We start from the raw sequence: 72,089 nt of genomic DNA, 5'->3' as shown, positions 1-72,089 counted from the left end.
TGCCTTCTTCTAGGGTTTTTTCTTAATTTCCTGGTGTTTCCTATAGTATCAATAAAGCAGAACATTTGTAGCTCAGGGTTGAAGTGAGGGTCCTTGGTGCTCTCTAAGCTTGCTTGTGCTCTTGCAAACATTTCATTACCCAAACTAGGCAACATCATCTGTGCTAGTAAGGAGTGTGGTTTGCTGTCAGTTTATATTCTGGTGGCTTGCTGTATCAGTGTTGGTGGGGGTGGTCTTAGAGATTTTTTGGTTGACCTGTTCTTGGCTCTTTGGCAGTTTCTTGATTGTTGGCCTGATGTTAACTTAGAGTTAATCTATGCTGATCTGGGTGCTGAGTGGTGGTGGAGAGTTGCTTGGGTATTTTTATTCCCTTTTGGGCTGGTTGATTGTCTCTTGCATGGTCCATAGATGTTATTAATGTCTTATGTGTCTATTGATGGCTAATTTGTCAGACTTCTAGAAATTCTCTGGCATTTTTAGATCAGGCCAAGTCTATCAACAAACACATAGACATTAACAACATCTATGGACTATGCAAGAGACAATCAACCATCCCAAAAGGGAACAAAAAGACCCAAGCAACTCTCCTGAGAGGGGAAAACAAATATTGAATGAAAAATTGAACTACTCCCCCAAAAATGAAATTATTATACAAGTCATACTGGTAATACTCAAACTTCAAGAGAAATTTATTGCAGAATAGAATAATAAGACATATCACTTCAGGAAGAAATGAGTTATTGTGAAGTATAAATTCAGAGGCCAAACTTATATATAGGCATGAAAACTAACTTAGAATGATAAATCTCTCAGCACTCAGATCAGCATACAGTAGATTAACTCTAAGTTAACATCAGACCAACTATCAAGTAAACAATATCCCAATCAAGAAACTGCCATAGAGCCAATAGCAAACAGCCCAACCAAAGAATCTCTAAGTCCATCCCCAATACTAATACAGCAAGCCACCAGAATGTAAACTGACAGCAAACCACACTCCTTACTAGCCCTAGTTTAGGTAATGACATGTCTGCAAGAAAACAAGCAAGCTCAGAGACCACCAAGGACCCCTTGTATTCTAAGTCCTAGGATGTCCTGATAGTCTTCTTGTGAAATACAAATAGGATGTAACCCTGCTTAACTATATAAGACCAGACAGTGCTGGGTCAAAGATCCATGGGGCACCTATGTCACATTGACACCAACTCCCATTAATGGAAAGAAGGAGGGGCAGTATTGGCATCTCCTAAGCATTGGCATCCTAGGACAGTGCCTATTTGGCTTTCAGTTAAAGCTGGCCCTGGCCCTGGTTCAGTCAAAGTCAGTTTGGTGTTGCCATCACATTATATATGGATAAAACAGGATCAGATTTTGGAAATAGTGAAAAATCCATGTGTAGCAGGAAAATATAATGCTTTCTTTAAGATGAAAGAAAAAAGTATTTAAGTATTCAGAAAAAAACCCCGAAAGATTAGAAAATGGGAACTAGTAGCTAAAGGCAGCAAGCATATGGAAGGAGATAACCTAAATCAGTGATGGTGAACCTATGGCATGTGTGCCAGAGGCGGCACTCAGAGCCCTCTCCGTGGGCACACCTGCCACCTCCAGCAGCTTGCACAGGTTCATTATGCCACGGCCAGTGCCCAGAGTGGCAGCCCCACCCAGCACAAAGGAGGCGAAGCAGCCAGCTAGCAATCTTGAATAGAGGTGGTACAGCACGCCCGCATGCACTTGCTGCATGCACTCTCTGTGTGCGGGGGGCGATAGTGTCAGGCAGCAGCCGCCCCTGCCTTTCCTTGTCTTGCCCCGCAGCAATGGCACCCCACCCTATCCTCTGCCTCACCCTGCAGGACAAGCCTTCCTGCTCACCGCCCCACCCACCAGAGACTCCCTGGATCTCCCCCAATCCTGCCCAGCCCCCATAGGCATCCCCCCATGCAACATCAAAAGTGGCCACACCCACCCTGGCCACGCCCACCCAGTCTGCTGTACCACCACAGACACACTCACCCAGTGGTCCACGCCCCCCCCGCCCCCCCTGAGGGCACCACAATGCTGATGCGGCCCTGGCACTTTGCAATAAATACAGTAAGTGAGTTTTGGGTTGTGGTTTGGGCACAACCAAAGGTTCACCGTCACCGACCTAAATAAATACTTTGAAGCTACTTGCAATTAGATTTTAATGACTTACTTCCATGGGCCACTAGAAAAATTTGCCAACAATTGCAACAACAATATACGATTTATATATTACCATTGAAGTTTATCTTTAAGAAATTGTATGGAGGATTGCAATGTATTGCAATTAAAAATTCATTCCTAAAGCTAATAATGAAGTTAACTAACAAGCTGAAATAATCTAAGCAGCGGTGCTGCATACAAGTATCAGCTTAGCTGCGGCAAAAACTAACCCATCTAAAAAATGTTACTGAACCTCCCATTTCCTATCCAACAAGCTTATTCTTAGAAACAAAAGGTCTTGACAAGGCAGTGTAACAATAATGAAGATGTATGCATAACTTGTTAAAACAAGTGTTCCATGATTTGGGTGTGGCCACTGAAAAACCTCTTTCACTTTTGTCTATCAACACAGCCTTGACAGACATGCAGAAAAGAAATTTCTTCTGGGACAAAAACAGACTGATATTTGAAAAATGGTGTCTAGGAATTCTTGATTTAAAGCTTTTTAAAGCTTTAAATGTGATCAACAAACTCTGTTGTGATGATTGAGCCTGGCAGGAAATCAAAAAAGAAAAACAGGACAGAAGGCAAGAAAGAACAGACATGGAGCTAAGGAACAGCATTTTTGACATAGCTTGGTAGACAGAATCTGCGCTGATATTTTACACTGATCCAGAGTATTTTAAACAAAGTTATTAGGAGGATTGCTGTGCTGCATCCTTACTTCTTCTGAGCAACATCTCATAAACTATACGTAGTTTGGCTGAAACTTGTGTTAATATGTACTAAGAGTTTCTTTTGTGAAATTTGAACCACCTCATCCCATCAGAGAAAACAGTCAAGTTTTTATTCGGTTTGACGGAAGAGCTTTGTTTCATTGTGTACACTTGTCCTTGAGAGGGAAATGTATCTTCAGAAATGATCAATGCCCTTCAAATTCTTATCTAAAGGAATCCTACAGGAAACCTTGGATTTCTTACAAAAATTTGGGCTGTCTGTTATTTATCAAGGGCTGTCTGTTATTTTACAAGGACACTAGTCTTTGGCTATTGAGCCTTTGTGTAAATGTGTTCAGCTCACTCTCGCCTCCTACTCTTTTAAACTTAATAGGGGAGGAAAACTCTGCTCAATAGAATTACATATAAAGGGAAACATATTAACTAAAATGCTAGCTACAGTTTAGTTTATGATTAGCCATTGAACTTTAAACTTAAAATCAATAGTTGATTATGTCAGGATGACATACAGTCCAGCACATAGTTGACCAAATAAGTAGAATCTAATGAAGGTTTACATTTTCCCTCTCATGGACTAATATGATCAAGTTCTTGTTTTTTATACTTAAAAAAAGTTTTCATATTATAAATAATTATTGATTATATTTTATCATTAATCTTTCTGGAGCAACTACAAAGTTGGACTAAGAAAAAACTTCTTACCTTAAAACATTAGCTTTGTTTGTCTTTTTATTTTTTGTCACTGTATTCAATAAGTTATCCTTGTGAGGCAAATGGTTCTTAGTGTGAAAGATTCAGATGTTTATTTGTACCCTCTCTTTTCTGCCAAAGCATTCTAACATGACTTACAGCAAACAAAACACAGAACAAGTACACAGTAAAAGCACACAATTGACAAATATCAGCAATAATAAAAAGCATAACCAGGCAAATAAAAACATATTTCATTAGAGCAGGGGTCCTCAACCTTGGCAACTTTAAGACTTGTGGACTTCAACTCCCAGAATTCCTCAGCCAGCAAAGTTGAAGTCCACAAGTCTTAAAGTTGCCAAGGTTGAGGACCCTTGATGTAGATCAAACACCTTGTGAAATAAAACAATCTTATCTCTTTGAGGAGAAAAAGTAAGCACCAGTGTGCATCTGTTTCGTTTTTTCCCTAGAAAAGAACACAAGAAACTGACTTCTTATGTGAGATTATTTTTTTACATATATTTCACCAGTTTGTGAAGTGCAAAGACTTTATATGTCAATGAGAATTAGAGCGGATAGATATATACTACAAGCTACATTTACTATCTAGTGTGCAGAACTAGAAGATAGCTTGAAGATAGCTGCTGTGTTGAATAACTATAACTATCTTTAGTATATATCACATTTATTGCCAGTTATACAGTTATACAAATTCTGCAACAATGGAGCAAAGAGAATTTTTTCACTCTTAAGCCAAACAGTGGAGGTCATACAATAGTAATATGTTTTTTGAGGTAGAGACTTCTACAATATAGTGGGTTATCATTACAGGTAGTCCTTCGTTTAGTGACCATTCAAAGATACCATAGCAGTGAAAAAAGTGTCTCATGACCCTTTTTCACACTTACGAACATTGCAGCATTGTCATGATCACATGATCAAAATTAAAATGCTTGGCAACTGACTCATGTTTGTGATGGTGGTGGTTTCCCAGGCTAATGTGGTCACCTTTTGTGTGACCTTCTGACAACAAACTCAATGGGGAAACCAGATTTATTTTAGAACCATGCCACTAACTTAACACTTTGAACCACTTTGGCAAGAAAGGTCATAAAATGAGGCCAAACTCACTTAACAAATGTTTCGCTTAGCAACATAAATTTTGGGCTGAATTGTTGTTGCAAGTCAAGGACTACCTATATTTGATAATTAAACTTCCTACGATCTAAGTGTTATTTGTTCCTCTTCACCAGCTTGTACATGCTGTTCTGAAGATTCACAGGAATGAATTCTAGAAGTTTCAGTAAAAGAAGCAACTGAAAACTGTATCTGATCAGTAGAAGAAACACAACATTGGCAACATTTTACAAAAGAACCTTCTTGAGCCTTGCCTAATCTCCTGGGGGGTGGGGAGGGGAGACAGAAAAATAAACAATCAAACAAAGAATTAGGAGGAATATCACTGAATTGGTTGCAGAGAGTAAAGACAAAATGAGTTGCTGGGAAAAGCAACTATCATGGAAGATAAAGAATACAGATTCAAACAAATCTGCCCTTCCTGATTCAGCTTTGCATAATTACTAAAACATTTTGCACTGAGACTGATTTACTTGTACTATGTAAAAAGGCTCTTAACAGAGGCAGATTTAACATTTAAGAGAGCATTTGAAGTCGCTGTTTCCAAGAAATCTGCCGCTAAAGGTACTATACAACTTCAGTTAGGAATAAAAGCAAATATTGTGTGTATAATTATAGTGTCACATATAAATCTAGTATCAGATCATAATGAACTTGATATCACTGTGACGGAGATTTACATATAACTCAGTGCAGATTTAAGGAAGATTTAAAGGGAAAATCAAAAGAAAATACAATATAGGGGGACATGTTCACAGAACCTTTTCACACAGGAAAAAGCAAACCATTTGTTAAAGATAAAACGGCCAAGCCATTACTTTAAAATGAATGCAATGATGCATGCTATAACTGGGCAGGAAATTAAATGGGAAAAAACAGAGAAATTATTACAAAAAAAGTAAAATGAGACCAGCAATGTGGTTCATGCTAGATATGACTGTCAAAACCATATTAATGCAATGGTTCAGGTACATCAGGTATATCACAGCATGAATGTGAGCAGCGTACCAAAGATGGTAAACTAAAGCCACCAAAACTATGACGAAATTCATTTTCAAATTACTTCTACAAGTTTCAATAAAGCAAGCAGCAGAAAAATGCACAGTACTCATGACTCTAATGTCTTTGAATAATCAGTAGAAAAGGACAATCACTCTCTAAGTTACTGTGAGAAGTCAGCCCCCCAGAGAAGGAAATATTAAAAGGGCAGAAAAATATATTTCCTAAAAGGATCTTAAAGAGGCAGAAAAGCATGCCCAGTTTTCTTAATAGCCCCAAGTCTCCCTCCCCCAAGCAGAAACCAGCTCTGTACAAATGCAGATGTATATAATCCAGGAAGGTTGGATGCCCCAGCTAGAAGATTAAGAAGACAAAGACACCTAAAATCTACATACCCCACCCAAACTCTAAGACAGGACATAATAGGATTAACCCACAGATGCCAAAAGGCACACCCAGACTCAGGTCAGAATACATGACACAGGAAATAGCCTCAAAACAGGAACAGGCAACAACACCAAACAAAAGGCTCAAGAAGGTATAAAAACCCACTCCCTACATATGCTCACTCTCTTTTCTTCCAGAGCCATCTTTCTGTCTGGCTCTTCTCTTTAATAAATTGCAATCTTCTTCCTAAAGCCATTTTGTTTATTCCTGGCTTGGACTGAACCATGATGAAGACTTTTCATTCAACATTACCTTACAGGAAGTCCACTTATGGTCAGGAACACTTGGGTCCAGATAAGCATGACTATGATTTCAGCCTTAAGAACAATACCAAATCAAAATCAAACAAGTGGTTTTCTACACAAATCATTTGTTTTCTTGCAAGAGCTTTACAAAATATTTAAAAATTTGGATCTTAAAAATGTTTTGTTTACATACATACATATATACTAAATGTATATACTAACTTATAAACATATAAACGTGTCAGTTAATGCTAACAGTTTCTGAATTAAGACATATGTAAATGTAGCTTAATTGTCAACATCACCCTCTGTTCCAGGGTGGGATTCCTTAATCTCAGATACTCTGTACTCTAGAAAGGGTACAGAGAAGAGCAACAAAGATTATCAGGGGACTGGAGGCTAAAACATATAAATAACGGTTGCTGGAATTGGGAATGTCTAGTTTAATGAAGAGAAGGACAAGGGGGGACATGATAGCAATGTTCCAATATCTCAGGGGCTGCCACAAAGAAGAGGGAGTCAAGCTATTCTCCAAAGTGCCTGAAGGCAGGACAAGAAGCACTGGATGGAAACTAATCAAGGAGAGAAGCAACCTAGAACTAAGTAGAAACTTCCTGACAGTTAGAACAATTAACCAGTGGAACAACCTGCCTCCAGAAGCGGTGAATGCTCCAACACTGGAAGTTTTTAAGAAGAGACTGGACAGCCATTTGTCTGAAATGGTGTAGGGTTTCCTGCCTGAGCAGGAGGTTGGACTAGATGACCTCCAAGGTCTCTTCCAACTTTATTATTATTATTAAGTACAATATTGAGGATATGGGGATTACAGAAATTCTAAAGCTAGTGTAATAAGACTGGACAGAATATTTTATTTATTTATATCCTACCTTTTTATTATTTTTACAAATAACTCAAGGTGGTGAACATATCCGACACACTTTCCTTCTCCTGCTTTTGCCACCACAACCCTGTGAGGTGAGTTGGGCTGAGAGAGAATGACTGGCCCAAAGTCATCCAGCTAAGGCAGGACTAAAATTCACACTTTCCCAGTTTCTAGCCTGGTGCCTGGTGATACAGTTCCTGAAACTGAGCTTGAAATCATGCTTTTAGAAGAGAAGAAAACAAGGAATGCCTATGCATTAATCACTAGAAATGAAGATATTGGAATCTCTCCAGCTACAGTAGTTACACTGAAGCACTAAAAAAGCTTTCTACATAACCCATTTTAATTTGGTTTGCTGGTTGTTGGCTTTTTTGACAAAATATATACAATTATTACCATTCTTCCAATGCATGGAGGAGCCTTGATATGTCATTTATTCAATTTACTGCTCAACCAGGTGGAAGCAGATATTCATTAATGGAATGTGATAAGCATCTACATGCTCCTACTGGGTGTAGAAACTATTGTCTGTGTATTAAAAACCTTGCCAATGCATAGGTCCCTGGAATTACAAGCTGCCCTCAGTCTGTTTTTCCTCTGCATCACTCTCTCTTGCTATTTACAAACTGCAAGCTGGGAGGTAAAGGTGGGGTGAGTGGGAAGTCAACTTTCTCAATCAAGAAGCAGAGTCCCAGATAGATAGATAGATAGATAGATAGATAGATAGATAGATAGATAGATAGATAGATAGATAGATAGATAGATAGATACAGATACAGATACAGATACAGGTACAGGTACAGGTACAGGTACAGGTACAGATACAGATACAGATACAGATACAGATACAGATACAGATACAGATACAGATACAGATACAGATACAGATACAGATACAGATACAGATACAGATACAGATATTGTGGAGATTTTGAAGCAGCTGCATTTGTGTGGGGAGGGGAGCTGTGTTTATGGACCCATTGCCAGACAGAAAAGCTTTCATGGAAGATTGAAATGATGTTTTACACTAGACATGCAGGGTTTTTTTTAATGTCTATAGTAAACATCATTGTTCTGCAAATACACCCTTAATTTGAGGTTGACAGCAACAGAGTTGAGTTGTAAGCGGAATAGTGGCATGTTTATCACTTGGATATGACTTTATTGTGATTAGCAATGCAAATCCATCTACAGTTTGTGTGCATTTTGGAAATAGCTTCCTTGTGTAAAAAAAATGCAATTCCAACATGCACCCTGATAGCAAATGTATGTTCTAAAAGCAAGACTACTCTCATTTTTTTTCCTAATGAAAAGCAATACTGATGACAGATGATACATGCCCAAATGGAACAAGCAGCATCCTCGTACGGACAGGATACTATCCAGGAAATCCCAACCAATTAAGAACAAGGGCTGCAATACCCAGCCCTAAAAAAGGACCTGCATCCTACCTGCAGTACTGCATTTCATTTATAAGGGCTCATTTTATGGTCACTAAAAAAAAATACTATGAAGGTGACTTAACAACTCTGTACATTAAGATATATAGAATCATTTATTTTATTTTGATTCTCGAAACATTCTTAGTTGTGTCTTGCATGGGAAAAAGTAATAAGTAGAAACATTTCTAAAACTTCACTTTGGCCTGTTTAATCAATCATTAATATTTGGATAATTGTTGTTTTCTATTTAATTTTCTGTTCTGTATTGAGGCACTGTCTTTGACAAAATGAGGAATGTCCCTGTTTTAGCTTCCTCAAAATGGACAGTATTTAATATTTATTTGTTATGTAATGTAGGGGTGTGGGTCTACACATATGTTGTATATAGTATGATTAGGTGTGGGTCATGTATGTGTTTCACTTTGAGAGCGGGCAACTAAATTTCATTTCTGATGTGTGCCGTTATACCCATAGTAAAAAAATGACAATAAATGTTATCTTATCTTATTTTATCTTACATCTGAAAGCCTTGAACTGGGATAGCATCATGTTAATTATATTTTCTATTGTTTTGAATCCTCTTGGTAAAGTTTGGATGGAAAGCAATGAGTGCTTTCTCCAATGGGAAACATCATCAGTGCTGTCCCCAGTGAGAAATCTGTCAGATCATAGGATTAATCATTAACAAATGGATTCTATTGAGTTATAATAGTCTGAAGAGAAATGAAGTAGTACTATCAAATCATGCAGATAAATTTTAAAGGTTCAGAGATAAATTATAAGCTGTTTGGAGTGGACAGCTTTCTTTATTTTATGTCCTAAAGTCAACATTTTGTCAGAAATGAAATATTGCATGATGTGTTTCTCCTCAGAATCACCAAAATCTCCTCATTATCCTTCTTTTTCATCCTTGTATTAAATCCACATTCATTCTGTACCAATTCATTTTTGTTCCTATCTTTTTCTTGCTTTATCAAAGTGAGCAAGTGCAAAGTTTTATACCTAACTACCTCCACCTCTTTTGACATTCATTCTTAGTAATAGACCGTTACCTTTCTATTTCCTTTCTGCCATTTGTATATTGTAAAATTTAATAAATTAATTAAATCTTTCAATTTCTCCATTTTCCCCTTTGTAGCAAATTTTCTCCAAAATTTGCTTTACCCTTTTTGTCATTTATGTATACTTTGGAATAGTTCGTTGTATTCTCCCTAGGACACACCAATTACTTACAGATGGATAGACAGCATTCTAAGCTGTATATTGCTTTGTTAATAGGGAAAAATAGTATTCAAATCTGTATATTCCAGTAATTATGGAAATCATGTACTTTGCCTTTGTAGAATAGTACTGAAGTATACTGTCATTTGAACACCTTTCCTCCATTTTTATTTTCACTTAAAAAGCCGAACATTACAATAAAATATTGTATGGTGTTTGCTACACCAAAGTAGTAATCGAAGAAAGTTCATAAAATAAGCAAGTCATTGATGTGACTTTAAGTCCAGCTTCCCTATTTCAGAACAAGATTAGCATCTGCTTCTGCATTTTTAGCTTCCATACTTCCACCATGCCTGCTGCTTTCTAGCTATTTCACTGAATCTATTCATTTAATACTATCCAGTGCACCAAGGACTTCCCAACTGAATCCTGAGCCACATAGATACTAGAGCTTTATTCTCCCATTGTTTAACATGTCCCAGTGGCTAAATATTCTAGAATAGATCAGGCCCATATGGGAATATTATAAGTTATCTTCAGAAGTTGGGGATGCTCCATCACTGTAAATTTTTTAAGAAGAGTTTGGACATCCACTTGTCTGAAATGGTATAGGGTTTCCTGCTTGAGCAGGTGGTTGGACTAGAAGACTTTCAAAGTCCCTTCCAACTCAGTTATTCTTTTAATTCTGAAGCTCACAGAAGAAAACTGCTACTTTAAAACCACAGAATTATAACAATCCCACCTGGACAATTATAAAGCAGTATGTGGAATCCTTCTAAAAGTAAAGCAATCAGTTAAAAAGGGGGGGAGGATTAATCTTCCTCTTCATGCTAATTTTCTTCTGTTTTCCTCTTCTGATCTGTTATTAGTTATCTCTTATCCTGAGAGTAGAAATAAGTTCAGTTGGAGGAATAAAAATGTGCTGGAGAATGCCTTCTGGAAAACTAAGCACATGGGCAAAACATTATGCCTCTACCTGCCACCACTTACCAAGTTCTCATCAGATTTTTAAAGTTTCCTGCTACACAAAATTTTCATCCGCAATACCAATGCAGCCTAAATCTGTTCAAACTCTTTTACTTCAGTTCTGAAGCAAAATCATTTCTCTCATGATTACTTTTGTTGTTTGAATACTATATCAAGAAAATGAGAAAACATATATTTTTGTTAAATTTCCTGCTTATCATTCTGTGGGATAAAACTTTATCTCTCCCTAGAACCCTTTCTGGAAAAGCTGTAGCAACCCCTCTACCAGCATTTGTGGCCTTTGACAGATTAAGCACAATACGGTTATAAAGCATTTTGAAGATGAACATTTTAAACAGAGATTTCGATTTATCACCACTAGTAACATCTCAAGCAGTGGCTTATATAATGCAGACTTTCTTTACTGTCCTTTTTCTGTTTGCTTGATCTAGATTCTGGAACAATTTTTCAGACACTTATTTGTTCATAGCTTTGATTTAGGAAACATCTGTACTGCAAATGTGTCTTAGACATATAGTTTGGCTGAAAGATATTTCCCTTTTGGATGGACAGGCTGAAACAACTGATGACCTATGCAAATAGTACGAATGATTGATAATCACAGAATTGCTCACAACAGTATTATCTTTGTCTCTTCGCAGTGGTTTTTCTGTTTAATTTGGTTTATTTTTAGCCATTTAAATGAACCATTTTTGCCTTTTTCATTAACTCAACCAACAGGAAAAACAGTGGGGCCCACATGACAGGTGCTTAGAGTGAATAATAAAGACACTGTTTAAACAGAATGGGTGAGAAAGAGGCAGGGAGTGGAAAAGAAGGTAAAAAAAAGAATGGATAATTTATGAGGTCAAGAAAAGAAACTCAGCAGACATAATAAGAGTCGCTAGCATGGAAAACTACTTAAGAAAAAATCCACCCCTAGGAATGTTAAATAAAAGTATCTGTGCCTTGCCATGGGTAGTCATTTTGCAAGAATTGAAGGGGGGGGAATAGCTAGTTGTAATTCAAATGACAAGGGAGCGTGAAGTGAAAATTCAGAAGAGAAAGGGATACTTGACATAATCATAAGATTACTCTTACTCCTAACTGAGAAGTTTCTTTCCCACTAAATTATGTTTTAAATATTTCTTTTCAAATTGCTCTGGATTGGCTATTTAAAAAAAGAGGAAAAAAATACCAAAGGAAACAATCTGGCAAGGTGTGGTGCATCTAATAATATTTCCTCAAAGTAAAAGAATTTTAATGTGTGGGTTTTATTGCCCTATTTTACTAAATGTCAACTGACTCAGTTACTGGCCATCTTGAGAAAAAGGACAAGCAAGTACAGTAGCACATTTTTCTCTGAAGAATCAGGGTTTTTGTACATTTTATAACAGTATAAAACCAAACTTCCTTTATTTTGTAAAGCTTCAGGATGTAGATAAGCAATCACAGTCTTCCATCTCCAAATGTTCCATAAAGGCAATGAGAAATCCAATATAATGTATCAAAATTTGAAGCTTTGGTGCAACTTGCAAGTCAACTATTTCAGAATACTCATGATCACGTCAGTGGGTGTAGCCTTGTAACTTTTCCTGAGTATGTAATTTAAAGTTTAGATCTTATGATGAAGTGCATTTGTACTGATTGCTCAGAGAATCATACATTAGTAGAAGTTCAATTACAAGCCAGTAAATACTGTCCTGAAATATGTGTGCATTGTCTCTGTGTGTATCCTCATGCCCACATACACCTGTATACTGTGTATGTATAAGTACTGATACCCACATTCAGTTTTACCTACTACCATATTCCTGAACCTCAGGAAAATGGTGGATTAAGATATCCTATAGCAGCAATGAGTTAAGATAAGAGTTAAGAAAATGTATAACAAGTAAATCAACAATAATTTTAATTTAATATCATAAAGTGCATTTTGTTCTCCTTATTATATAGGCTGTATGAGAAAACAGAATCTAAATAATTAACTTAATTAAATACATTTTGGTTCTGTTTTAAATGTCAGGAAATCAATTAATATTCTCAATCCACTGTCCATGCATCAGGGGCGATATTATTCTGGTGTGCACAATATACAAAATCACAAATGCAATATGCAGCGCACAGAAACCAGTTCCTTTATTAAAAGCACACAAACTTCTTCCCATATGTTTCAGTTCCTTAGCACAAACCTTTACCCATTCCCTGTTTCATCTATGGCACTGTCAAAATCTTTTGGGTGAATAGGAGTCCACAGTTTACTTTGTTTTTTTTTCTTTTTTCAGGTTAAATATGTAAGAACCTGGCTTGGGTGGCAAAATGAGGGATAAATCTACTATAATACCTACTAACCTTTTTGTTGTTTCTCCCATATGTTTATATTCAGGGCACAGTTAAATTCTTTGTAGGGTGTTGTCTTAAACAAATGTTTTTCTTTTTGGGGGGATACCCCTACTCCCACTAACACTAAATGTGTGGGAAATATACTCCAATCTTTTCTAGCTTCTCTTCATTTGGACTGAGTTCTTGTGGTGACTCAAACTACTTCTGAGGACGTCTGTTGACTGAAGTTTTTAATTAACTTCCAGTAGGAATGAAAATTGGTTCCCGTAAGAAAATCAAAAGGAAGTCTTAGGACTTTTTCTACTAGAAGATCCCTTAGCAGTTCCTTCTATTTTAATTGGAGTGTGTTCTAAGGACACTGTAGCTGTCTATCCATATACACTTGTAAAGATTTTCTTTATTTTTCTGAAACATATTGGGATTCACAGTGTCTATTAGACTGACTACTTGTCTCTCATTTACTTTTGCAAACATAGTAATCTTTTGTCCTTCAGGATCTTTATTGCTGCTGTACTAGGTCCTTTTGAAAAATTACTGTGACCTCCTGCTTGGCTAAATGCCCTGCCATAGATATAGCCTTTTATACCTCCAGTAGGTATCTTATTGGGAATACCTCCTAATGGGAAAACGTTTCTTGTCCTTTCTGTTTCCTTAACTCTATTTTCCCTATCACCTGTCATTGTTGCTTTTGCTAATCTAGATTTTTGCTATTGTGGCCATTTTCCAATTTATAACTCTTTTTTCTGATCTCTTTACCCTTTGTGCAGCTAGGTACTCCTCTGCAAGGGTTACAGCTTTCAGCCGTTTCTAAGTGATGCTGGCAGAATCTAACACAAGTTGGTAGAACTTGGGAGAAACTGTCCTAACAGTTTGATCCAATATGATCCTCCTTATCGTGTATTTCTGATATTAATCACTTTCTTCCTATATCTTCTAACCTTGCCAATAACTCTCTCTCTCTCTCTCTCTCTCTCTCTCTCTCTCTCTCTCTCTCTCTCTCTCTCTCTCTCTCTCTCTCTCTCTCTCTCTCTCTCTCTCTCTCTCTCTCTCTCTCTCTCTCTCTCTCTCCTTCCTGTGGTCATAGGGATACTGCCTAAACCTTGATCTGAAGGTATATTTGGTCACTCCATACTTATACAATACAGCCTTCTTAACATAATTACAATCAGAGATCACTTCTGGAAGGAGCCGTGTACAGTATATACTCTTAAAGGTTTTCCTGTTCAGCATGGAATTAGTTGAACCATCCACTGCTCCTTAGGCTATTTGCAAGCAACTGCAACACGTTCAAATGCCACAAAAAAATTATATACCCTCCATCTCTATAAAAGTTTGGGATCCTTAAATTTTTAGGTCCTTTCTTTATACTGGGCACTGTGGAACAAGAAGGGTTCAAGCTTCCCTCAATAGAGCAATTATCTCTTGAAATACCTTCCTCTTTTCCTCTCTAACCAGTATTTATTTCTCCAATTAGTCTCTTTATTCAGCTTCTCTCCATAATTTATCTCCATCCTCCCATTATTTTTGTTTCCTCATCCTGCTCGTTAACAATGTCTCTTATAATCTGCAACCAGGAATCAAGGAAATTCTCTTTATTTTGCTTGTACTTGGGAATCAGTGTCTGCTTTCCTCCTCCTCCTCTTCCTCCTCCTCCTCCTCCAAATTCCTTATGTAAGCACAGGTCTCTGTATATGTGCCTAGGGAGAGAACCTGGGCAATGCCTTGCACTGCCCTAGCTCTTCTAGGACCAAACTCCCTTTTCCTGAGTGCAGGTCCTGTTTTCCTTTCATTCAAAAATCTTGCATGGTTGGCTCAGCTGCTGCACCATCCTGACGCTAATACCAAGTGTGGGAAGGTTCTTTTGAGAAATGGTACAGATCCCCAACACTGTTGGTATCTTCCTTGTGTTTCAAGGAGGCTTTTATTTTATATATATATATATATATATATATATATATATATATATATATATATATATATATATATATATATATATATATATATATATATATATATATATATATATATATATATATATATATATATATATATATATATATATATATATATATATATATATATATATATATATATATATATATATATATATAAATCAATTTATTTCCCAGCCTCTATCTTAACACATTACTAAGTCTATGTCAGTGGTGGCGAACCTATGGCACGCATGCCAGAGGTGGCACTCAGAGCCCTCTCTGTGGGCATGGGCACCATGCCCCAGAGATGGCAACTGTCCCTCTTCAACCAACCGCATGCTAACTCGCTGAGGTCTCACATGGCTGGATGCATCCCGGCATGGCTGGTTTCTCTCCCCCCTGTCCCGTCCCTCCTGGCCTCGCATGCTCTCCTTATCCCGGGCACGACCCACTGCATCGCCTCCTCAGCTGTCAGCTGGCCATCCAGCTTAGAGGCTGTTTCTTTGAACTGCTGGTGGGCTGCGGAGCCCCAGGTTGAGGGGCCAGCAGGCTATGGCTGCTGATGGACACTGTCGGCCCCCATGCGCTTGCTGGCCTCTGTGTGGGGGGAGGCGATGGTGTCAGGCAGCAGCTGCCCTGGCCTTTGCCTTGCCCCATGGCATTGGTACCCCTGCCCTGCCTCACTTCACCCTGCATGACGAGCCTCCTGTCTACTGCCCCACCTGCCAGAGACCTCCTGGATCTCCCCCAACCCTGCCCAGCCCCCACAGGCATCCCTCCCCATGAGCAACATTGACCATGCCCACCTTGGCCACACCCACCCAATCTGCCATGACCACCACAGCCACGCCCACCCAGTGGGCCATGCCCACCTGACACCCGGCGATAAATAAGTGGGTTTTGGGTTGCAGTTTGGGCACTCGGTCTCTAAAAGGTTTGCCATCACTGGTCTATGTTATAATGTACTTGTACTAATATCTCTGTGGCGATATGTTTATCTTTTTCTTAAATAGTCTTAGGAAATATTCTGTTCTTCTTTGCTTCCTGATTTTGCAACAAGTCATTAGCTATGGTTTAGCAAGCTTCAAGTTAGTAGGCTGCTGCAGCTATTAGCTGCAGCTTCTCATTCTGGACTAGGGACAAGGGAAATAAAGGTGATTTACCAGCAGCTCGCTGTAGGCTCTCAGCTTCTTTGCTTCCCCCTTTGTCTTCTCTGTTGTTGTTTTGCTGAAGTTTAAACCAGCTCAGTGGTGGGATTCAAATATGTGAACAACCGGTTCTCTGTGCAGATGCCGCTTCTGAAAGTCTATTCTGGACAACAAAAAATTAGCTAGCGGTTCTGCCAAAGTGGTGCAAACCGGCTAAATCCCACCACTGAGTCAGCTTCTTCTTCACCATCAGTCACTTGCTGAGCTAATGGCTGCTCTACTCCCTTGGATAAAAATTCTTCTCTTCTCTCTCACATGATACTCACGCTGTCCACTCTCCAGTGCTATTGGAATGTTTCTTTTATAACTGGAAACCATTTGTGATCCAGTGCTTTTCAGGCTACTTTAAAGTCTCAGGAGAACAGACAAAGGGAAGGAAGAGGGCATGCTGGTCAATGCAAGGCTTTCATTTTGCAATCACTTTTTCAAACATTAAATTTGCCTCTCTTTTAAAGTACTCTAATTTTATTTAGTACAAACATGCTAAAGCTTAAGCAAAAATAAAATTTATAAAACTTATGAACGGAATCATAATTCCATACAAAACAGATTATTGATAGTGTTCATACAGCAAACTATACATAATATCTTTTGTGTGGCCCAGTGCAGTAAGTGAATGCAACCACTATTGTTTGCATTTTGGTATAAATGCAAAATGAAATAGTACAGTGCACTGTGTGAATCTAGACACAGTTGTAGCACAATCCTGTTTAAACCAACTCAGAAGTAGGTCCCAATAATTTCAGTGAGACTTAATTCCAGAAAAAAATATATAACTTTCTATTATATAACTTTCTACATATGTTTGACTTTATAGATGACATAATAAGTGATATATTGTCATCCTCCATCTTATTTGACCTTTAGCTCAGCAATCATCACTTGTCCTAGGCTGGATCTTGAGAATATCGATCGGTTCAGTCATAAAAAGACCTGGTTCTCCTATTTATCATTCCATTTCTGAAACTTATTAGCATTCAAATTTATTTATTTATAGCTTATATAAGCTACTATGTTAACTATCCAGGTTGGCTAACAATATTAACAACATTGAAATGGATATTAATACAAAAAGAAAAAGAGCAGGTGTAGTGATGGACTTGTTGGAATGACACCAGGGAGAACCAGATTCCACAAATTCACTAAGTGACTTTGCCCCATTCAGTTTCTCTACATCACAGGATTATTCTTGTGAGAAAAACAGGAGGGAGCCATATCTATACTGACCTGAACTCCTGAATTCAAAGTGAATTTAAACCTCACAATTAATTAAATAAACAAATGATAGCAAAATATTGTAATTAACATTGTAGCTTATATTTTAATATTATATATGCATTGTATTTCGCTAAAACCACTAAAACTAATTAACATAGAAAACAGGTAATGTAATACACTATATGTCAGTTTCAGAATGGAAAACCAGATTCGAAGTAATTATTTAAACTTCTTTGATTCCATTAAATGTCATCTCTCAGTTTTAGTTCTATCTCTCCTGGTTTTCATAGTACATTCAAAATCTGTACGTTTTTTTAATGGACAAAAGTATATGATTATAATCCAAGAAAGATATAATAAGTAGAGTCTTCCTGTAAATATTTCAAATGCTTACTTTTAGCTTTCAAAAAATATTTTAAAAATATACCCAGCAGTTAATTCAAAGAAAAATAAAAGAACTTAACCTCAAAAGTTCCTTTCAATTCCATGTTCTTCAGATATGCTAGTCACGGATTGATCACTGAAACATTTTCTGTCTAAAATTCTTAATTTTTCTAGAATTCCACTGAAATAAAATTAGCACTTGGTTTCAAATATTTCCATAATTTCCATATTATTCATTTTAACACTCAGTAGCCTATTTTATTTTATTGGCCAGAAAGGAGACTGTTTACAATTCATCTAGCCTCTATTTATTCTACTACACAATGGGCTTGCTATTTTGAGGCACTATTTAGTTCCTTTCACAAATACTCCATAATCTCCCATATCAAAGAGGCCAAATGTTAGCTAAAACTAAAAAAAGAGAGCAAAACCTGGCAGCTACAAGCATTATGATACTTGAAGGCATAATTAATTTAGCACACCATTTGATTACCTAAAATTGTTATGTAATCATTCATTATTGCTCCCTGAATACAGCAGTGATTTGTGGGGAATCATTCTTATTAATTTACATATTTTCTAAACTTAGCATGTCTGGTGATTTAGTATTAAGGCATTCATTAGGAATGTAAAAGGTCTCGAAGGGCTTAAGTAAAATTACACATTTCTGCAGAGGTGCAAATAAAATTGTTTAAGTCTTCCCAAGAAAACAAAAGGCAGGTAAGTTTCTTTTGCCTATATAAATTCTGTGCATGCTTGGTAGAAACAACTTTGTTGACTTCTAAGTTGGGCATGGGAAGAATGTGATGAAAATCAATGCTTGAAAATTCCCAAAAGCAGCAGGAATGAGAGGATGACAAAGTAAGGGAAAATTGCAGAACAAGGTTCCTGGAATTTTTCCCCCACCTCTTAATAGCAGGAACATTCTGGAGCACAAGAGCAGCAGGAAAGGGAACTTAGAATGGAGCAGACACCACCATTCTAAGTCATTGTCCAATTCTCTCTCCCTTAGGAATGCACTGAGGATTTTTTTTTTCTCCTGCTGGAAGTACATGTATTTTTGTTGCTATTGTTAGCTTCTCTTGTCCTACAAATTTGGTCATGTCTCTTCTGTTTTCAGGGAGTGATCCTGTTGATAGACAGAATTCTAAGCCTTATTTATTATGCAATTTCTTTCCAACATGCCATTGATTTGCAAAGAACAGTTGCATTTATTTATTTAATTTATGTGCTATGAAGTCTCTTAGTGGTTCACAACACTTGTAATCAGGGCTTTTTTTCTCATAGAATGCTCAGAATGGCGTTCCCGCACCTTTTTTTTTCCAAAAGAAAAAAAGCTCCCTCTATTGGCTTTTGAAAGCCTATTGCAGGGATAGGCAATCTTGGCTCTTTTTTATGACTCATGGACTTCAACTCCCAGAAATCCTGAGCCAGCCACGCTGAGGGGAAAGAGAGAGGTTTCCAAGGTGAGCCATGCTGGCTCAGGAATTCTGGGAATTGAAGTCTTTGAGTCATAAAAGAACCAAGGTTGCCTACCCTGCACTAGAGGAGGACATTAAAATTATTTATAAGGTTACTTCTTTAGGAACTAAACTTTTACAATCTAAAACAGTTAATTCAAAAAAGCCAACAGGAAAGAAGCTCACATTTTTCTTTTTTCTTTGTTATTAAAAGGTTTTACAATACATTTTTGAATACAACCCCCCCTCCTCCCCCTCCCCTCTCCCCAACCCCTCCCCACCCACCCCTCCCCCCTCCCCGACTTCCCAGAGCTGAATTCAGTGTATAAAAATACAAACAAACATAATCTAAAATATGCTAACAATAAAACATTAAATTCTATCGCACTTTAACTCTTAGTAAAATAACTACTAACTAATTATACATCATATAGATCCACTACTTATTCAAATGCTAAATGAAACTTTTTAGTCCCATATTTATTCTGAATATAATCAATCCATCTCCTCCATTCCACAATGTATCTCTGTTGCGATTGGTCTTTCAAATACGCTGAAATCTTTGCCATTTCCGTCAAGTTAGAAACTTTTAAAGTCCACTCTTCTATAGTCGGCAGTTCTTCCTTCTTCCAATATTGCGCTACTAAAAGTCTCGCTGCCGTGATTAAATTCAACATCAACTTTGTATCTATAACAGTAGTATCTGTAATAATACCCAATAAAAACAATTGCGGAGAAAACTTTATCCTTTTCTTAAATATCTTTTGCATATTCCACCAAATTTTAATCCAAAAAGCTTTAACCTTTTTACAAGTCCACCATATATGAAAATACATTGCATCCTCACAACCACACCTCCAACATTTGGGCTGGCAGTTCGGATACATACTTGCTAATTTTTTAGGATCTAAGTGCCATCTATAAAACATTTTATAAAAGTTCTCTCTTAAATTTTGGGCCTGTGTAAATTTTACATTTCTAACCCAAATCTTTTCCCAAGTATCCATTGTTATAACTTCTTGAAAATTCTGAGCCCAATTTATCATACAGTCTTTAACAAGTTCCGTTTCTGAATCAATTTCTATCAATGCATTATATATCCTTTTTATATGTGCTTGACCTTGATCTCTGATTTGTTTCACCAAATTGTCATCAATCATCAAGAAACCAACTTTCTGGTCCTCTTTCCACCTTGCCTGTAATTGCCCATACTGAAACCAAGTTTGTACAATCTTTTCTTCTTTTAAGATGTTATATGGCTTAAAGCCAGAAGCTCACATTTTTCATCTGCTTCTGTCTTTTGGAAGGTAAAATTAGATAACAAAATAATCTATTTCCTATGTTAACATCTCTGCAATGAAATCAATAAAGGTAACAGGAAAGAAATGAGAAACATTTTTCTCAATGTAATATGTATAATTTAGCTGATGCTAGAAAAAATAGTATCTTTTGTACCTACTCTTGAAAACTATTTTGAATCTATAACCATCTATTACAACTAAACCACTTTAAATTAAACAATTCTTAAGAATGAAATATTCTTAATTTGGACTTTACTTTTACTGTTTGGACTGTTGTGTGTTTTGAAAAATAGATTATTTTGAAACTAGTTATGTTGCACTTCAGTCTTAAATAATTAACCTAGTATATACATAACAATATATGATGTTTTCCATGGTGAGCTTAACATCAATAACAACATTTATTAAAAAGGCTAAAATAATTTATGGTGGTATTATCTGTACATTAAAATTTTGTTTAGTCACAATCTTTCACTTTTCACATTCTGGACAAGCAGTGGCCGTGTATCCTAGCAAAAGATGTTACATATGTGCATAAGCGTAGTCAGTAGCATATGCCTTTTCAAAAATATCAGACATGCAAAGAAACAAAAATAAGTCCAAAATATCTATTACATCCAGAAATGCCAACTTTGCAAACAATATTTCTCATCCATAACTATGGCACCCTAAGGATACCTGCATACATGCAAATGCTTCTCTGGGATCAGTAACACAGCAGGGATTGCTTTTTCCTTCCAGTAACAGATTGCTGGGAAATACCAAACATGGCCTTGAGAATTCCAATGTTTGTTACAAATTTTTCTGGATATGGTTGGAAAGAGGCCTAGAAATGCCAGCACAAATACATCACACTTGCTGAATGTGCACACGCAACTAATTACAATCTACAATTATATGTGATATATCTAAAATGAGATGGGCTGTCACAACTGCAACTTGCAAACCATTCCGTTTTGCGGCAAAACAATCCAGGACAAGCTGATCAGCAGAGCTTAGAGAGGACTCATTAACACAATTTTTGGGAAGGAAAGAAACAGGACAGTTTAACATCTTCCAGTTGATGTTATGTTATGTAACATCTTCTGGGAGCTGAAGTCCACAAGTCATAAAGTTGTCTGCAGTGAAGGCAGGAACTTTGCACCCCTCCCTGCTGCCCAACTACACCATCTCAACTAGGTAAGTAAGATATTATTTGCAAATAGGATGGCAATAAACAATTTAGGCTGCATTTACATCAGGGCTTTTCAACCTTTTCAGAAATTGTACCACTTTTAGGACATGACAATATTCAAGCACCACCAGTGCTTAACAAGGTGTCAAAAACGTGATGACTAAAAAAGGGGGGAGCTATTTTGGGTTTCATTGTTTAGATTCATTTATTGTTATAGAAATGGCTAGTTTATAATATTATAGAAAAGCAAAAAGTTGAAGTTCAGTGTTAATGCTTCATACTACTCCTGTAACAGAGGAAGTCAGAAGTCAGTGCCTTTTCTTTTTCCCTTCTCCCCCTCACTTTTCCCTTTTTCTCTCACCCTTCGCTCGCAAAAGCCCCCCCACTCACTCACACTTTGCTCACAAAAGCCTCCAGTCTTCTCACTCACTCCTCCATCTCTTTCAAAGGCACCTCGTTCAATCTCTCCCCCACTCACTCCGTCTCTTTCAAAGGCCTCTTGCTCGCTCGCTCACTTACTGCCCCGTTGCTTCCAAACGCCATTTGCTCATTCACTCACTTACTGCCCTGTTGCTTGCAAATGCCATTTGCTCATTCACACACTCACTTACTGCCCCCATGCTTCCAAACGCCATTTCCTCATTCACTCACTCACTTACTGCTCCATCACTACCAAACGCCACTTGCTCGCTCACTCACTTACTGCATTTGGAAGTGACAGGGCAGTAAGTGAACGAGTGCCAGTGCCAGAGGCCATCAGCTGTTTGGCACCAGAGACCACTGCCACGAGGAACACAGCTCTGGGTCGGGGTTCAGAGCAGCTCAGCATGGGCCGCGGCATGGCAACTGCGGGGAGAGGAATCCCCATGGTGGCTGTGGGGAAGGGAATCCCCACAGCTTGTGGCTCTGAGCTGCAGGGGCAGGGGTGCAAATGACGGGCAGCGACACCATAGCAGGACACCGGCATTGCTCCCAGTGACAGCACCTCTGAGTTTCGACACCTTTTTTTTTTTTAGAAAAAATGCACTGGTTGTAATTCACAATTTATCTCAAACCCCTCCCTGGAATAATTCCATTTAACCAGCTTCTGGAAAACTATTAACAATGGAGGTAATCATACCTCCAAGGGAAATCCATTCCAGAGACTAGAGAGATCTTAATGGAATAACATTAGACAACCCCCCCCCCTGGGATTAAGCACTATTGACAGTCTCTCTTGGGAGATTTTCAAATGAATTAAATATGACTGGAAGAGGTGGTCCTGAAGGTGGCGTCAAGTCATAAAGGGCTTTATAGATTAAATCAAGATTTGAATTCCATTTTGAAACCTACCATAGAATTGAGCTCTTCAAAGATTGTTATATTTAATTTCAAAATCTTAGGCTGTTTTTAACTTGATGAACTTGGATGAACTTGATGAACTTACTCCGTTTCATAAAGCTGCAAAAACAAGAAGGCAGAAACCTTCTTTACTGTGCTTTCTTTTTAAAATTATGTAACATATTCTATAGAAGTAAACACCTACTATAGTAAAACACTATCATGTTAATCAGATATAATGTATCTACTCTATGTAATAAATATGATCTCTCTTTCCATAGCCTAGACTTACAAGTCTTAGGATTTATATATTTATTTGATTGATGGGGCTATTCAATTTACAAGAGCAACTCTGGCTGAGTTGCAGTTGAACGAAATGCAAAAATAAAGGAATTGAAAATAAAACAAAATACAATAAAAAAATAAAACTTCAGAACATAAAAACCAAGTCTTTAATGGAATAATACAAATGACAATAATGACAAAAGCAATCACAGGCAAATTACACAAGTTTCATTCATTCATTACATTCTAGATAGATGCACATTGTAGTCTCCGAGGAAGAGTCCTGTCTTTAGGTCCCTGCAGAAGAACAGAAGGAATGGGACTACCTAATCCTCAGGAAAGAATGATGTTCCATGGATGCTTCCCTTTATCAATGATGCAAGACAGAAGCTCTTTCAGGTTTAAATGACATGGTAAGCTTGAAATTGGTCACTTTGGTTACCTCAAAATTACAATATTGCAGACTTGAGTTTTATCATGATTTGGGATTATTAAAAATAATATTTAGTGTATAAAATATAATGAATACATGAATGAACCTGATAAAGTAGCACTATATAGTAATAGCAATAGCAATTAGACTTATACATCACTTCACAGTGCTTTACAGCCTTCTCTAAGCAGTTTACAGAGTCAGCGTATTGCCCCCAACAATCTGGGCCCTCATTTTACCAGTTTACTGAGTCAACCTAGAACCAGTGAGACTCGAATTGCCAAACTGCTGGCAGTTGGGACTCAGCAAAAGTAGCCTGCAGTACTGCATACTAACCCCTGCACCACAAGCGCTCTATATGTTAGAGTTGTGCAGCACTTTGGATGCACTATGGAAAGGATATTTTGGAGATCCATGCAAGTATTTGTTGGCAGCTCCTTAGAGCATTTGGATCTTTTCCTGAAATCCCATAGATAGCTATCCTTCACTACTGCAGCAATCTCAGGATCCCATGCACAGCACAGCACAATCCAACCAAAGCTTATATTACTGAAGGTGTCATACAGATATAGCTAGTAAGTACCATACAAAGAGAGGCAGTGGCTAACATTGACTTAATTAAGAGAAATGACTATTGAGAAATAACAGACTTGGACAAAAAAGACATTATCTCCTAAAAATATGATTAATGAAACCTATCAAATGATTTGCCCAATCTTCTCAAAGAGCTTTGCAAAAGATGTTTGACTCCATAGCTGCCTGGAGAGTTAAATATCCTAATTCAAGGAATCAAAATCCCTACAACAATTAAAGCCACTTGTCAATATTTAATACTTCTTTCTTCTACTTTTCCAATGCAAGAAATATTTCTAAAATCACATTTTACATGTTTCAACTTTGTCAACTGAATTTCACAATTTAAAAAACTGTGCCAGCCCATAATCAGAATTCACCTGCAGTTCTGCAGCATCTGGTTTTTGTGACCATGTAGCTTTGCCATTTAAATAACTAAATAGGTAATTGTATCAAACAGCTGCCTCCAATATTAATATTTCCTATATTTCCAATAGACAATTGTTGGTATCATGAATTTCCTGATTGCACATAGTATTTGTTAGTAGGGCATTCCCATTCTCTGCATATTTCTGCCTTTGACTTCTTCAGCTTGGTTTCCTTCAGATTGTTTGCACACATTTTTGTGCCCCTAGTTTATAGAATTAATAAATTGAACTATGAACTAGATTACTGCAACATATTGAGCCACAAGTTAATCAAACACTTTGTTTTTTGTGTTCTACAAACCCAATTAAGGTGCCTTATTCTTTTTACTTCTTTTGCCTTTTTTCCCTTCCTTCATCTTATACCTGGAACTCCCTAACAGAATTACATCATTCTGCTTTTTAAAATTTTTCTTCACATTTCTTTGCAGAGCTTAATTTTTGCTTGAAGGCTTTGCACAAATTCCATGTTCTATTAGCCTTAGTCATCATGGTCAAGACTGAGGATATTTATCAAGAACAACTAAAAAGTCTAATGTTATTTACTCTACAATGAAATTAAGTCTAGTCTACTGATGAGGATCATGGTGCACATCATGGGACATTCCATCTAAGCTCATTGCTGGAATGTAGCATATATACACAAAGTTCTGTTGATCCTTATTTCTTAATCAAGTTTAGAATTTGCTTAACTGCTCTTCAACTATTAAGAACCTTTTAATCAACAAGTCACTCTGGGTGAGTTTCCTTTAATCCCTAGTGAAAGAATTTTTAAATATAAGTTTAAGGAAAAACTAGGGGAAGATAAATGAAGAGAAGGACGAGGGATGACATAATAGCAGTGCTGCAATAACTCAGAGGTTGCCCCTAAGAAGAGGAAGTCAAGCTATTCTCCAAAGCACCTGAAGGCAGGACAAGGAGCAATGAATGGAAACTAATCAAAGAGAGAAGCAACCTAGAGCTAAGGAGAAACTTCCTGACAGTTAGAACAATTAATCAGTGGAACAACCGGCCTCCAGAAGTGGTGAATTCTCTAACACTGGAAATTTTTAAGAAGAGACTGGACAGCCATTTGTGTGAAATGGTATCGGGTTTCCTGCCTGAGCAGGGGATTGGACTTCCAACTCTATGATGATGATGATGATGATGATGATGATGATGATGATGATGATGATGATGATGATGATGATGATGATGATGATGATTATTATTATTATTATTATTATTATTATTATTATTATTATTATTGAAGAATAATAATTGGAACATTGATTTTAGAAAGTTAAAAATTGAAGATTTTAAAATTAAATTTAACAATCTTTGAAGAAATTAAAGATTATTAAAAGTAAAAGGAAGGAATATAAAGTAGGTTTACATGATCAAGGTTAAAAGAGCCATATCATTATTTCTGATAACCCTTAATGGACTTTTATTGAGCAGGACTGAATGACTGAAAAGTAGAGATTATTGTTGTATTCTAAGGGAAGTTATTAAGTTGTTAAAATTATACTTGTGAAAAGAGGGAAATTACTTTTTTTTATTTTAATCCCATTTATATCCCGCCCTTCTCCGAAGACTCAGGGCAGCTTACAATCTAAGCACAAATCAAATGTGCTTAGCAATAGCCTTCATTCTATGTATATGCCTGCTTATTAGGGCTTTCCCCCCCCCAAGCGGCATTATTACAAAGTCAGCTTATTGCCCCCAACAATCTGGGTCCTCATTTTACCTACCTCGGAAGGATGGAAGGCTGAGTCAACCTTGAGCCTGGTGGGACCCGAACCTGCACTAATTGCAGGCAGCTGGTGTTACTTAAGGAGGCATTAGCCCACTGCTCCACCAAGGCTCTTCTTTATACATTCATATACTTTTCTTTTTTCTTTGCTGTATTATTTTTTCTTCCTTTTCTAATTTTAAAGTTTCCTTTTTTATGCACTTTCTAATTATTATTATTATTTTTTGTAGTTCATATTAGTCTTTATCTGTATAATTGTAATATTTAACAAAGATTAATAAATTTTACTTATTTAAATTGCAATATAATTTTATGTAGAATGAAATTAAGCCTAAATAGATACAACTGAACACCATCAGTTTCCTCTTAGCTTTGGCATCCTCCCCGTATCCTGTCCATAATATAAATTTATTTTGGCTTTCACTCTATAAAAGCCACTAAAATAAACGAAACATTTGATAATCTCTACATGGAAGCCTATTTCTATGCATTTCCTATACTCCTTAATACTATTTACCCTATGGTCTATATTCCATGACCATCTGAGTCAATATCTAACTTGAACTTGTTTTCTGAATTCTTAAATTGCTATAATTCTAACTTTCTTAACATATTAAGATGGAATTCCTTTGTTGTATTACTTAACAATTTACAACCATAGAATTCATTATACAATAGCCAATTTACATTATAGTTATATCATTGTGTATGGTTCTTAGGCTTACCACACCTGGATTGCTAAAGTATGGATAATCAGTGAATGGCAGCAGAGATCTTCCCCCCCCCTCTCTCCCCAATATCTCTTTGTTGGCATTTAATGATTTATTTATTTTTTGCAGCACAGGTAAATTAGAGACTTGAGTCAGGAAACTCAAACCCCCAGCTTGTGGTTTGGCAACAGAATAGGGAGAGCAGTTTGCCAAATTCAGGTGCATATTGCAGGTATTCCCTTGGGCTGGTAGGAGTGGGGAGCTCTGTGAAAGGCCTGGGGGTGTTGTGTATAGCAGTTTGGTTCATTTTATTCCTTTTTTTTACTTATTAGAGATTTTTCTATTGGTGTATTGGCCCGTTCCTTATGTGGCACTTGAGGCAATTTGAGTTTGAGATCTTTTTGAACCTTAGCATTACTGCTTTACCCTTTAGTTCTTATACAAACTGGGAATAAGAATTGGTATTTAAATGATTAGGGAAAGCTATGGAAAATATTTTAAATGCAACACCAATATTTAAACATCAACATATGAAGGAAGAGATTAAATAGAACAAAGGATTTATTTATGGAATTTTTTCTGCTGCCTCAATCCAGATGGATTACTTTATAATCAAGGCTGCATTCCCATGCACATATGTGAGAATAAGTCAAGGCATGAAATAATACAGGTATTTACCTACCTGATACCAGGTATGTATCATACAGATATCATATAAATAATATAGGTAACCTGATATTTATAGTACCAAGAACAAATTCTCCATTTCTAAAGACAGAGGAATTCTGAGACTATCTGAAAATTCTATCTGAAAATAATGAAGGTAACTAAATTTTCAGAAGGAAAAAAAACAATAAAGAATACATTAATAACACTGAATTGCCTACTAATGTATGAATTCCACAGTTAAATAAAAAAGCACATCCTGCTGATAGAAGGAAAAATTGTCAAGCTTTGATTATGGAGAAACTGGTCAAGAGTAAGCATTAAAATTACTTGACTTTCCGACAGCCTTCCCATAATAAATGCATATATAGGATGATACATACTAGTTATGAGAATTATTCACACATATATAATTTGCCTAATAAAATATTTGTAAAGTAGATAGAGGATAAGGACAAGTCACTGACAGCCTGAGCCTGCGAATATAGGATACAAATCAAATTTAGTTCTAATTACCGGTATTGTTCTTTGATTACTCCAGAAAAGTTAAGATTATGTATGAGAACTGAATCACCTGTATGATTTTACACAGCAACAAACAATGCGGAGAACACAGACATCCAGCACAAACTATGATGCAAAAATTATGTAACATCTGTTCTCCTGTCACAATAAATCTCAGCCTTTTGTGTTTGCTGTTGGATGCAAATATGTAAGTCACAAGGTATATGTCATAATGCACATTTTATTGCTAGCCCGATCCAAGCAGACATTGATGATGTAAGGCTATCGAGACAGAGTTAATAAAATTAGATATTGTATACTCTGTATGGGATTTGTCAGGATAATTCAACATATTTAAAGTTTTATAATTTCTAAACTAACAGAAAATATTCTGCAAATCACATAATGGCTTACGCACTGAATAATTATTTCAAATGTTGCATATGCTTCTATTTTTTCTGCAGCATTATATTGTACATGAGAAAAACAGCAGAAACTGATAGAAAGAAGCATGGGTTACTAAGCACTGATTTGTTTTATCTCGAGGAGTTACACTTCTTTCAACAATGTTGTAATGATAGTCGGGTGGAAAAATTTTAGAAACTGCACTTCATTTTCCTGGTGTCCCTTAAATGACTGGCAATGTTGGTTCTCTGTATGTGTGTGGCTTGCTTCCTGTGCAAGTATAGTTTCTGCCTTGCGTTTTTCCTCACCTTCGCCTGACATTCGGTGTCATACTGGTTTGATGTACACATGTAGTTCAGGTTTTGCATCCACAATGACATTATCCTATTACTTTGATTAAAGATTCATATTGCAACAGCAAAAACTGGAAACTGCTATGAAAAAAAGGTGAGCTCTACGTGGAGGTCAAGACCAGAAATTACTTTTGTATTGATCGGTTGGTTGATTATGTACCATCGAGTCATTTTTGACTCCTAGTGACCTTGTAAAAACACATTTTCTCCTCGGTGTTCTTCTATTCCCAAACCTCTTCTTTCAGGGCACTCATTGTCACTTTGACTGAGTTCAGTACATCCACCTTGCATTGGTCATCCTCTTCTCTTTCCTCCCTTCCCAGCATTAGAGCCTTTTCCAGGGAGTTAGTACTTTTATACATGTTTCCATAATTAATTAATTATTAATTATTCTATTAACATAGATAAAATCTACAGGATTTCCAAGTCACCACCGAGTACAGAAATGAAACTACAGGACAGTAATCAGAAGAAAGGGACGCGGTGGCTCAGTGGGTTAGGACGCTGAGCTTGTCGATCAGGAGATCGGCAGTTTGGCAGGTCGAATCCCGAGTGCCGCGTAGCAGAGTGAGCGCCTGTTACTCGTCTCAGCTTCTGCCAACCTAGCAGTTCGAAAGCACGTAAAAACGCAAGTAGAAAAATAGGGACCACTACGGTGGGAAGGTAACAGTGTTCCGTGTGCCTTTGGCGTCTAGTCATGCCGGCCACATGACCACGGAGACGTCCTCGGACAAGCGCTGGCTCTTTGGCTTTGAAATGGAGATAAGCACTAGAGTCGGAAATGACTAGCATGCATGTGCAGGGGAACCTTTACCTTTAATCAGAAGAAGCAGCCACTGCTATCACTCACCTGTTTTTCTTAACTATGAAGGGCAAAAAAGTGAGCAGAAGTAAAAGAAATGGCCATTGCTTTTGCATGTTATTTTTATTTTTTATTTTAATCCCATTTATATCTCGCCCTTCTCCGAAGACTCAGGGCAGCTTACAATCTAAGCACAAATCAAATGTGCTTAGCAATAGCCTTCATTCTATGTATATGCCTGCTTATTAGGGCTTTCCCCCCCCCAAGCGGCATTATTACAAAGTCAGCTTATTGCCCCCAACAATCTGGGTCCTCATTTTAACTACCTCGGAAAGATGGAAGGCTGAGTCAACCTTGAGCCTGGTGGGATGTGAACCTGCAATAATTGCAGGCAGCTGGTGTTACTTAAGGAGGCATTAGCCCACTGCTCCACCAAGGCTCTTTCAGTCCCAGTGCATTTGAGGACATGAGAGAGAAAAGAGATGATGCTGCATCAGTCAGGAGGAAAGTAAATGAAATACCTACTCCTAACACAAGTGGTGAATGAGTGGCCCAGACAAGGAAACAGATTGGCATGATACTGTTCTGCAGGCAAAGTCAGCAGCCCAAATTGTCCCACTAGACTGCCTAACAAAAGACAGTACATGATCCTCTTACTGTAGTGTATCCAGTCCGTCAGTGATGTGGCTGGAAAATTAAACCCATTGAGAAAAGAAAACAATGACACCATCAAAGCCAAAAGCCACCCACAATGTGGAATGAAGACCATCCATCCTCTCTGTCAACATTACTCTGGGGGAATAACATTTATGAGATTTAGCTCTAAAACCTTTTTTTTTACCAAGTTCCAGCCATGTTCATCTATTACAGCAAGAACCAAGTCTTGAGCCACTCTAAAAGAGTCATGCTTATCATTGCAACATTTTTTTAAAAAAACACTGAGAAAACACGTGATCCATTCTGCCAATTCAAGTATCAGAGCCTTAATTATTACAGTATCACTCATAATATGACCCCTTATCCCCATGCATCTTTTACCGGTCTACTATAGAGAGCGTCCTCTCGTATGGTATTGTGGTTTGGTATGCTGGTCTGACAGCCGCGGATAGGAAAGTATTACAGAGGGTAGTGAGCACAGCACAAGACATTGTGGGCTGTTCCCTGACACCACTGGATGACATCGCCAGGGCTCGTTGCCTTGGAAGAGTGAGGAAGATTCTCAGGGATGACTCACACCCTGGACGGTATCTCTTTACTCTCCTACCATCCGGTAGGAGATATAGGAATATAGCCAGCCGTACCAACAGGCTGAAAAATAGCTTTTATCCGTGGGCTGTTAGGCTTTTAAATGGGACATAATCTTATGCAGAATTGACTTGGGAGGCCGGTGTGTGGTGTAGTTGGTTCACATAGTGTGGTGGGATGGAGGGTTTGTTGTCACTGTGTGTTGGGGGGAGAGAGCACAGGGGGAGGCTCAGCTAATCTCAATGTACACATGTTGTACTTTGACAATAAAGGTTTATTTATTATTATTATTGCAGTCCAACGGCACCTGGCTTTGGCTCACTATTTTCTCTCCTGCAAAACCCAGAAGAGCAAAGAGTTGGAGCTGTTAAAAGTAGATCAGTCCATCAGAATACAGCTGGAAGGGACCTTTGAGATCTTCTAGCCCAGTCCCCTGCTCAAGCAGGAGACCCTACCATTTCAGACAGGTGGCTGTCCAGTTTTTCCTTAAAAACCTCCAGTGATGAAGCACCCACGACTTCTGGAGGCAAGCTTGTTCCACTGGTTATTTGTTCTCAGGGTTAGGAAGTTTCTCCTTAATTCCAGATTGCTTCTCTCCTGGATTAGTTTCCCATCCGTTGTTTCTGATCTTGCCTTCCGGTGCTTTGAAAAATAAGTTGACCCCCCCACACACACACACACCCTTCTTCTTCGTGACATTCCCCTCAAATGCTTTGATACGGAGTCTTATTAATAACAATTTTATTAGGGCACAACCAGCGGGTCACTTTGTGACAGCCCCTCAAATACTTAAGATAGGGGGTCTTCCCCTTAATAACAACTTTATTAGGGCACAATTAGCGGCTTCCTTCATCCGCTAGGCTCTTAAGTCTCAACAGTCACAAGGCAGCGAGTCCACCCGAGGGGGACCCAAAATCTGAAGGTCTGCGCTCCTTTTCCAAGCGCCTGACCGGCGTTTACCCTCCACGCAGTCCTTCCAGAGGGCAGGGGAATGTAAACGCGGGCGTGGGTGTCGCTCGCCAGGGAGAATTACGCAGGGCCCCACCTACTCCAAGGTAAGAATCAGGATATAGCTCAAGTTATCCGCGCTCTTCGCAGCTCACCCCACCCAGGCGGTGGCAGCAGCAAGGCTCCGGCCGTCCCACAAAGCTGGCACCGCGGGGTGGGCGTTCCGGACGAAAGACAAGCGCGCAAGACTAAAGGGCCACGCTTTCAGTTGCCAGAGCGCCGAGCGAACGCGCGGGCCGAAGTAGTCAAAGCGGAAGCGCGGCTTTTGCTCAGGAGCCGCGGCGGTTTCGAGCGAAGCCTACGTAGAGCGCTCGGAGGAGGGTGTGTGTGTGTGTACACGTGTGCGGGTGTGCGCCCCCGCCACGTGCAGCCGGACCCTCGCTCTTTTTCGCTCGCCGCCTCTCGGGGACCGCCGCGCTGGTGGCTCGCCAGCTGGGAAACGCTCCGCATGCGCCGCTCGAGGAGGCGAGTGGGAGAAGAGAAGGGCTCCAAATTCAAACCCCGGTGGCAACGAGGACACCGGAGGAGCAGCCCGAAGCCGAGCGGTCGAAGAGCAGCAGAGCAATAACCGGGAGAAGAAAGAGGAGGAGGCGGCGGCGGTGGGGAGGAGGAGGAGAGGAGAGGAGAGGAAAATAAAAACGGGAGACTGGAGCTGGGGAGGAGGAGGAAAGCCGAGGCCGGGTGAGGAAAGAGAGCGCGCCGGCGAGGATCCGTGGCATTCGCTGCCGGCGGAGCGGGGCTCTCCTTGCTCTCCAGCCGAGGCACCCCTGAGTCGTCGTTTCCTCTCCCTTCCACTGGAGCTGAGGCTACCTGCTGGGCACCGCCATGGTAGATAGGGGTCCTCTGTTAACGTCGGCGATTATTTTCTACCTGTCCATCGGAGCAGCTATCTTCGAAGTCCTGGAGCATCCTCATTTGCAAAATGCCGCCGAGCGTTACAAGCAGAAAAAGTCGGAGCTCCTGAAAGAGTTTCCCTGTCTGGGCCAGGAGGGGCTAGATAAGATCCTGCGGGTGAGTTTAAAAAAAAAAAGAAAAAAGCTTCTTTCCCGCCATCTCTTTCGACTCGAACAAAATGGGTTGTCTTCCTTTCAAAAGTGCATTGCTGCAGATCTCAACGGGCGCCAGTTAACGCTGTAAGCTGAAGCAAATGGCACCTGCAGTAATTCAAATACGCCCCTGCCCCTCCACTCATTGCTCTCTGTCTCTCTCTCTCTCTCTTACACACACACACCCCTTGCAAAAAAGAGGGATATTGTGCCCGAAATGAGACACCTTTGGTTTTCTCTTGGAGGCAGGTCTTTGAATACAGTAAAAACATTGTTCAACTCTGATGGCCTCCTGCTAGTTATGTGCCTCTTCCTGCACTGAATCGCACAAACTTAACAAGGCACGAATAATATCCAGAGTCACTGAACTCTGCTATAGTGGAAAGTATGGATTTGCTGAACAAATATTGATCTCAAAAAATCACATTTAAAAGCAGGTATCTGAAATATCCAGATTCACTTGATTCATTCCCTTATTATACTGTGAAAAACCAAGCTGGTCATATTTTAGCAGTGATTATTATATGTTTTGCTAAGAACATACCGAGTACCATATTGGAGCATTTATCTCAATAGCAGGTGCTTTGTTTGCAGTTTCTTTTTTCCAAATTGTTGCACAGTAGTATTTCCAAAATTTACCATGTGAGCAGGTGAAAATGTATGTGATTAATGTGCAAGGGAGGCCTACTTTGTAATCAAAGTTTTAGTTGTAAGTTTTCTTGCAGTTCTTGAATGGTGACTTTTAAGATTATTGCCAAAAAGGTTAGGGTTATATGTCAACAGGCAAGTAAAATGTCTCATTGAATGCAGCCTAACCCCTTGAATTTGCTGGTGCATCTCTGGTTCTCAAAAGGTCAAAGGTGAGCTGTAAAATAATTCACTGGAAATTATCCTCCGTGTGGTATGGGTTATGCAACTTTTTGTTCCTTTAATATTTATTTATTCATTCATTTATTCGTGTTTTTTTTTAAAAAAATCTGCCTTTGGATTCAGTGAGATACATCTAGAGAGGGTAGAAAGGCTGAAGACTTCAAGAGAGTTTACTGTTAAGAACCTGATTGACTGAACTTCATAAGGATCTGAAAAACAAAGGAGGGTGCTGAATGTGTCCTTCCCTTGGTCGTTGTTGTGCCTGCCCCTTCTTATCTATCTGTTAAGCTCCATTAAGTAGGAAAGTTTGTCTGGCACTTGTGTTAAGCTCTGTCTTGCACAGAGGCCAGAGAGTACAATAAAGAATGCAGTATATTTGTTATGACTGAGTGAGTCACAATTTAGGCCAAGTCCTTGCTGCACTTCTAGCCTTTTGCCTTTTGCATAGAAATGTTAGTCTTTAGCATAGAAATATTAAGCTGTTGTGCAGTAGCCTTTTAAAGGAAGTTTTTATGGATTACAATCCAGTTCTTGCAATGTTTAAAGAATGCAAAGCTTTTTTTGAAGATGTTACAGTCTTCAAGGAAATTTCCTGTAAAAGAGTAGCTTGTTTGATACTGGCATTACTCTTTGTGTCTATATGGATTACATTATGTTTTTTTCCTTCCTAGCATTTGTGGGTGCAGGGTCTGCTTTTAAAATTATAGAAAAAAATAATGTGCACTGTATGCCTTACTTTCTAGAAGATCATGTGTTTGAGAGAGGCAGACACAAGCAATACAGTTCCAGAGGAAGTCTTCCACCTGTGCTTTTAACTTTTTTGAACTGTGACAAATGGGTACAATCTGAACCAGTTACTGAGTTTATCCAAGGCTGCATATTTTGGAATATTATATATTTTCCTCTTTCCACTCTTCTTTAAAATGGACAAATTTTCTGGAGTTAAGAGGGGAAAAAGGTCAATAATTTTGTTACAATGCATTTGTATATCACATTTTGCATTTTACAAGTAGCATCATTCACTTTGCACAGTGCTTTATAATCACTGAATTGTCTTTAATTTGGCTTATGTCATTATGGCCTTATTAAACCTTATTCAAGTTGAGTTAACTGAGACTGGGAGAAATTAGTGCAAAACTCACTGCATGAACCTATAATGTAAGCCAAATAAATATATCCTGGTATGTCATGATCTGGGAGAACTGACCTAACTAGCACGATGTATATAACCTCTATTTCAGTCCATGATTTCAAATACTCTGTGTCTCCATATTGTTGTTCAAATTATTCTACAGCTGGATTTTCCTCTTGTCTACTTGTAATTGAAACAGTCTCATTTCAGGACAGAGAAGTTATTAAACGTTCATGCATCAAACAGTGCTACTCTGTTTGCTTGTTCTTCATAGACTTGTATTTTCTTGTCTTACACCCACGTGGGAAGATGCTTGGTAAACTTCCAAATTAAAACTCTTCTACTGCATATAACTGGTGAAGTGATTGGGGCACATATGCAGAACCATTCACACAGCTGGTGGCTATTTCAAAATTTTCAGAAAAGCTGCTTGCTCTATTTAAGAGGCAAGTCTATACACTTTGAAATGTAAGCATTTACCTGGAAAGCAAGACATTCTTTAGAAACTTCTGCTTCTTAGCATTTCCCCTTTCTTCATTGCAGTTTAACAAACTGTACCTAAAATGTACCCAGGAAGTTGGGGAAAGAGTTCCTGAAGTTAAGTTTCAGTACCACTGATGTTACATCTGTTGCTGCACATGTTGTATCATTCTAAGTGAAGTGAGGAGTCCATATAATTTAATTCCATGGAATGATCATCTAAGACTATGATTACTAAGACCTTTAAATGTGTGTTGCAAGTATGCTTTTTCACACAGAGCATGTTTTTTCATTTAGTAAATTCTGAGAGGTTTCTTTTCTTTCTTTTTTTTGCAGTACAAATCAATCATTTGCTTTCCATTTCCATTAATGAAAAATTTCGGTCACTTTATATTGGACTATCTAGAACACAGGTCGGCAACCCGCGGCTCCGGAGGCGCATGCGGCTCTTTGAGCTGTCTCCTGCGGCTCCCAGTTGCCCGGTGCGCATGCACCTCTTCGAACGGGCGGAGGTGCGCGCGCACCTCTTTGAACGGGCGGAGGTGCACGCGCACCTCTTCGAATGGGTGGAGGTGCGTGCGCACCTCTCCAAACCTTTGGAGAGGTGCGCGCGCACCTCCGCCCGGACGGGCAGTGGCGCCGCTCATTGGGAAAGCTGCTGCGGCCCGTTTGCAGAGCTGCCGCCTTCAGAGGAAGGCGGCAGCATGCAAACGGGCCGCGGCAGCTTTCCCAACAGACGGCGCCACTGCCCGTTCCGAGAGGTGCGCGCGCACCTCTCCGAACGGGCGGAGGTGCGCGCGCATCTCTCCGAATGGAAAGTTGCCACGGCCCGTTACTAAACTCTACATATTGCAGAGCACACATAACTTGCCAGTTTCTAAGGAAACTGGGCAATTTTTCCACTCAAAATGTGGCGCTGAACTAAGCAATGGCAATGGAAATGCTATAGACTTGCACTTCCGTATTTCATTGCATTTAAGAGGCCGGAGAAGAAAGGCTGGTTTGCTTTTTAACGAGCGCCAAGCAGGTCCTGACGTGACTCGGCTCTCAGAGGCTCCAGAAAAACCAAACCCGTTGTCGGCTGTTTAGCTGGGAAAATTAAGTCCCGGGAGTTCTTTTTATAGCCACAAAACAGCAGGAAACTTCAGAGTAGGCGCAGTTGGGCCTCTCAGTGCTACCCTTCACGTAGTTGCGCACAGAGGTCCCCTTTTTCTGCTTGGGAGAATGCGTGGCTTCGGTGACCGAGGCCACGATCGCGATCGTGGCGGGTAAGGAAAAGGGAATCAGGCTTCTTTCAAGGGTTTGTCGTATCTCTGCCACCCCCCTCCACCCAGTCTCGCCCCTTGTGTTCTTTCTGCTGCGTGGGAGGCAGAAATACTGGGGCAGCCAGCGCTGCCTGAGGGCTGATCGTGCTAAATTTCTGCCTTTCTCGTAGTTATTAAAGCATCGAATGGCACCAAGAAGAAGGGTGGGGTTCTGCCATTTTGTCGAAATGGGAAAACGTCGAAGTTGGGGAGCAAGTTCCTCGGAACTCTCCGGGACTTTTTAAATTAAATCAGCACAATGCTAGGCTGTGTGGAGAGCTGATGCAATGGAGGAGGGCTGCCAGTTTGTAAGGTTTGGGCTTTTATGTCGTGGGGAAAAGAGCACTCTAACAACAGGATCTTTTCTCGTAAAGAAAAAACAAAAGGCTCACGCTCTGTGTTGCTTTTCTTTCTCCCTGTATTTCTAAGATTACGGAAGCTTTGCCAGAAAATTTTATGCGGGTGGTTGAAAGATGGCATCACAATAAGGAGGTGACCGTTTGACTGGGTGCCAGATTAATGTCGGCTCTGCAAACGGGCCGTTGCCGCTGCGCAACCGGTACCATCACACATTTAAAAAGTGGCAACCGCGCGTGTCTGCGCATGCGCAAGAAACAAAACATTTTGCGCATGTGCAAAACGTTTTTTGTGCATGCGCGTGCATGGACGCACGCACGTGGCTCCCACTTTTTTTATGTGTGATGGAACCGGTTCCCAGTGGCTCTTTTGCTTTTTCAGGTTGCCGACCCCTGATCTAGAACTTGTTTTTAAAAGTTCTTAAGTGACTCCAAAAATTCTGCTGGTATGACTATCTCCTTTTCTCTTTGCTCAAATTATTTGTGCCACACCCGTGTTCAAATCCTAGTATGCAACTTGGACACAACTTGTTTCTTGTTTTGCACAATTGCACTCTGTTCTGCATGTACTGTAAATTCTATCTACTTTTCTTCACTCCCTCAAATTCTGTGAGGCCTGTATCAGGTTTCCAGTTACATATTCTCTTTTTTAAATCTTACTTCTCTTCCTCCTATTTTATTCTCAATTTCCTGGACGTTACAAATAAGCTGTATTCTTTTTCCTTCCCCCCCCTTAAAATGGTTGTTTTCATAAAGGAATATGTTCAGAATCAAATGCTAGAAGATGTTAGTTTTAATATGGTGAGGTGTTCTTCCAATTCTGAGTTTTTGCACACACAAAAAAGAATCCACTCCTAATTAGTCTTTAATCCTATACCTTGAAAATCTGAAAGATGGTGCTTAAATGTAATAAAATATTGCATTTCCATGGCTTTCTATTTCACAGCAGGTATTGCTAGAGCTTAGTGCAGGGCTCTTCAACCAGTGGTACGGGTACCACATGTGGTACATTGGCACCTGGGAGGTGGTACACAACCATCCTAGAAAAGTGGTAGCAGGGGAGGGGAATGAACTGAACCTGTGGCAGCACCGCACAAGCCTGACCAAGAGATGGCTAGAGCTGCAGGGCTGTCAGGGCTCAGCGGAAGTGCCAGGATCAGTGCCAGGCTCCAGCTGGAGCTCAGCGCTGATCCTGGCACTTCTGAGCTCAGAAGAAGCGCCGATCAGCTGGAATGTTGCAGCATCTCCAGGGTCTTGTGATTTACATTCAGATGCTTGGCAACTGATTCATATTTATGATGGTCACAGTGTCCCAGGGTCATGTGAAGTGACCAAAACCTGCTGCAACCACCCAGCATATGGGGGGAATAAAAACCAACCACCACCCATCTCCGCTGCCAATCCTCAACAGAAATGCTCACAACAATGAAAACCTCGGACAGGAGGAAGAGCGCTGCCGGGCGGGCAGGCAGGTGTCTTGCTCGGCTGTGGCTTGGGGGGCATTTTTTCAGTGCCATTGTAACTTTGAACAGTCACTAAGCGAACTGTTGTAAGTCGAGGACTACCTGTACTTCATCACTTTTTTCCTTTTTTTTTTTTGGTCATTCATCAAGTTTTTGACACCTTGCTAGGTGGTACTCGGATGTTGCCATATCCTAAAAGTGGTACAATGGGTGAAAAGGTTGAAAAGCCCTGGCTTAGTGTGTATAGATTTGTAATTGTTCTATGAATTGATTTTTTTCTTGCTAAATTTTTCTTAATAATTTTTTACATTTTATGTTGGCAGTGAAGTTACATAGACATAGCTTGTAATGATAAAATGTTCCTTTTTTTGTTGCTTCATTGAGTCATAAACTGTAACCGTTAGTAACTGGTTTTCATTTCCTGTAACACAGTACATAAGAAACTTTTTTATTCTTTAAAACCACAGGTGCATTTCTGTCTTAAAAGATGTCATGAACCTCTGAATGGGACTGTTAGAAAAGATATTTTTCTTTGTATTTCTGCAAGGGTGGGTTTAAAATAGCAGCATAATCTTATGCATGTTTATTTTGGAACATATCTACTGATTTTAGGACTTATTATCTAACAAGTGTGCATAGGGTGGCAACGTTTCTGGGCAAGAGCTTCTGAAGATTAGCTCATGTTTTCTCAGATGTATGAAGCATTATCAGTTAAAAATTGTATCGGGTACAGGAGTGTATTTGTGTTTTGTGAATACTGGGCAACAAAACCACAAAAATATGAGAATTGTTGGTCCATGACTTTTTTTTATACAGAACAATAATGCAGAATTGTTTGGCAGAGTGAGATGGGTGGCATATAAATTTAATAAATAAATAAATGTATGAAAGATAAGTCCTGTTGCTTTTAATTTTTTTCATCTAAATATCCTGGGTAGCAAAGTACAATGAGCTTTCTAATTCATTAAAATTTAATTATGAATGCTAGGTGTGGTGCTGATTTTATTTTTATTTTTTTTATTTTAATTCCATTTATATCCCGCCCTTCTCCGAAGACTCAGGGCGGCTTACAAGCTTAGCATTAGCCTTCATTCTATGTATATGCCTGCTTGTTAGGGCTTTCACACACACCCCCAAGCGGCATTATTACAAAGTCAGCTTAATTGCCCCCAACAATCTGGGTCCTTTTGAATCCCGCGGTTCTTTGTTTATACTTTTTTTCTCCTTTCTTGCCTTAATGGGAACATGTTAACCCCCAACTCAATCAAACTACATCATGTAGCCTGTCAAAATCAAAGGTGTCATTTTAAAAAAAATTATTTCTGAAGATTGAAGTGTTTTATATATATATAGTAACACTATTGGAATAAAAGCTTCTCCAGAACTTCATTGGCCTTCTATCAAAGATGATTATAAATGCAACCTTGTAACCTCTGATTACTTCATATTGTCAAATGTAATTGTCATTTGTGAAACTGAAGTGACAGGCTGTCCTTATAAATATGTTTATGAAAACAATGACAATTCAAAAATAGGTTAGTAATATCATACTCTACTGAACAGTATCATTTAGTCCTTGACTTACAACCATTCATTTAATGACCATTCAAAGTTACAACGGCACTGAAAAAAGTGACTTAGGACAGTTTTTTACACTTAACAACTGTTGCAGCATCCCCATGGCCACGTGAGCAAAATTTAGATACTTGGCAACTGGCATGTATTTATGTCAGTTTCAGTGCCCGGGACTATAGGATCACCTTTCACCACTTTCTGACAAGCAAAGTCTACGGGAAAGCCAGATTTACTTTACAACCATGTTACTAACTCAACAACAGCAGTGATTCACTTAAAAATTGTGGCAAGAAAGAACATAACATGGGACAAAACTCACTTAAAAACCGCCTTGTTTAGCAATAGAAATTTTGGGTTCAGTTGTGGTCATAAGTTGAGTATATCATGGAGGGTTTATATTTTCTTATATCAAATGAATTAACCAGGGCCTTTTTTCACACTTGATAAACTAATGCAATTTCCACTTTGTCGGTAGTCAACCACTAGGAAAATGGAGCTTTCTTTCTTTTTTTCTGGTATCTCTGATTGATTAACTAACTAATGGGCTGACATACTCTCCTATTTAGAATGTGAGTAAAATAAATTTTCTGCACTTCTATAGTAACAAGTTGAATGTACGCCCATCTATCTTAGTGCACAGCTTTGTCTGGTTGATAGGAAACTTGCAATATGCCATGAAAGCACTTTAGCCTGCTTCAGTTTTTTTGTCACAGTTCATTTGCATCTTGCAACACTTCCCATTACATCTTGCATAAAATTAATACAGTATTGCACTCTTTTCTCTCCATTTCCTGTCTTGTAATTTTAAAATAAGGATATGTTTGCCAATTAGTTTTTTTTTAAAAAAAAAAAAGGCTGTACTTAAGTTTGGACAACTTTTTTATTGTGCTCTGACAATTTTACAGAAGTAAAAATATAGTATTAGTGTTTAATTAAACACATTGCACCAGTGCTGGTCGAAAAACAAGCAAACAGGCAGCCATAGTTTCTGGGAGGCAAGCTGGGAGGGTCTCTCTCCCTCTTAGCAAAAATGAATAGGCTAGGAGGATTTTTTTTTTCAGTTGGATAAGTTGGTGAAAGGATCTTTATTAGCACTGTAAAAGGAAGGATCCCAGTGGCAATCAGAATAGCATGGGAATGGGAGGACATCCCCTAAAAAAGGAGGGGAGAGAAATTATCATATTGTCATGACTTACAAATTGATAATTTTTACAGAAAGCCGTGTCTTGTTTAAAGTAGCATAGCATTGAAAACTTATTTTAGCACACCTCACTGTATTTCCTTCAGGAAATTATATTTGACTATTGTTCTGTTTTTTAAAAGCACACTCTATAATTATGGTTCCAGTCTTATGTCAAAATGTGTTGTCAGTGCCTTAAGAGAAATGTTTGGTTTACATGTCAACAGACAGGAGAGTGTAAATCTGATTATATTCTCTCACCTCTTAGGTTTCCTAACGGAAGACTTGAAGATGTTGTTGTTGATAATGATTTTGTTATTAAAATATTCTGGGAATTTTTATATGAAATGTACACCTTACACAGCTAACAGAAAATTTCCCCCCATAAACATGCAATTTGTGGCCTTAAAAATGTTGATAGGATTCTATACTTCCTAACTCCTAGATTTTTATCTGAACCATTTTTAAAAACCCTATGTCTAAATTTTACAGGCTAGTAGTGAACAGCATTAGGTCCAAATTAAAACAGTTATGAGATTGCCATAGAAAAATGTGAATTTGTCTCTTAACGTGATCAGTTCATAGCACAACCAATGCATTCTTTTATTTGAGTAAGGTGTCAAATATCTTAAGATGGTTACTACTGGCATTTTTCTTAGTGCTCAAATAGTCTGATACTGTCATGGTGCAAATATACATTATTGACAAAATAGACCAGGGGGTAGGCAACCTTGCCTCTTTTATGACTCGTGGACTTCAACTCCAAGAATCTCCTGAGCCAGCTGGCTCAGGAATTCTGGGAGTTGAAGTCCACGAGTCATAAAAGAGGCAAGGTTGCCTACCCTTGGAATAGACCATTGCAACTCAGAATTCTGTCAAAATGTAATTGTAGAAGCATTACTGTATAAAGGACCAGTTTCCCTTCAGGCTATCCCTTTCTCCAGTACATGTTCCATGCATGATGGGAACAGAATCCTCCATCCAGCAGTTGTACAGCTTGAGTTCTTTGTTAAACTTGCAGTGAAGATAATCAGCTTCAGTCCCACTATCTGCCCACCAATTGTTGGATGATCACTTCCCCTCACACGTGCTAGAGTGCATGTTATCTGGCGGGGCCAGGAAGGAACAGCGCTATCATAGATCTTATCCTCTTTACTCTGTATGAGTTGGGCAATAAGTAACTGTTCTAGAATTGTTACAAGATTATTTCATAAGATAGGTAGTAGTTTGATTTGATGGCATGCATAAGTCTGTTTCAGCCCTATATCTAAAAAAAGGTTGGTTCATCCATGATTCCTATGAAAGCAGATTACATGTGGAAAGTGGGTATTGGAGCCAAGATCCCAAGACCATTTGGCACCTTCTCCTTACATGTTTGACATAAATTCATGCAGAGAAAAGTCTGTAAGCTTTACGTTTACCATGCAGCTGGGTAGTGAAATGTAGATTTTTCTCTATGGTGCAACTGTGCTTAAGAAATTAATCCTAGCATTATGGTGAAAAATTACATATCTTCCATTACTTATGCTCATTATGAAATTAACTGGGAATATAACTTTATCTTCCATTAATCTCTGGATTCCATAAAGCCCACGAGAAATCTTGTGATGGATCATGCAATATACTGATGTCATGAGAATCCTTGTGTATTGCATGAAATCAAGCCACTGAAAGGTCAGGCTGAGATGATCTTGCGTCCCCTTTGGAGCCTTCTCCGACTCCAAATTGGAAGCATGTGCATCGTAGGAGTTACAGAGTTTTATTTTGCTGACGTAATTTAAAGAGAAGCATCTAATTTTTCAAAGAGAAATGATTCTTTTAAAGCATTAGGAAACCCTTCATACCGGCTCCTGCCAGTCACCTACTAAGCTAGATAAATTCAGAGCAGAGCAATTTGTATTACAGACAGTGAATTAAGGACAATGGTTTTCACAGCCTTTTAAGATAGGTAGATAGATACAGTATACCATACCATTGTCTCATTTGGATTAGACTACAGGGTGGAGAAAAAGCAGCTGCAGCAGCTACACTTAATTCTAAATATGAATACTGTTAACATATTCGTAGTTTTAAAAGAAGAGGATGCTGTCTTTGATAAAGCATTTTCTTCTGCCCTACATATTCTGGATATTGTTAAAAAAATTAAAAACCACAAAGTCAGGGTCCCAATAAATGTGTGTTGCATCATGAAAATATCTTGAATTTCCTTGTTGGAATTGGAGCAGAATATTTTTTCCAAACCAAACCTTGAATAACTTCCATTTTTAAATTGGAAAGAGTAATCAGGAAAACTTCTGACTAAGGACAACTACTTAAGTGAACTACTATTTCTGTCATCTGCTCTATGAAGTCCATTTCTTTTGATTATGTATAATCAATATGTTGAAGAAATGTTGTATCACAGGGCAGCTTTGCTAAGCTTCTAGAGCAGCGTTTTCCAACCTTAGGAACTTGAAGATGCGTGGACTTCAACTCCCAGAATTCCCCAGCCAGCATAGCTGGCTGGGGAATTCTGGGAGTTGAAGTCCACGCATCTTCAAGTTCCTAAGGTTGGGAAACGCTGTTCTAGAGAGATTTCTCAATGTTACTTTCCCAATTTTATACAAGCAATGTTAAACAGTGATACGTTTTATCTTTGAGATGTAAAACTAGTATAAAATGTGTGTGACAGTAGTAAATCCATGAAACATTTAGGCAGTATTCAAGCTTTGATTTCGCAGACATCTTAAGAATTTATATCCAAACCTCATCCAACTTGGACAGCTGCTTCTTGGACTGAAGTCTCAACAGCTGCTGTCCCTTTAGTAACCAAACTTTTGAGATGATCACATTTCAGGCTTTATGATGCAATAACACTTGCAGCTGCACTTGTTTCAAAAGAAGGGTGTTCCGTTTTCAGTGGTTATTGAAAATGCAACTTGGCTAAGAGAAGGAAGTTTGTGATGTTTACTTTTTCTTTATAAATAGATATGGAGAATATTAAAATGGGGGCAAGGTGAAAAAGAATAATGAATAGAAATCTTTTGCTTTAAGCAAATAATAACCTGTTTAAAAAATGTGAACAATAGCAGGTTTTCCTTCCATGCCATCATACGTGCAAATATTTCTTAATGTATATATGGTCTCCTTTCTTGGAAAACTTGTTGGTAAGATCTGATTGTATGTGATTTATCAGTGTAACATACAACTATGTTAATTATTTAATGAGCCAACAATAATTTATATGAAGCGTGACGTTTTGGTGCCAAAAATACTATATATAGTCATAATCCAGTGTTCAAAGTGTGTGGGGGGTGTTAATTATTTCTTCATTATAAACTGCTTTAAAGGTCCATGCTTCCTTTAACAGATTTATTACCAGTCTATATCCTACTAGATAAATTCTAATTGGATTGTTGGTGGGAACATATACTTGAAGAGGTTTTGCTCATAGTTATGATTTGCAGTACTATAGAGCAGGCATGTTTTTCTGTTGTCCTGTCATCTCTGCCTCCATATCCTAGTGTCCTTGAACTATATTCTCTTCATGGATGAGAACTTGAGATCCAACTTATAATATTTCTATTTATTGCTATTTCTTTCTAACATCCCAGTCAAAAAATGTGAAAGGTAATGCACAATTTTGAGAAACTCGCTAAAAAACCTTTGGTCTGAACTGAAATTCCACCAAATGGTAGCAGCGGATAGAAGCCAAAAAGTTTTATCAGGAAAGTTTCTTGCAGGCATTTACCAAAACTTGGAGCTTTTACTAGATGGACATTAGGGCTAGAATATCTGGGCTGCAAAAATCAGGAAAGCCTCTCAATAACAACAAGGATTTAAATTCCCGTACCTCTTTGCTATTATCTACTGGTCTTCCAAGTGTTTGCAGCCCAGATTGAATACAGTAGTCCTTTAGACGATGTCAGATTTCATGAATCCCTCAAACCACTTAAATAATATTGGTAAAATGCAGGCATAAACTGTCAAAAGTAATTGCATATTAAATGCTAACCATGAACTCGGAAAACAAAAATTATTTTCCTTGACCATTCTTCTCTGAACACCCTTAAAATCTGTTAGAGGACAAGTATATTTATATGAGCTGAAAGGTTCTGATGTAAATAGCATGTAGTTTTGTTAAAGCAGCATGGCTAGAGTTTGGTGTAATAGTTACTTTAAAGAAAACGTTTAGAGTCCTGTTGCTTTTAATTTTTTTCATCTAAATATCCTGGGTAGCAAAGTACAATGAGCTTTCTAATTCATTAAAATTTAATTATGAATGCTAGGTGTGGTGCTGATTTTATTTTTATTTTTTTTATTTTAATTCCATTTATATCCCGCCCTTCTCCGAAGACTCAGGGCGGCTTACAAGCTTAGCAGTAGCCTTCATTCTATGTATATGCCTGCTTATTAGGGCTTTCACACACACCCCAAGCGGCATTATTACAAAGTCAGCTTAATTGCCCCCAACAATCTGGGTCCTCATTTTACCTACCTCGGAAGGATGGAAGGCTGAGTCAACCTTGAGCCTGGTGGGACTCGAACCAGCACTAATTGCAGGCAGCTGGTGTTACTTAAGGAGGCATTAGCCCACTGCTCCACCAAGGCTCTTGATTCCCGTGTGGACACAAAAGGCTTGGAATACAGTTCATTGACCTGTCCTATGCTTATTTCTATTGGCTGTAATTCTGTGTATGAACGCAGAACAACTGAATGAGGAATAATTTTTTTTATCTAAATTAGGTCATTATAAAGGTAATAAAGGTTCCGTTATATATAAAACTATATTCTGTATACAATAATACTGTAATTTTATGAATATGCAGGTGCCACCATTTCGACAGTATAGTCTACATATTATTTTTTTATGTTATTAGGGGATGAGGAATAACTATTTATTTTATGAAGGACTTGGAGGTATTCTTTCTTGGCTGTATTCACCCACATATCACACACACACACACACACACACACACACACACACACACACACACACACACACATATTGCATATATACAGGCCATGAAGTATAAAGTTCAAGAAAACAGAATTAGATGTGTTTATCTCTAGTACATATCTCTCTGTGAAGAAGATACTGATTAATGCTGGGAAAAGAGAAGATGCTGATTAATGCTGGGAAAAGATTATGTTGAAATTATTTTACTTAGAATAATATATTTTATTAGAGTCCTCAGAAGGCAAATGAGAGCAGCTATAAAAATATGAAAGCAACAGAAGAAAAAAAAATGAAACGGCCTGTGAGCAGCAATTCAAATATGGATTAAAATTGATTGCATTTGTGCTAATGTACAATAATACAACTGCAGTTTTACTGTTAATCATGTATATAAGTACATCAGTATGAGAATATTGACTGATAAGCCTATTCCCCATGCTGTAATTTCATTTGTGTTGACAAAAAATGTTTCCAAGTAGAATTTTTTAAAGGCCATAAAATAGAGAATTATGAAGAGCAACTCCATGAAACAGCAAACAGTTTTGCGTAACTTTGCTTTTTATAGTTGGTTCAAACATGTCGCCTTTTTAATTATATGGAAAATATGTTTTCTTTAATCTTGCTTGATCTACATAGGTCAGATAGATGCAGGTTTTCTGTGAAAGTGTTTGTATTGACAGCGGCCCATACAAACAGTTTCTCAGATTAACATATCACATTTAAAATATATTACTTTTTTCTTGTGTGTCTAGCTTTCTGGAATTTATAGCCCAATCCTAAGTAAATCTATTGTAATTAAGGAAGCTTAGTACCAGAGAAATGTGCATAAGATGGTTTGTCTTAAAGATATATCTAAAACTGTAATAATAAAACAGGTGGTCTAGTGCTTTAAAAAAAATCCGTCAAGCTAACAAATTTCTTAGAAATGCTTGCAGGAACCTAGAAAACTATAGAAGGTTTATATATATAATGCTGTACAATATAGAATACTGGATCTGTTTTCCATTTCCTTGCCATCAAATTTCATAAATTTAAGAATCCCATTCATGGTCCATAACTTACCGGAACCATTAATAATAAATTCTGCCCTTTAAAATTAGTATCTTGTTAAGAAGACTCACTATCAAGAGATGCTGTTGTCTTCAAGAAGGCTTGTAATTTATTAACAAGAGGTAGCTTAGCTTCTGTGATTTGAGGACAGGGAGAGAAAGCAAGTTCAGTCTTACTGAGAAACATAAAGCAGAGATAACTTTGTTTTTCTTAGCTTCTACTTATTTGTTCTGAGATAATGCAGGTAGGTTAAAAGTTCACAGATGATACTGATTTGCCTTGGGTGTGATCCAGCAGTCTTGAGTCCTAGTTTGTCATGAAAAAGTACTCAGTTTACGACTAGTATAAGCAGGATTCCAACCACATACTATGCTATCATATTTTGTTCCTCTGTTAAGGACAATTTTTTTTTACAAATCTGTATATTACATATATGGATAGTTTGCTTAAGATATCAATTATGTTTTAAGGTAATTTATCAATAACTATAAGGTTTTGTATTCCCCACACTAAACAGTGGTAATAATGGATTAAAGACTTTTAGGCATCCTTAAACTTGACTGTTGAATAGACTTTACCTTTGTATGCATATTCTGAAGCCATTTATCCTGGTATTTCTAACTCTTTTTACCTCAGTTTATGTTGATTCTCTTTGTTGAAGCTTGAATCATTCCATTATTCACAGCAATACAGATTTATCCCATATTCCATCTCAAAAAATAGCCTTAAATATCTATAAACAGCAATACTGAAAGAACAATAAAACCATAATCAGATCTATGTTTTTCTGTATTAAAAAGAGCTTCAATGTACCCGTGCTGATTTTTGAGTTCAAAATGGTACATATCTGTAATTTCTTAATCTCTGCAATCCCTATTTGCATTTACTCAGAGATTGTTTTATTGATTTTAACCAGATTTTAGTCCTTATATTTTTAATGCAAAATTAACTTTCACTTTTTCCACAATATCATTTTAATGCTATGCATTGTATAAGTAGCCTGATAATAAGAAAAGATTACATTTATTTTTATTATAGCCTGACTCAAGAAATAATCCAGTGCTGTGCATAAAATTATCTAACTAAGCCTGTACAACTTTGAAATATTCATACTGCAGCAGAGATATTGCAATATCACAGTGAACTTTGTTGCCACTCTTTGCAAAGATAGCTACAAAAGGAATCAGTTTTATCTTATTTATTCATCAAATTTACATGGCTGCTCATGTCACAAGAAAGAATTGCGGAATCAGCAGTCAGTTGCTGAAATGAACAAATGGTATCTATTGGCAACAATCAGTCCTATACAAAAGACAATACAGGGAAAACTTGACTAAAGCCTTAGCAAATTTAAACAGTTATCAAAGAATACAAAGTTAATACATATAATTTGAACATTTTTTTCACTTTTCTTTGTGTGAGTGGATCAAGAGAAATGGAAGCATGTTATTTAGACAGTTCTTGCAAAGACCTATAGTGCAAAGGGTAGAAATTCATATTTATGTGATGTAAAGTGGTTGAATTTTAGGTCCATGTAATGAATCACTCTCATTTTAATTAGTGAATGAGAATGAGCATGCTGATTTTACTTCTCAATTTTACTCCAATTAACATCCATGCCCTAAAGGTAAATTATAGTGCTCCTTAAAAGTTTGAATTGTCAGTATTTCTGCATAAATTTGATCTGAAACTTGAGATGTTCTCCACACAAATCTTAAAACTAAATAAAGAGAACCTAACTGAATCTATGAGTCAAAAACATTATGTTTGTTCATTGAGGAAAAAGATCCAAAGTAACATGTCTATATGTAGCAAAAGTATGTGATTTCTAGGAATTAACAGTTTATTTGAAGGGGAATTCAATCAATGAGATGATAATCAGGGCTCATTGTGAGAGGATTTCCCTTATTTAAAGAACAGAATTCTGGGTATTAACTATCAAAATTGGATCTTCACAACAAAGGGATTTGAAAGTGTGCATGGCTTGAACAAAGGACATTACTGAGGACTTAGAAAAACAGTTGTTGGTACTAACCCATCTGGAAAAGGTTACAAAACTATTTTAAGGAGTTTGGACTCCACAGGCAGAGCATGTAGAAATGGAGGCAATTCTTGACCATAATCTCATTGATATACCAAAATTTTGAACTTGAATATAGGTGGTCCTCAACTTACAACCACAATGGAGCCAAAAATTTATGTTGCTAAGTGAGACATTTGTTAAGTGAGTTTTGTCCCATTTTATGACCTTTCTTTTTTCAATGCCTTTTTCAATGCTGTTGTAACGTTAAATGGTAACTAAATGAACTGTTATAAGTCAAAGACTACCTGTATTTGATGAATAACTATAGATTAAGTGAGCATGGGGTGTAGCAGAAAGGTTTACTGCTCAGTGTTGGAAAGGTAGTGTGGCCCCCAGACTTCCTGTCATGAATCAATAATCTATTGTGACTTTCTGCTCATGAACTGGTATTCTAACCAAGGAATGGAAAGTCTGGTCAATATTGTTCAGAGTGGACAATGCTGAAAAACTGGACTGAATAATTTTATATATAATATGTTTTAGCTCATTCTGTTCTTCCTTTGTCTGTTGTAGTTTTTGCTCCTTTGTGGTCCATATTTATCTATTGGTTTAAGATTGCAAACAGGCTCTCCAGTTCTTCCCAGAAACACCTTCTTGAGCCACTCTGTGCACCTTATCCAACCACCTAGATATCTTAACCACATAATGATCCAAAACGCAGGAGGACTTTATCCTTAGCCAATGTCTCCCCCCCCCGCCATCAGCCATATCTGATAAGAGATACCTAAAGATCCTCTTTGAACAGAGATTGTGTCCATGTGATGGATGAATAACTGAAATGATGGAACACGTTATTCTGTATTGCTCCCACTATGCAGGTACTCACCAAGAATTATCCCTGTTCTTTACTAAATATCCTGGTCATTCTGACTTGTTTTCTCTTTGGTTGTTATTATAACATCAATCTGTTTTTATTTTCTTGACCAGTATTGTTCTATACTTCGTACGGTGTGCTGTAATATTTCTTCTAATCATTTTTAGATATTTTAGAACAATTATATTTTTTCTTCATTACTTTAACTGTGATTTTTGTGTTTTATTTGCTGGTCCATGACTGAATAAAGATTGATTGATTAGACCATATTTATTTCACCCTCTTTGCATATTAAAGCAATAAAAAACATATTCTGAGATACCTACAGTATATACCAGGTGTAGGCAACCTCGGCTCTTTTATGACTTGTGGACCTCAACTTCCAGAATTCCTGAGCCAGCTATGCCAGCTCAGGAATTCTGGGAGTTGAAGTCCACGAGTCATAAAAGAGCTGAGTTTGCCTACCCATGGTATATAATCTCCAAATGATGACAGCATTAAAAATAGTGGTATTACTGGTTTAAAGGGGCAGTAACGTGCATTTTGTGGAAGTATTTTTCACTTCTGCCATAACCTCTACATATCAGTGAAGAAGGGCTCATTTTTATGATGGCCACTGGTGCATGGTTAGCCCTGTTTCTCTGAATAACTATTCCACATCCTTACCAAAAAAAGCTAAAACTCATCTATCAAAATAGATGAGTGAACTGAATTTGTATGCCAGTTAATATATAAGAAATTATTTTATGTTTTTATTTCAAGAAATGGCAAAACTCTGATACAGTATATAGAGAGTATGTTAAGTTCAACTTAGTCATAACAACAAATTAAGGGTAAACAAACATTTCCAATTTGATTGAGGTTATCAGTAACCTGTGGACTGGTAAAATACTTAAAAGGATTCCAACTCTAGCTAACATTTTATAGAGTTGATGTAGAAGTTTTCAAGATTTACGGGTCTGAATTTAGCAAGAAGTTACTTTGCAGCTTTTGGCTGAAACAAATGATCAAAACAGGAAATGCCTCTTGAATATATTTTAGACAATAATATGCTTAAACATTTTGTGTTGATATTGCTATTATTCTCAGATGGGAGTGTTTGTGAAGTTTTACAACTTTTAATTATGATCTCTTATTTCCTAAATGAAGTACAGAGGAATACCGAGTCCTATCCTGTGTTAAATGCCAGTTAAATGAAAGTGAAAAATAACAATAGGTGACAGTGACTTCTAGCATCTTGCCTACTAGTTTGAGTTTGTTTTTTGTTTTCTCTTACCCAAAGGTCATAGAATGTTCCAGAAAATTAAAATGTGAACTTGGACTTCAAATAACACTATGAGGTAGAAGGGAACCAGAGAGAAAAAATGATCAGCCAGGCTACATTAATTTTCTAGAATCATTTGAGAGGTTGGTATGTCAAGTGGCTGAGTTATTTACAAGAGCTGCTTCCTTAACTGCTTGCTCTTGACCCTGATTATGTGCTACTATGTAAACAGCTGGGGTCTAGGAGGCTAAATGTAGGGACATAACATTTCCACTTATGTCTGGTATAGGAAACTGAGATAGGCGGTGATCGAGGATCATATGTGTATGATTTGGATATACTTTGAGGCAGCCATACCATAATGCCTGGGAATGAATTTGCTTGTACACATTACATACATACATACATACATACATTCCTTTGTGAAATACCTAGAAGGGTACTGACACCAATTGCACTTAAGGGAGGGCCAGGCCACATGAGCTACTAATTAACCATTACTAAAGTGGCTGATTTTCCTGTAATATTTATCCAATATTGGGAGAAATATTTATGACAATGGATAGCATTTGTACTATATGAGATGGCTGAATTGTGTCTGCAGTTTAAAAAAAGGACCCCAAATTCAGACAAGCAAAACTAATACCACAGTTTAATATAGGATTGAAAAATGGGCAAAAATGTTCATACTCTTCCAGCCCTTCCCCCCTCCCAAAGTCAATTTGTACAGTATGAAGAAATGGCTTTTGCTGTAGCCATCATCTCTAAAATGACAAAAGTGTTTCCCATTTTTCAACTCCAAGTTAGCTTGGCATAGCCCAGGGGTAGGCAACCTCGGCTCTTTTATGACTCATTTATGACTGAGTCAGCTATGCTGACTCAGGAATTCTGGGAGTTGAAGTCCATGAGTCATAAAAGAGCCGAGGTTGCCTACCCCTGGCATAGCCCATGCCATGATTTGTCTTGGCTTGTGTGTACTTTGCTAGCTATAGGAAACAAAATATCTCCAACTTTAGTTGAGTACTAAATTTGCTTCATTTAAAAAAAGGTACTCAGCAATAATGTTATGGAGTGGAGTCCCCAGATCCCCTATCACTTTAATTAAAATGTAAGTGCCATCTTTGGGTGTTTGCAGCTTGGTGCTTTCTCTGGAAGTGGCCCTATCTGCCAGGAAAAAAAGACTATATTTTAGGATTGGAGAGTATATTGGAGAACAAATTCACCAGTTGCCGTCCAGGAAACTGATGGTTTATATCACATCTGCTGTGATAGCCCTGTGGTGAATTTGCAACTCTTGAATTGAATTCTGAAAGAACACTGGTGAATAGGAATGGGGATGGGGAGAGGGAGGTTTGCTCAGTGGCTTAGGACACTGAGCTTGTCGATCAGATGGTCAGCAGTTTGGCGGGTCGAATCCCGAGTGCCGCATAACAGAGTGAGCGCCTGTTACTCATCCCAGCTTCTGCCCACCTAGCAGTTCGAAAGCACGTAAAAATGCAAGTAGAAAAATAGGGACCACTACGGTGGGAAGGTAACAGCGTTCCGTGCGCCTTTGGCATCTAGTCATGCCAGCCACATGACCACGGAGATGTCCTCGGACAAGCGCTGGCTCTTCAGCTTTGAAACGGAGATGAGCACCGGCCCCTAGAGTCAGAAACGACTAGCACGCATGTGCGGGGGAACCTTTACCTTTACCTTTTAAAAATTAAATATCACAAAATACTGTACAACTGTCCTAAAGGTATTTACTGGTAAACATTCAGACAATCCTATATCGAATTCTGGAGTCAATAACTTATTTTATGCTTTCAATATAGCTCTTTCTTGGCACTAAAAATACTCATGTTATTGCTGCCTCTGTTGTTGATCCTACTTGTATTGGCATGTAAACCTCTTATGCCAAGGGGGCAAACTATTAACATAATCTAGTGAAACCTGTTGGGGCTACAATGTAACCAGTTTCATTGTTGTTGAATATTATTATTGTAATATTCCACTTTATCAAAGTTGATCAGAATTGACTTTACCACTATAACTTCAGATAATAATGCCCTAGTATATTTAGAAAAAATAGCAGCCATTCATAACAAAACTTTGATGGAGCTTAGTCAGTTGTCACATAATTGTTCCAAGTGCTAAGGATGTGCCACATAACTTTCAAGGAAGTTTACAATCAGAAGATATTTACAGTGGAACCTTGTTTTCATGAACCTTGAATCAGTATTTTGGATATAACAGAGATTTAAATTTTGTCCATAACAATACTTGTCTAAAGCAGCCATCAAAATCCTATTTTAGCATATCAGTGCAGATAATGCATGGACTTTTATACATTCAAAAAATCCTATTTGCCATTTAACAAACAGCCAGCTCCCACTGATGATGCCCCTTTTTCCATTAGTGTGTTAAATTGAAGATTTACATTATTGTTTTGTTAAAACCTTAAAAAACCATCCAGAAGGCTGAGCAATGTTTCCAGAATTCAGGTTTTAGCTCTCACTGCCACTTCCCAAACTGTCTGTGATTTATTATTTCAGTAATTTGTATGGTGAGAGTTCACAGACCCAGAATAAGTCTCTCCATACAGTGCTTGCTTGTATGAATGCTCAATTGTTTTATGTTCTTTCGTCACAGTGCAGAACCTTTTCAACTCAGCTCCAATTGATACTTTTGCATTATGTAACTTTTTTCTATCCTGTAAGATTTTGTTTTTGTTTTAATCTCAGAGTAATGAGATTATATATGCGAAGCCTTGTATATGTATTTTCTGTGTATAGCATAGCTAAAAGGCAAGATTTATTTTATTTTATTTTTGGAAAAGAATCCTGTTTGACTATATTCTGTAACTAGAATTTATTTAAACTTAAAATATACTTCCTTGTAGGCACAGGGTGGCTAATAAAGAATTATAAAGCATGAAATCCAAATTATAAGGGCTCTATGATTTAATTATGCGAATGGATTACACTTGTGGCTTTAAACATGTGTTGGACAAATATTCATAGATGTATCCTGTGGTTTTGTGGCTGCTTCCCATAATACACAGTTACTTTACAAATCTAGAGAACAGTGCCTTCAGTTATCTCCTGATCAGACCAAAAATAGCAAAATATAGTTTCAAATTTCTGAAAATCTAAAGAGGTTTAGATATATTATGTTTAAAAAGCATGGTTTTCAGTAGGGAATTTCCTACAAATAGCTATGGCTTAGACCAGGGGTGTCAAACTGCCGGCCCACGGGCCGGATGCGTCACCAGGAAACCACGCCCACCCTATTGCCGGCAATGGAAAAAAAGCTCCAATACGTTGCGAGTTTGACATCCCTGGCTTAGGCAATGCATGAAATTTGCAAGAAGTCTGTGAGGAAAAACTTTCAGCCAAGAATGCTAAGTCTCTATGATTTTTTATAATTGCCATAAATGTAGTCTCTTGATTTTTCTTTTGGTTTTGCAGTTTCCAGATAATAAGAATTGAAGGACCTTTGGGAAAAAAATGTAGATAATAACAATTAAATTCTCTATTAAAAGCAACAATAGGATAATGCTTGTTCTGTTTCACACTTCAAATTGTCAGAACTATCCTGATTTTTTTATGGCTAGTCTGTGATCTCTGAAATTATTTTTGTTGATTTAATCTTGTGTTAAGAAGTACTATAACTAAAGTATGGGGGAAATATAATGAAAGCCGGTGTCAAGCAAGGCCACAGCTCATCCTAAGTCAAAGCCTGCCAATAGGGACCAGAGGGAGGTGCATCTTTGGCAGAGGAACAGCTATGAGTGTAAACTTGTGAAATGTTGACACAGCAGTGAAAAGAGTTGGCCCTGCAGCCTCCTCAGGATATGAATTGAAATGATGGGCTCTTCCTTTCCATCTGCTGATTAATGCTTTCCCCTCTCACCCTGCAACACAAACACTTAAAGATTGTTTCAGCTATTTCATGGATAAGAAATCAGAGTAAACATTTGGGTGGAAACTTTGTTAAGGGTTAAAAATGACATAAATCAAATGAAGCCCAGTGAAATTTACTTCTGCTTAACACAGTTCCTCTAGTCTAACCTAACAGCTAGCAGTAAAACAGAAACAAAAGCAGAGATACAGACATGTGTTTCTCAGAAAATGATCCTTTTCTACATCTGTATGTACTTTGCTGGTCCTGGTGCTTTAGAAGCTGAATTGGCCAAAGTGATGTCTAAATGTCTCGTATAAGAGATAGATGATAGATAGATAGATAGATAGATAGATAGATAGATAGATAGATAGATAGATGATAGATAGATAGATAGATAGATAGATAGATAGATAGATAGATAGATAGATAGATAGATAGATAGATAGGCAGGCAGGCAGGCAGGCAGGCAGGCAGGCAGGCAGGCAGACCTGTTTTGTGGGGCAATTGTGGGGAAAGTAGTATCAAGTTCACAAGTTTTTATTTTCTTCATCTTTTGATTAAATTTATATTTTTGTGTCATTATAACTATAGATTCAGAAAAATAGCTCTAGCCATTCACACATGCAAGTAGTATGCTCAATTAATATAATTGGGTGGATACTGTTTTTTTTAACTGAAAAGTTTTAAAATACATTTTTGAAACATATACCCCATCTACCCCACCCCCCTCCCCATCCCTCCCATCCCTCCCATCCCAATACCCTCCCCCACCGACTTCCCAGAGCCGAATACAGGGTATTACATCATACAATCTTACTCTAAAATATTCTAATTACTATAATTACTCTTTAAACCCTATCGCACTTTAACTCTCCTTAGCCATAGAAAAGAAAAATAATATAGCCTCTAATTACAATAACTAATAACTATTTAAATGCTAAATAATACTTTGTAGTCCCATATTTGTTCTGAATAAAATCAATCCATCTTCTCCATTCCACTATATATCTCTGTTGCGAGTGATCTTTCACATATGCCGATTTTAGCCATTTCTGCCAAGTTCGAAACTTTCAAAGTCCATTCTTCAATTGTAGGCAGGTCCTCCTTCTTCCAGTATTGCGCTACCAAAAGTCTTGCAGCTGTTATTAAATTCAGCATCAATTTAGTTTCTATAGCAGTACAATCAGTGATAATACCCAACAAAAACAATTGTGGTAATTGGGTGGATACTGTTGTGCAAAGCAAAGTCACTTATGCAAAGCAATTGTTCATGTGATTCCAGGTGGCATAGATCATGCCAAACTGAATCATTGTTTCAGCTATAGTTGTTTTAAAAGGTGCACGATGACAGGCACCAAAGCCATGGCACCATTGATTTGCTTATGAATGTATTTGACTTTAGATATCCTTTCTGAATCAGGAATTGAGTGTGGGGTGACAGTGGGGGAAGCTGAGACCATTTCAACTGACACTGGACCACACCTCTTGCCCATTGGCCATTCCATCTGCAGTGGAGGACATAGGACTGAACAATGTGACCTGGACTTCACCTGCTATAACTACAATCTCTATGCATTTTGTTTTGATATTAACTTTATTCTTATCTTCTGCTTACTCTTCTCTGTCTTTTTATAAAGCCAACCTTTGTGCTCAATGTTCTATCTGACCCTGAACTATGAGACTGACTATAATTATCAGATGTTTCTGCACGAATGCCTTGGCATTACAATCAATGTTACCTATTCATGGTTTAACAGAGAGTGATGGTATTATTTAACATATACAGGAAGTATAAGAGATAAGGTATGTTGTTATAGGCATTGCCTGAGTTTCTATACATGCTGTATTATGGGGCAGATGATGTGGCCTATTTTGCAAGCCACATCCAAATTTTTCAGATCAAGCTTTTAGGTTTCAGTTTCTATGAAATATCTACTTAAAGCAAAGACAGTTTGTTTATTGAAGAGATTATACAAGTCTGTTTCATTCCTTTTCACTGGACGAATGAATCCTTTTCGCTGGATTCATTGTTTGTGTATTTTGTGGCATTGGTGTCCCACCATTTTCTGAAGCCTAAGGAGGTGTACGTGAAGGTTTAACCTTATTTTTATCACCAGAAGAAAAGTCTTGTGCTGAGGTACATGTCTGGCCAAAGTCATGCAGTAAACTAGGTGGCTGAATAAGGCTTAAAAATGGTCTTTGCAGGCCCAGTCAAATGCTTCAATTGCTAGACTATTTTACATTGGTTTTCTCTCTGCTGGAATGTGTGCACACAGCCTCTCTCAGAGAGTTAGCACAATGATGTAAACTAAAACCAGGAGGATTGGGTTCAAACTCACCTTCAGCCGTTAGATGATGCCAGGTCAGTGACATATCTTATCCCGCAGAGTTATTTTAGTGTGAATAAAATATAATTGATCCCCATGTGCCTGGAGCTCCTGGAGAAATGGGGGCTATATAAATAAATAGGCCAATAAGAAAAGGTGTAAGTTGCCTCAAAGTACTGACTGTGCAGAACAGTAGTTGATTTTCTTAAATAATGTTACTGGATAAATGCTTGGAAAAATTGCTTTAACAATCACAGAATCTAATTTGCTTTTAATACTGAAAATCAAATTTCAGTAATCAGTAACAAATATAGAAAGATTGATCTTTGAGATTTGACCTGATAGTATAAAACTGATTTTAACAAACGAAGCAAAGAAAAATAACTGGAGAAGTCCAGTTTCATGTAAGCTTATCCAAACAGAGTGAACATACAGGCGTTCCACTGTGGTTCTATTGTTTTGATATTTTTTTTAGCATTACTCTGCCCTGCAAGAGATGATGACACTGGTTGTTTTTAAACAACTATAACAGGATCAACCCACCCACCCCTTCAAATTTAGGTTATTGGTTTCTGCATATAAGAATTTTATTATATTTTTCCAAATGACCTCAGAATTAAATTATTTACCATGTACTGTTGCTTTTCTAGTTTCTAAAATCCACAATTATTGAACATTGTATATTTGTGCTGGTAGTAAGTACATTTTCTTTGTAATTTAAAACTACTATGGCCATGTTTATCATTATGCAACAAACATAGGAAGAATTGGAAAAACACATTTTCTTTCTCTTTCTCTTTTTTAATATATTTTGCTGTGTTTTGAATGATTTGTATCATTTTTTTTAATAGGTGGTCTCAGAAGCTGCTGGGCAAGGAGTTTCAATTGATGCTAATGATACATTTAATTACTGGAACTGGCCTAATGCTGTCATCTTTGCTGCTACAGTGATTACAACCATTGGCAAGTATCAGTTTGTCCATATGGGGGTCCACTCACAATATGGGGAAATACTATTTAATCAAATGAAAAATTAAAACATTGGAGGAAGCTGGAGGGGATTGATTATAAGCTGTCTTAGTTTGGCAGTCTTCTATATTTTAATGTCTCTTTGCCTTTTTAAGACTGGCAGTTTAGAGACTCAGATTGGCATCATGAATAGCTGTACCTGCCCTAGTAGGAATAGATTCCCTATTTACTGACTTTGAATCAATCTGTTATGTAAAATATAGGGGAAGAAAGCACAGAGGAATTAGAGATTTCTATGACAATATTTTCTTCCATAGAAATGCCTAATAATTGGATTTGTAAACCCATAAGCTTCTCCTGAATACAAAGCAGATTATTTTTCAAAAGCTATGTATTTCAAGATGGTGGTTTTACAATACCACAGTGAGAAATGTTTTCCCCGCAGTTCTCAAGGTATTCCTGACTTTGATGGAAAAATTACAGAATAAATATGATAACAGAACTGTTGGATGACTTTTTTTCTGGTTTGCTTTTGTGCTATCCCTGTAAGATACAGAAAAAACATGAGTTACAATGTTTGTTTGTTCCGATGCAGAACACACATAGTGCTGGAAAACAAACTGACCAGGGAAAGTGGGAAAGGGAATTAGAAACCTTGCTGCTAAATCAAATAAAGCACCATGTTTTATTTGTTACTATTATTAAAATCTATTTGAAATATATATGATGGTTCTTCTCTTCCAATTTTTCCCATAAGCAACTCAAGAAAACCAATACAACATTTTTATATTATGGCTTTCACAATGTTTACTAGAACGGGGGTCCACAACCTGTGCACGGTGGCCCATTACTGTGCCATGAGGGGATTGCAACTGGGCCATGGAAAGGACCGGCGAGTGCACACACACGCTGCATTTGTGTGAGTAGCAGGCACACGTGCACACTGCTCATGCAAATGGGGCAGCATGCACGCATGCGCTTGCCGGCCACTTGCACGGAACCACCCCCTCTCCCCCTCACCGTTCTGCAAAGCTGGAAACGTTGGGGAACTCTGTACTTAGAAGATGAATTTAGATCAGCACTCCAGTCATTAACGAAAAAGACTATAGGAACTAATGGACTATCCATTGAAATATGGCAAGCAACTTGAAGAAGAATTAGTCAAGGTCTGTTTGTTTCTTCAGGTCAGAAGCATCACAAAAGGCATACCATATGACATAAAATATAAAATATAAGATTAAAATGTATACAAATTAATCAGTCAAGGTTATAACCAAGCTATAACCAACCAATCAGGAGGATGATATAGTGGCCAACAGAACTAGAAGAAATATTGTACAATATTCTTAATTTCACATTTTGTAGCAAAGCAATGCTTAGGGCCACCCAATGTAGATTAGAACCCTACATGGAAAAATAGATGTCAAATGTTCAACAAGCTTTAGAAAAGAAATATGAGACTTCATTGTTGCTGCACGCTGGATAATTGAAAAAGCCAAAGAATACCAAAAAATGTCATTATGTGCTGAATAATTATAAAAAATCCTTTGAATTGTCAATCATGTTAAGTTGTAGAATGTGCTTTTAAAAACGGGAATCTCAAACATCTCATTGTGAGAAACCTTTAAACCGGTCAGGAAGCAATAGACTGACTCCAGATTGGCAAAGGAATGAGGCAAGACTACATAATCTCTATAATCTATTTATTTAACCTATATGCTGAATATAATATTGAAGCTGGTTTGGAAGATGAGCAGGGCTTTAAAATTGGAGGAAGAAGTATCAGTATCAGTAACTACTATAAATGACACTACTTTGATAACTGAAAAAGCAAAAGATCCGCAAGCTCTAATAATAAAAGTCAAGGAGCTCAGTGAAAAAAATGGAACTAAATTAAACATAAAGACCAAACTAATGAGAACAGGCCTTAGAATAGACAACTACCCTTAGAATTAACAATGAGGGCACTGTCTTAAAGTGTTGGATGGTTTGTGCCTTTTAGGATCAACCATCAGCAGTAAAGGAACAAGCAGTCAAGAAATATGTCACAGAATAAGAGCATCCATGAAAGTCTTGGAAAAGATGTTCAGACACCCTGATGTTTCTGTAACTATAAAGTTCAGATTTGCAAAGGAGATGATATTATTTGTGATACTGCATGAAACTGAAAGTTGGACTTTGAAGGAGCAGAATAGGAAAGGTGTTGGAGAAGACTCCTGAAAATATCATGGACAGCCAAGAAAAGAAATCAATCCAGAGTTGTCACTTGAGGCACAAATGACTAGGATATATTATGAAAAAATAGGATATATTATGAAAAATATATTCTTAGGATATATTATCTCCAAAGACTCCTTGGAGAAGGTTGTGATTCCAGGAAAGATGGAAGGAAAGAGGAAAAGAAGATGATCAGCAGCAAGGTGGATAGACTCAGTTGTAGTGGCAAATGGTCACCATTGGAAGGGTTGGGGGAGATCCAGGGGTTCTCTGGAGGGTGGGGCAGTTGGCCAGAGGCTTGTCCTGCAGGGTGAGGCGAGGCAGGGGGCAGGGTGGGGGTGCCATTGCCGTGGGGCAAGGCAAGGTGAGGCAGGGGCCACCTTGACACCATCGGCCCACACACATAAAGGCCAGCGAACGCATGGGGGCTGACGGTGTCTGTGAGCAGCCACAGCCTGCCAGCCCCTCAACTGGTGCACTCTGGGGCTCCGCAGCCCGCTGCAAATATTGAGCTAGCCCTCTAGCAACAGGCGGAGTAGGGGAGGGGGGAGGTGTGTGATGAAGAAAGGTCAGAAAAGAAATGGTTTGGGAAGCGAGGGCATCTGGGCAGTGGTGGGTGGGGCAAACTCTCCAGCTCCGCATCGGCAGAGGCGCTCCACCTGCTGCTTCAGTGGCTGTGTGGCAGAGCTATGAAGAGGGCTCAGAAGCAGAGTGAAAGGGGAGAGGGTGGGTAGGTAGGTGAGGGGGGATCTGCCAAAGCTGTCCTGAGGAGAAGACAAAAAGCAGTCCCACCTTGCCCACCTCCAGCAATTCAGAGTAGCCACCTCTGAGCTGGACAGCCGGCCAACAGCTGAGGTGGCGATGCAGTGGGTCGTGCCCAGGAAAAGGACAGCATGTGAGACAAGGAGGGACGGGATGGGGAGGAGGGAAACCAACCATGCTAGGATGCATCCGGCCACATGGAACCTCAGCGAGTCAGCGGGCAGTTGGTTGAAAAGAGGGACGGTTGCGGTTCTGCCTGCTTTATTAAGTGGCAGGCTAGGCAGGAGGAGATGGTGGTGGTGATCCCTGCATCTCCAGGCCCAGCCAGCAGCAGCTCTGGAAGCAAAGCTGTGCCGCCCATCCTTGCGCTGGTGGGGGCAAGCTCAGTCATGCGCACACCCCTCACAACTGCTGCTCCACATTGTCCCGTGCACGCCCCCAGCCCCTCGCCTCCATCTCCATCTGCCGGTGTGGAGCCAGAGAAACAGGCTGGGTGGGATGGAGGAGCTGCCAGTGCCATGAGGCGATAGGGGATCAAACCCATGCACCCATTTCCTTGTGTCCTGCTGCAGCATCTCACGCCGCCCCACTGGTGCTGTGGCCGATTTCTGCAATGCATCATGGCTGTGGAAGGATACCAGGAAGTAGGGCACATGGGTCCGATCCCCCTTCCCCCACTGGCTTCGCCTTGTGGCAGCAGCACGGGCAGCTCTCCCCCCACCTGGCCCATTTCCCCGGCTTCATTACCAGTAGCAGCTCCCTCAGTGAGTGCCCCACCGGTATGACTAGTTCCTCTGTTGATGCCATAGCACAGGCGAGGGGGTAGCGGGCTCTCCAGTCTGAAGAAACAGCTCACCCTCTTCCACTACCATGGGCTCCAGCTCTGTCGCCTTCACCGAAATACGGAGGCCCTGTACAGCCACCATCGCCCCCACAGGCCTTTCTACCACTGAAGGAGGGCGAGACCGGAAACAGGAAAAGTGAAGGCGGAAGCTACTCTGGTGAACTCTATGCTGGGGCGACAGTGCGCGTGCCCAGAGAGGGGGCTCTGCGTGCCGCCTCTGGCACACGTGACATAGGTTCGCCACCACTGTGATAGACCATTTTAGGGACATGGGGGAAAAAATCTCTGACTATGAGATTGCTAAGAGTCCACACTGATTTAATTACTCATAACCAACCTCTTAATAATAAATAGTCACTCGGTCTTGTTTTCATTCTTGCCTCTGCCCTGTTTCTCTCTTTTGCTGAGAAATTGTTGAGAGCTGAAACAATGTAATAAAACACGTGTCCTTTATAATAGGTGATTTCCCTCCAGTTGCACTGTGGAACAATTAGAGGTTTTCACTGAGAAGCTGGTAGTGAGAATTGGACTAGTAATGGAAATCAAATGAGGAAAGTCTATGAAATCCACAGAAGGTAGGGAGAAAAGCAGGAATGCTTCAGTCAGCATCTTTGCAGCTGCAAATTTATTGACTGCTGTCTAAATCACTTTTCATTTCAAAAAAATATCTTCAGAGCCAGAAGCATTTTTTTAAAAAAAAGTTCAAGTAATTTATACAATGCAAATAATAGAATTCTTTGTTCAGGTCAGTTCTCTTTTATTCCTCCTTGTAAATATTCACAAGTGTGTGATGGTTTAGACATTGGCAGTGCTGTTAGTCACACATTCTAAATGATCATGTTTTACATGATAGAAGCAAATCCAACATGAGAACATCATGCATAAAACTGTCATCTGTGAATAAGCTCTATAATTTTTTTTCAGCACCTAATCCTAAAAGACAAATTACACCTTTTATCACATGTGACTGTCCTGGCATGGTTAACTTTTTATCACAATATTATTTTTCAGGTTATGGAAATGTTGCTCCAAAAACTTCAGCTGGGCGACTTTTCTGTATCTTTTATGGACTTTTTGGTGTTCCACTCTGCTTAACATGGATCAGTGCTTTGGGGAAATTTTTTGGTGGTCGTGCCAAGAGGCTGGGCCAGTTCCTGACAAAGAGAGGAGTAAGCCTGGTATGGAATTCTGTTTAATTTGCTTCCAGCACATGAAAATTATTGAAATTATGTTGTTGTTGTTGTTGTTGTTGTTAGTTGCGAAGTCGTGTCCGACCCATCGCGACCCTATGGACAATGTTCCTCCAGGCCTTCCTGTCCTCTACCATCTTCTGGAGTCCATCTAAGCTCACGCCTACTGCTTCAATGACTCCATCCAGCCACCTCATTCTCTGTCGTCCCCTTCTTCTATTGCCCTCAATCTTTCCCAGCATTAGGCTCTTCTCCAGTGAGTCCTTCCTTCTCATTAGGTGGCCAAAGTATTTGAGTTTTAGCTTCAGGATCTGGCCTTCTAAAGAGCAGTCAGGGTTGATCTCCTCTAGGACTGACCGGTTTGATCGCCTTGCAGTCCAAGGAACTCACAGGAGTCTTCTCCAGCACCAGAGTTCAAAGGCCTCAATTCTTTGGCGCTCAGCCTTTCTTATGAAATTGAAATTATATGGAATCCAATTTAAGGAAGGATTCTATAGCATCTTTAAACCCTAACTAATAGTTAATGTGATTTTTTAAAAATCCATTCTCCAGTTCCACACCTTTGCCCCTAGACAACAATGCTAAAAAAACCCCAAAACATAATTTCTATTAAAGGCATAAATCTTCATAATTTTTGGATTTTTGGCCCAGAACTGCCACTAGGTTTTCTGTATTAACTGTTTTATAGCAAGGAATTTGATGAGTGGAACACTATCATCTCTAATGTAAGAATGCAGAATACTACCTAAAACAAATCTGCTTAATTTGTACGTGTCATTTTCTTGTTCCTGTATTAAAACTATGTGGTTTCATAGGATTTTCACTTTTTCTCTTTTCTTTTAAATTCCCTAGATTTGAGAATTCTGCTTTCTCAACTAGACAGAGTACTTATGTTCTGCCCATCTTATGCAACTTCTGCATTTTGCTATGTCAGTTATTTGTTTCCTGTTCCTTGGTGCTGTTTATAGCTTCCTTGACTAATAAGAAAGCTGACTGTAAACCAGAATAAGCTAACCATTTAGATTTTAATGCAACATTCACCCAGTCAGTATCATAATGCCCTGATGTAAATCAGTGTTGCAGCTACATCTGGTATATTATGCCTGGCTCTGGTTACCAGACTTCAAAAAGGATATAGTATAGTCAGAGAAAGTTAAAATCAACTGAAATGATCAAGGAGCCATAGCTGCTTCTCTATGAGCCTTTTTCATTTAGAAAGGAAATGAATGAGAGGTGACATAACTGAGGTGCACAAAATTTTGAATGGTGTTAATAAAGACTTAACAAGAAACTATGTTCCCTTTGGCAAAATATAGAAACTAGAGTTCTTATATTTTCACAAAGACAACATAGTTTCTTCTTGTCTCCTTTATTCACACCATTCAAAATTTTGTGCACCTCAGTTGTCTTACCTCTCATTCATTTCCTCATTCACCCAGTGAAATTGAATCAGGATACACAAAAGAGTTTGTTTTTTAAACATAACACTTCATTGATCTTTGGAATTTGGAATGACATGATGACTACCAGCTTGGCTACTTTAAAAAAAATGCTGGACCAATTCATAAAAATCATGAGGATCAGAGGCTTTGCATCTGAAGGCCATCTCCTGGAAACCAGCAGTCTCTTTGTGCAATTGAGTGGCCATTGTGAGAATACACTGCTGAACTAGATTGACAGAGGTCCATTCCAGCAGGGCAGTGCTTATGTTCTAGGCCTGACTATTGTTTTAACAGATCATATTTTATATGGTTATAGTCTTGGAAAATGCATCTGGTATGTCATTTTTTTCAGTTGTGAAATGTGTTAAAGAGCCATTAAAGGGAAATTAGAAATTATAAAAGTGTTATTAAAAGGACATTTTTCAAGGAATTTCTACAATTTATTATTATAGTTGGTGGAGTAGGGATGGAATCAAAGAGAACACTTCACCAAGCAAAAATGACATGCTATTAATCTACCATATAGGACTTTGTGCGCACACATGAAACAGGAAGTAAAGTAGAAATTTTCAACCTTGTTTCTGCCTGCACAAAATAGCCAAAAATAATAGCAACTTCCTTATAGCTTACAGTTACTTATTCTGTTGTTACTGCAAGATAGTATATCAAAAAATATGACAAGATGGACTTTCTAAATATGAGCAAAAATCTACTAAATGTAGTTTGCACTGTATGATTGATCCTTCTTCCTTCCATTTATTACAGAGAAAGGCACAAATTACTTGCACAGCTATCTTCATCGTTTGGGGCATTCTAGTCCACTTAGTTCTTCCTCCCTTGGTTTTTACGGTGACTGAAGAATGGGATTACATTGAAGGCCTCTACTTCTCATTCATCACCATCACCACAATAGGATTTGGAGACTATGTTGCTGGTCAGTAATAAACCTGTCATTTGAATAGCTTCTAACGTGCATATTCTGTGAATATGCCTTTAAAGATTTTAAAACATGCAAATAGAAATGAGCAGTACTACAAGTAATTACAATTAAGATTAAGTAATACGTTGGCCTCTGTGCTATGCAGAGAGTCAAGACAAAAAAAGAGATAAGATGAAAAAAAATTATCTCAGGGAACAACCATGGAACTGTGTGTATTTGCTGTTCTGCTTCCTCTAAGACAGATGATATCTACAATGCTTTCATTGTCTAAACTTATGGGTAGCTTGACAAACAAATAAGCCTAGATTGCAAAATGTTATTTATTATTTGTGTCTGTTTGATGTTGAAATAATCATTTAGTTAACAAACTTTGAATGTTTTTCTTTGTAATTTTCAGAGTAGATTGTTATCAGCTTAGTACCTGAGCCTCATTTGACTACTGAGGTCACAGAAAGGGGATACGCTAGGCTTCTAGACATTTGCTGAAACTTCCTGTAAATGTGCCATAAGCATAACTTATCCATGAAAATGTTGAATTTTTAGTAATGGAAACAAATTTCTGGATCAATGGAACACCTACAGATGTGCAGTAGCTGAATTTATATTTCTTGCACTCTTTTTTTCTCCTCTTTTTAGGTGTGAATCCAAATATGAACTATCACTCCCTCTATAGATACTTTGTGGAGGTGTGGATCTACCTAGGCCTTGCTTGGCTTTCACTGTTTGTCAATTGGAAGGTCAGCATGTTTGTAGAAGTTCACAAAGCAATCAAGAAACGAAGGAAAAAAAGAAAAGAATCCTTTGAAAATCCCTCTCCCACCAAAAAAGCTCTTCAGATGCCTAACACAAAAGATATTAACATATTCAGTTTCCTTTCCAAAAAGGAAGAAAGTTACAATGATCTCATTAAGCAGATTGGAAAGAAGGCTTTGAAAACAAGCAGTGACAAAATTCTCAACTCAGAGCAAACCAAGCCAACCTTACAACATACCAATAAAGATCTCAAAGTGATGTACACAAGGAACAATGTGTTTGACTATGACAAGGTTTCTCTTGGACTGCAGAACTACCATGTGATGAGGCATTTGACTGACAAACGTCTCGGGGATAGCCCAGTGGAGGGCAATGTGTTTGTAAATCAGCTGGACCGGATCAGTGAAGAAGAAGGGGAAGCCTGGGATTCGCGGGATTATCGACCTTTGATTTTTGAAAATGCCAACATAACATTTGTAAATGAGGATGAGGATGAAGAGGATGACCTTTCAGATGATGAAGAAACTTCAAAGTCTTCAGTGGACGACAATCTTGCCCAGGAGCCTCAAACCCCCGAGAAACTGGTGAAATTTTCATCCTCTGATGAATCTACTTTTACCGGTAATGAGATGGAGATATCAGTGCCTTATGAACAGCTTATCAATGAGTATAACACAGCAAATACTGCCAATGCTGCAACGTGAGAAAGGTGGGAGGGAGTTTCTTGAAATCATATGATGCAAAAAAATTTAATAGACAATGATCTGAATCAACAACCATAAGTGAAGGAGAAGGAATATCCAATGAGATATTTTCCACTACTTCCTTCTATTAGCTGACTGAAAACGTGTGTTGCCTGGATCTTGTCTTTTGATGAATTTTACTCACTATGAAATAATTGTTCTAAAACCTTGAAGGTTCTCTAGGAATTTGGTAGTTCTTGAATTTAAGAGAGCAAAAGCCTAAACTTATTGGGCCTGTCCTTTCTTTCTTTCTTTCTTTCTTTCTTTCTTTCTTTCTTTCTTTCTTTCTTTCTTTCTTTCTTTCTTTCTTTCTTTCTTTCTTTCTTTCTCTTTCTTTCTTTCTTTCTTTCTTTCTTTCGAGTAAAGTTCTTAAGATTGCAGTCAGACTGGTTTTGGGTTGATTGCAGGCCATGATTGCATTGGATTACTGCACTAACTCTTCAGCTCTGAAGAAACTGAATACAAATCATGCGACGGTTCAGAGGGGAAATTATTGATAGATTTATCATAATCACACCACAAAACTCTCATCATTCTCCTTTAAGGGATGCTTGAACTGGAAGAGCAAAGTATTCTGAAGGCCAGAGTTGAGATACATGGGTGGCTTGACTAGTGTCTGTTGAATTATGAACAGAAGTTCATGAACAAAAATACTAACTTGAAACACAGGATCAATCTACTGGAAGTATGGATCTTGTATGGACAAGAAGCTGAATATTTCCAAATGTTCTCAGTGTTCATGAAAAGCACATATAACTGATTGAAATAACTGATTGAAATAAGAATGGTGCAAGAAGATACATAGAGGACATTTAAAAATGAAGAAAAGCACAGTGATAAACTTCTCTTTTGCATCAGAAGTGCCCTTTCACCATCCATACTCTATACTTGAATGAACTTCATTTATAGGTCTAAGTGAAGTTTAAAGGAACTCTGCTTTTGAATCAGTGTATCTTATTGAATTGGTTGAATAGCTGAAGTTCCATTTGAAGGATTTAATAACTCTTCTTTCTTCTGTCAGTGGCTCCATTTCTATAAAGATTTCCACTCCATCTAGTACTTTAGAGTTGGTAATATTGTGTTATGAGCTGAAATACCACTATAGTATTTCAGCTGGCTTTCTAAATAAAGTATTAGCTTATTTTTAATGAACTCCCTTAACACAAAAGAAGGAGTATGAGAAGTATTACAGAAGCAACTAAATGTAATTGTCACATCAAAATTTATCTATCTTTATATTGCTATGAAACTGTCACAATGATTGGGATTATTTTTAAGGTAGAAAACTGCCTATGATTTGTAACTTTCTATTGAAAAACAATTCTCAATAATATTCTAGCAGTATAAGTACTGGAGCTACTTGGATGATTTACACTCCAGTGTAAATCTTTTATGTTATAGTTCGGTGGCTTCAGTCTGGAAATGGAATGAAAATTATGGCGATTGAAAACTTGGGGAGAGGATTTTGGAATTGAAAATGGTAATAAGGTCAAGTGGAATTTTGTGGTACTAATTGTGAATAATAAGATACATTCAAATCTACTCAATTGCTGTAATTTTGACTCTGTTGTGAGAGTGGATGTATTCTATTATCTTTAGAAACATGTCTCTAACTAGATGAACACTCCTGTTAGCAAACTCTTCTTGAAAAGACAGTTTTAAAATATTTGCTGGGAAAAAGTCCATTCCTGTTTTGAATTGTATACAGTTTGTGCAGAAATGTTTGTAGAAACTTGATTACTAAGGAACCCAACAGTTGTATTTTCATACAGTTATTTCATTGAAGGTTCCAGCGTTACCCTTTCGAGGCTATTCTTGTTGTTCACTAAAACATGGTAGCTATTTTGACTAGATGGTTCCTTGAAAGACAAGGTTGATTTTTATTAGTATACAGTAAACCATCTTTATCATCAAACAACTCAAAAGACCCAGAGATGCTGTCTTCAATTTACATTTCTAATTGAGCGGTTCTTAGTAATGAGTACCACTTGTGTCATGTGTAAGTGACAAAACTATATCTGGAGTTCCTGAAAGTAACTTTTTTAACCTGATGTATTCTGGGATATATTTCGTAAATGAGTGGATAAAAGTTTGCCTCTGCACTAAAGAAGCACACAGTAATGTGTACAATGAATGTTATTAAAGTTTTACAGCGTTTTAAATACAGTACAGGAACAGAAAGGTGAGAATGCACGATAAGTGTATGTTGCTGCTTTTAGGGTGACTATTGTGTTGGATTGTTTAGGTGCTGGATTGCACAGGTAGACAGATGTGAGAGGATACAAGTTTGAAACAGCTTGCATCTAGAGATAAGGTCCTTTATAAAATTCAGGCTTGGTGCTGCTCTTCAGGTTTGATGCATAAGGTATTAACACCTTCCTTTAAAAGTGTTTGTCTAGCTGTCAAATAAGCATCATGTTTTTAAATTTGAAATCAAGATAAAATGGATAGCTAGACTTTTGATTTGCTACTTGGGGAAGATCTCATTAGTGGAAATTTATTCCAAGTGCTTGGACCATCGACAAGAGCCTTAATTCTTAATAATTCCATTTTGTGCCTTGCTACAGGTGAAATGACAAAATGTACTTACTCACTGTGACTAGCAAAAAGATGTATGAAGTGTTTTATTAGCTGCGTAATGTCTTCAGTTGCCCTTTCTCTGAGTACAGTTTTCCAGCAGGCATTACCTGGTGGTAATTTGGCCCTATTAGAGAATTGATCTTCCTTACTGATAGGAAATATTGTCTTCTATGTTTTAAGAGAAGCTGGATTTTTTGTTCTGAGTCTTTATTTATGGCCCTAGACAAATAAATTAAAGATGATGACAAAGGAGACAATTTTTGTACTGACTGTGGAATTGGACGAAGTAACCACATTTATTCAGAAAGGAGGTACAATAGTAGCTGGAGTATCTGTGATTCTCTGGCTCCCTGACTACATTTTGGAAAGAATTTACATAAGATAAAATACTCTGGAATGTAAGATTTACAAACCACTACTGCTTTTTTATTGGAGAGGGAGGAGTGTACAGTTTAACAGAGCTAACCACATTAGCTTTGGGCTCATGTTATGTAGCTGTTTACAGAAGACATTTTTTAAAAATGGTTGCTAGCTATCAAAAGCACCAGAGCATCAATGCTATTCATATGTTTCAATACAACAGGGGGGGGGGCTCTTCTTAGTTATCTCTATAAACTGTTGATCATGAAGCCTTAATACTGCTTTGCCTGTTTTTCCCTATAACCAATATTGTGAGTTGGATCAGAGAAACCTAGAGCCTAGCTAGGTAAACTTCACTGTGTTGTTGTTGGAAACTAAAATTGTTTCAGAAGTTGAAGCAATGAGGTGAGTTCTTCGTATTACTCAGTAGAATTTTCCCATAACCACAGTTAATTAAACCTGGGTAGCATTTCCTGGGGTTGTTTCCAATAATTATATGGCAAAATGATAAAGAATGGAAACTACTCTGACTATTGATTTCCAAGTATATTTAATACAAAACTGATTCACAGCTTCCGTAACAGGTTTATGTAAAGCACATACTATTCACACTTACTTTAAAATGTGCCATTAGAAGAACAGAGTATAGTACTCTGTTAAGCAAAAGTGAAACATTTTGAAAAAGGTCCTCTTTCTTTGCAGATATGATTAACTCCATTGCTGGCAATGGATATATCAAAACAACAAAATCACAGCCCATTCTTGTTTTCTATCCCTAAATGTGGCCTGGTTTATCACTTTCATTTATAGGATGTTACCCTTTGCATCTTGTTTTAATTGGAAATAAAAAACAATACATAAAATTCCTATTGAGACATAAATGTTGTCTACCAGTTTGACCTATCTTTATTTTTTACATCTGTGTTGCACTGAACTCCTAGAACTAAGGCATCACTGTTTCAAATAGTTCACAAATTCTGTACAGGCTTGAACTCATCTGTCACTCCATCACATAAAGAGACACAAGTGTTTTTTTGATCTGTTCTATTTTGCTACTTTGTCACTGGAATCACTGTATGTAAAT

The 72,089-nt window shown here is 38.1% G+C and overlaps 1 protein-coding gene across 1 annotated transcript; it reads left to right on the top strand.

The window, feature by feature from the left end:
- The first annotated feature begins 32,657 nt into the window (after positions 1 to 32,657).
- On the top strand, positions 32,658 to 70,944 carry KCNK5 (potassium two pore domain channel subfamily K member 5). Its single transcript, XM_081312736.1, has 5 exons — positions 32,658 to 33,445; positions 59,057 to 59,168; positions 64,009 to 64,175; positions 66,395 to 66,563; positions 67,206 to 70,944. The coding sequence occupies exons 1-5, from the start codon at positions 33,260 to 33,262 to the stop codon at positions 68,024 to 68,026; spliced, it is 1,455 nt and encodes a 484-aa protein (XP_081168862.1). The 5' UTR covers positions 32,658 to 33,259; the 3' UTR covers positions 68,027 to 70,944.
- Positions 70,945 to 72,089: the final 1,145 nt, after the last annotated feature.

The sequence above is a fragment of the Vipera berus genome (genome assembly GCF_964194415.1).
Source record: "Vipera berus genome assembly, chromosome: 1".
Lineage (NCBI taxonomy): Eukaryota > Metazoa > Chordata > Lepidosauria > Squamata > Viperidae > Vipera > Vipera berus.
This window is presented reverse-complemented; position numbering and strand designations above follow the sequence as displayed.

What these genes read in the sequence shown, in the direction of transcription:
- KCNK5 (XM_081312736.1), top strand. Translation starts at nt 33,260, where the DNA reads ATGGTAGATAGGGGTCCTCTGTTAACGTCGGCGATTATTTTCTACCTG. An exon ending in TACAGTGATTACAACCATTG is followed by an intron (nt 59,169 to 64,008) that starts GCAAGTATCAGT and finishes ATTATTTTTCAG; the next exon opens with GTTATGGAAATGTTGCTCCA. An exon ending in ATTTGGAGACTATGTTGCTG is followed by an intron (nt 66,564 to 67,205) that starts GTCAGTAATAAA and finishes TCCTCTTTTTAG; the next exon opens with GTGTGAATCCAAATATGAAC.